This window comes from Magnolia sinica, chromosome 13, assembly GCF_029962835.1.
Source record: "Magnolia sinica isolate HGM2019 chromosome 13, MsV1, whole genome shotgun sequence".
Taxonomy (NCBI): domain Eukaryota; kingdom Viridiplantae; phylum Streptophyta; class Magnoliopsida; order Magnoliales; family Magnoliaceae; genus Magnolia; species Magnolia sinica.
In genome coordinates this window covers 36,089,365-36,161,453 of record NC_080585.1, presented here as the reverse complement: position 1 = coordinate 36,161,453, position 72,089 = coordinate 36,089,365, and the positions used below count along the sequence as shown (strand labels likewise).

General features: G+C 41.0%; 1 protein-coding gene and 1 long non-coding RNA gene across 2 annotated transcripts in view; one reads left to right on the top strand and one right to left on the bottom strand.

Moving 5' to 3' along the window:
• Positions 1 to 32,006: 32,006 nt before the first annotated feature.
• On the top strand, positions 32,007 to 55,199 carry LOC131223578 (jasmonate-induced oxygenase 2-like). The gene is made up of 3 exons (XM_058219014.1): positions 32,007 to 32,562; positions 32,906 to 33,236; positions 54,504 to 55,199. The coding sequence occupies exons 1-3, from the start codon at positions 32,066 to 32,068 to the stop codon at positions 54,771 to 54,773; spliced, it is 1,098 nt and encodes a 365-aa protein (XP_058074997.1). The 5' UTR covers positions 32,007 to 32,065; the 3' UTR covers positions 54,774 to 55,199.
• Positions 55,200 to 71,329: 16,130 nt separating this feature from the next.
• LOC131224342 (uncharacterized) overlaps positions 71,330 to 72,089 on the bottom strand; it is a 952-nt gene continuing 192 nt past the window's right edge. Inside the window, exons 2-3 of the long non-coding RNA XR_009160837.1 lie at positions 71,981 to 72,069; positions 71,330 to 71,474 (exon numbers count right to left, since the gene is read on the bottom strand). This is a non-coding gene — a long non-coding RNA (uncharacterized LOC131224342). The remainder of the gene's footprint in view (positions 71,475 to 71,980; positions 72,070 to 72,089) is intronic.

Genomic DNA, 72,089 nt, shown 5'->3' with positions numbered 1-72,089 from the left:
CACCTGATGCCAAGCTCAGATCTCACATCCCAATACATGTGCCTAGGTGGATGTGCATGCATGTGGAATTAGCAAACCACATGAATTAAGAAATACTACTAAATATTCTTTAAGGAATTTAATCGAGCATCTGATGTGCAGGTGTAAGATGTTCTAAAGAGTTGCATGAAATTTGTGGTATGGTGTTGAACCTGAAATTTTCAATGAGTCAACACAACTCGTTGCCAACATTATGTAGGTGGGTAGAATTCTAGTTGCCAATCTTAAGCCAATGCATCTCCAATCAACAATGGAACAAATGAAGTATGCCATATCCACAATGGGGGCCAACCATTTATGTCAGAAGCCCACATCAAGGAGGCAATGCTTAACCTTCAAACCCAATATTAAAAGCTTATTTTCTTTAATCCTAAAATCCAAAATTCCTAAAATCCTCACATCCTCGATTCCTAAAATCCCCAAACCCCCAATTTGTAAAATCAGAAAATCCCCAATTTCAAAAGTCCTCAAATCTCTAAAATCCTAAAATATCTAAATCCCCAATTTGTAAAATCAGAAAAACCCAATTTGGAGTACACATTCAAATCGAGAATCTACAAACTACTAACTCCCAATTTCCTAAATCGGCATTAATATTGAGAGATTGAGAGAGAGAGAGAGAGAGAGAGAGAGAGAGAGAGAGAGAGAAAGATACCTCACTATCGTGAATGACCTTCAACCGAGCTTCAGAGAGAGAGAGAGAGAGGGGGCGTGCGTGGGTAGGGCCTTCGGCAACGGTCCGCAAGAGAGATCAGAGAGAGAGGAAGAGAGAGACAGAGAGAGAGAGAGGAGGGAGAGGAGGCGAGAGAGATAGAGAGAGGACAGGGTGGAGAGATCCAAGAGAGAGGAAGAGAGAGATAGAGAGCGAGAGGAGGGAGAGGTGCAAGAGAGAGAGAGAGAGGAGACTGCCGCAGATTAGGGCAGTCTCTCTCCCGGACGCGGGTTAGGTTACAGGTTGAGTAGCGAGTTGGCTTCTGATGTGACATCACCAAGTTCTATGGGTCCCACTATGATGTATGTGTTGTATCCACACCGTCCATCCATTTTGAGATATTATTTTAGTACATGAGCTAAAGAATGAGGCAGATAAAAAGATGTAGTGGACCTCACCACAGAAAATAGTGGGGAGATTGATTCCCACCGTTGAAACTATCCTAAGGCCCACCATAATTTTTATTTGAAATCCAACCTATTAAAAAGCTAAAAAAGACATGAAATAAGGTAAAACACGAATATCAGCTTGATCTAAAACTTTCGTGGCCTTTAGAAGTTTTTAATGGTGGGTGTCACTGTTCCCATTATTTTCTGTGCTGGGGTCCACTGGAGCTTTGGATTTATCTTTGGATATTTCCCTAAAATAATCTCTCCAAATGGATGGAAGGTGTGGATACATCATGGTGGGGCCCAAAAATGAGAGGTATATAAATATCAGGTGAACCACACCACATGAAAACAATAGTGATTGGATATCCATCATTAAAATCCTCGTAAGGCCCATCGTACTGTTTATTTGGCATCCGATCTGTTTATTAGGTCATGCAGGCCTAGATGAAGGGGAAAAATAAAATCATCTCGATCCGAATGTTTCAAATGGTTGACGCTCATTCAACACTATTTCTTGTAATGTGGTCCATTTCAAATTGGGATATGCTTCATGTTTTGTCTCATGCCATAAGATGATCTTTAAAAATAGATGGACAGCATGGATTAAACACATACATCATGGTAGGGCCCACACAACACCAACCACTAGCCATTGGATGGTGTAGAGGCAGGAGCCAATCTGTTCCCCTTATTTGTGGTGTGGTCCATTTAATCTTTGGATATGATTCATTTTTTGGATAATTCTATAAAATGATCTCGAAAAATGGATAAACAGTGTGGGTTTATCCCAAATTTTCGGTAAATCCAAAACTCAAGTGGACCATGCCACACAAAACAATGTGGAATAATGATTTCCACTATTGATGCCTTCCTTGGGCCCACAGTAATGTTTATTTGTCATCCAACATGTTCATAATATCAAAAAGATTGAAGAGTAAATAACTCCAGATGTTTAAATCAAAATTTACTCAAATTGTTGATCAATCTTGTTTGCCCAATACCTTTCTCATATGTAGCATGATTGGGGTGAGTAACTAGTCAAATTGAGGATAATGATCAGTAAAATAGAGTGAATGGACCAGACATGTAAAATGGGTCAAATATTCTGGTCAAAATTGTGACCCAACTTATTGACACCCTGAGAACGTAAGAGTTAATGATAGTAAGTTTTGTGGGGCCCATCATGATGTGTGTCGAACATCAACACCGTGCATTTGATGTGTCCCCTGTAGCTTATGAGATATGTCAAAAATCATCCGTATACGAAACTCAGGTGAGCCATACCATCTAAAACTATGTGATGACATTTAAAAAAATATAAAAGCACTTGGTGAGGCCCACATGAGTTTTGAATGCGACTGAAACTGGGTCTGATCCCTCATCCAAGTGGGACACACATAATGAGTGGGTTAGATATGTGAATCACATTTAGGCAGGCCTACCATGAACTATTTGAAGAACACCATTTGAAGAATCTATTTCTTTGAAAATATTTTTGAAAAACAATCAACTACCCCTTTCAATATTCCAAGTAGCCAAGGAACCCTAGCCATGCCTTTGAACAGGAATTAGATAATATAAGTCTTGTAGAAGATGCATTTCTTTCGAAATCAGGGTTAATGTGGGCCAGATACCGTATAATTCCTATAGTTTGCTAGTATTTAGTAGAGGGATGGACATTGTGCCCTCCAGTCTAGCATTCACCCAAAAATTTGTAGAAGTTTGATGATTTCAGCTGCCAATTCATAGTTTTTCTGCCTGTTGATTGATAATAAGTGGCTTGGATAACTTGGATATGGGCAACATCAGATGAGTCACCATTCTCACGGCTCCACAAGTGTGGTGATAGCATGCCTGATAGCTTAGATTCATGCACTATACCCTGATACTTTCATAGTTAGAATCCTAAAGGCCTGTTCATTTTTTATTTTTAAAGCCAAGATGGATAAAAAAAAAAGTCTCGACAAAGTGGTTATTGAACGTCCACCATTACAAAAAAAGTCCCGACAAAGTGGGGCCCACCTGATGTTTGTGGTTTCTCTTCATTCATATCTTTTTGATATTCTAAACATGTTGGATGTCAAATAAACATTACTGTGGGCCCAAGGAAGGTATATATCAATGGTGGAAATCATTATTCCACACTGTTTCACATGGCATGGTACACTTGAGTTTTGGACTTACCTATAAATTTGGGATCAACCCACACCATTCATCCATTCTTTGAGATTATTTTAGAGAATTATCCAAAAAATGAATCATATCCAAAGATTAAATGGACCACACCACAAATAACGGAAACAGATTGGCTACTCCCCCTGACACCATCCAATGGCTGGTGGTTGGTGCCCTGTGAGCCCTATCATGATGTATGTGTTTAATCCATGTCATCTATGATCTATTTTTAAAGATCTTACGGTTAAGCTGTGTGGACCCCACCATGACGTGTTTCAAACATTGACACCGTGTATTTGATGGGTCCCCTTTAAATTATGGGATATCCCAAAAATCAGTCGTATACGGAACTCCGGTGGGCCATACCATCTAAAATCATGTGAAGACATGCCTAAAACATATAAAAGCACTTGGTGGGGTCCCACCTAAAATTTGGATGCGTCTGAAACTTGGTATGACCCCTCATCCAAGTGGCACACACATAATGGATGGGCTGGATTTGTGAACCACATCTTGGTGGGCCAAAAAATAATTATGAATGTTTTAATGGAGGGTAACCCCTCTCAACTTTTGTATGTGGTGTGGCCTCCACAAGTCACAGATTGACTTGATTTTTAATCCCTGGGCCCACCATGGAATGGTGCATCTGACTGATGGTGTAGATGTTGGACACGCATCATGGTGGGGCTCACACAACTCTCCCCGCTGTGGAGATTTCAAATAATAAACATTACGATGGGCATTAGGATAGCTTCAACGGTGGGAATCACTCTCCCCACCGTTTTCTATGATGGGGTCCACTATAGATTTTTATCTCCCTTATTCTTTGGGTCATGACTTAAAATGATATCTCAAAATGAATGGACGGTGTGGATATAACACATACATCATAGTGGGGCCCACAGACCACCGACCAGCATTACTGGCGAAACCCGTGTAAAACACACATTGTGCGGATTTGAAAACCAAAATCCTATTCGAAGAGGGATTTCTAAAACCCTCTTTCAAATTCCATTTCCCCCTCACGCTCTGATTTTTTCTCTCTCTTTCTTTCTCACACCCTTTGCTCTCTCATCTCTCTGTCTCTCTCGCACCCTCTCCCTCTTCTCTCTCTCTCTCTCTCTCTCTCTCTCTCTCTCTGTCTCTCTCTTCCTCTCTCTCTGATCTCTCCACCCTACCGTTGCCGCATGCCCTCTCTCTGTCTCTGAAGCTTGGCGAGGTATCTCTCTCTCTCTCTCTCTCTCTCTCTCTCTCTCTCAATCTCAATATCGATTTAGGGATTTGGGGATTTTGCTGTTTGTTTTCAGATTCAACTCCATTTCTAGGTTTTGTGTATGATGGGTATTAGTAAAGATTATATGCATGGTAGGTGTTTGTTTTTTGTCTAATGAAATGTTCTTTCATTATCTAGTATGATTCTTTCTGATTTTATGGTTGGTTTGTGCTAGTATGGTGAAATGTTTGTGTGGAATTGGCCTTCAAGAGCTAGAAAATAGGGGATGTGAATTTCTTACTACTGTTGTTATAGGGAGTCTGTGTAACTGAATTCTATGTGCTTTCCACCTTGATGTTTGGCTTAAATTTGCTTTGTACATCTCTTGTACAAGTTCATGTTAGGATTTGAGCCTGAAAGTCATGTGGCTCTGAAGTTGAGTGGGCCATACTATAACCAATAGTGGTGATTGAATGATCACCATTGAAACTTTATTGGGGATTGAATAATGGGTGCTTCTATCCTAATGTGAACAGGTTAAACTGATGGATGGATTGGATATCACATGGATATTGCCGTTGGCTCCATAGAGTTTTTGGTTACATGAGCTCTTGTAACAAGAAATTCATGTTTGAAAATAGGGCCTGGAATTTTTCCACAAGAACATTCTTACTAGTAGGCTTAAATAGCTTTCTCCTTTTTCTTTGTGCAAGAATGAAATGAAGTCTTGTTTAGATCTTGACTGTTGTATCAAGTTATGCTCATATTTAGGTCCATTGTTTGGTTGGATGCTTGTATTGGTGCCTTGATGTGGATGGGAACATGTCGGTTAGTTAGTTGGTATGATAATTCCCTCCAGTCTTAGTCCTTTAATTTGGTCAGCCCCATCAGATGTAGGGCTGAAATTTGTTTGATAAGTCATTCTATGTTATTGAATTGTTGGCATACTTGTAAAAATTGAAAATTTGACTATTCTATATTATTAAATTGTTGCCTTACTATCCTTCATGAAAAATAAATAAATAAATGTTGCCTTGTAAAAATTCAAAATTTGAATATTCTATATTTTGAATTGTGTCCCTACATGGAAAAATTGAAATTTTGACTCTGTTGTGCATTTTTTGTTGAATGTCATATTATCTCTTTCATTAGATTGGTTTTGCTTTGATCTTTGCAATCATTCTCTACTTGTAAATGATTTATTAACAAAGCTCGCTTCTCATTTACTTGAAAAAAGGTGAGTTTTTATTTACTAGTAAATGAGGAGAGGGCAATGGCTTTATTTTTTTGAATGAAAGCCTATGAAGTAGATTTCTTTTTCTTTTTTTTTCCTTTTTTCTTTTTTTTTTTTTTTTAAATACCAATTGCAGGCTATTCAAACATTGTAAATGATTTATTAGTAAATCATTTACCACCATCCAAATGACCCCTAAAATAGGAGAGGCATTCAATTTATGTTGACAATATGTTTACACTTGCTTGGGAAGTGGATGATGTTGTGGCAAACTGTTTGCCTTTGCATTTCCCTCGATAAGGGAGTACCCCCTATTTTATTTTTTCCAAAAGCTCAAATGAAGGAAACGAGTTTGTTTTTGATGTGATGTTTTCAATGACAATTTTGGAGGAAAAATGTTTTATTTTGTGAGATTGCAATCCAAACAGTTTCAAATACAAAGGGAAAACATTTTCTAAGACTTAAATTTTGCAAAACAAACAAGTGCAAAGGGTTTGGCTGATTTAGTTTACCTTTGGCCTATGTTGCATATTTGTTTTGCTTTGCTTCCTTGATTTGCACTACCTGAAGAAGACCTAAATGGAAATGCATTTTTTTTGCTGTTTGTTTGCACCTATCTAATAAGCAAAGATTAGGAGCCTTTGGAAAGGTCTTGCTGGTGGTAGCTTGTGCCCCAACTCTTTCCAATTTAATGCAAGAAAGGAACTTGGGTTTTCAACAAGGCAGCATGCATGGTAGCCTCTCCCAAAATTTTTTCCCTATTTTCTCCTTTTCCTTTCAATTGCCCTCTCCTACACACTCTTGCATGTGCACAACACACATGCACACATGCACACCCACACAGACACACCAGGGTGGTAATTTTAATCACACTTGCAAATTAAAATCTTCTCCACTCCTGATGTAGTTATCATGACCAACTAATGTAATCTCTCCCTGTCCTCATTTCTCCATCAAATGTCTCTTTTGTTCCTTCTCAACCCTCTTATCTCTATCATGGAGGACCAACATAAGTTGTAGACAAGTGGTTTAATATGTTATTGTTGGTCTAGTGGGCCTGACTTGGCCTGGAAATCATGACGGTCCATGTTTCATGCATATACTTATGATTGGATCTCCAAATATATATTACAATTAAAATATATACAATGGTTGAGATGCAATTATCATTCGAAATAATCCATTAACAATGGCTAGGATTGTTTGATAGATGAGATTTTTGGTTCACTGCCCATGCATTGGCACCAAATGAATAATCTGGATCATTGAAAAGGATGGCCCAAATGTCCAGCATTGCTTGATTTCTGAGCCAATGCATGTTAATAGTGGAGTTCAAATATTGAACTGCTAATTTCAGCGGTCATATTTGTTATGCACTCACTCATGGTATCTTTCCCTGCTAGTTTCCATATAAAAGATAAGTTACATGTAACCATCTTTGCTCTAAATAAGGCTTATCTGATAATCACATAAGTTGATAGGCTTATTTACATTGTCCTTAGGAGCAGGCTGGTTTAAACAGGCCTATCTTATTTACATTGTATTTCTGTTCTCAGTATGAAAATAAAATGTGTATATTGTTCCATCGCCTTCTGTTGCCTAAAATTGTCCTTGCAAACCTTAATGAGCTTGTATATTACATTTTTTTGTCTTAAATTATTATTGTGATTAGTTAGTTTATAGTTGTGACTTGTAATTTATAGATTTGTAAGTTAGATAAATTTAGTTACTCGCTTGAGGATTTCTATGGGGACATAGATATGGTGTATTTTTGATGGCATAGAAATCACTCAAATTGTCCGGGGGTCCTTGGAAGGTGGGAACCGCTGTTATGACCATGATGGAGCTGTTCATTTTCTATGGACAATATTGGAGTGGCCTGGCCATTTGGACAGGCTGTGTTTATATATTTCCTCGAAATTGATGGAGCAGACTCGGATGTGCGTCGGAGCTATCTGAATGTTATGCGGGGGTTCCTGTAAGGTGGGAACAACTGCTATGACCATGATAAAGCTATCCATTTCCTATGAACAGCATTGGAGTAGCCTGACCATTTAGACATGCCATGTTTATGTATTAATTCAAAATTGTTGGAGCACACCCTTATATAACCCTAAACCTACACATAAAACTAATACCTAAAACTAAACATTATGGTGGGGACAGTGCCCCTGACCGTTGATTCCTTCCTGTGACCCACCATGGTGGTTATTTGAGATCCAACTTGTTGGTAAGTTCACACAGACCTAGACCTGAAGAAAGAATAACACAAATATCATCTTGATCGAAAACTTTTGTGGCCCTAATTCATTTCGAGGTCCACTTGAGCTTTGGATCTACCCCAAAACCTAAACCTAAAACCTAAATGTATTCTCAAGTCCCTAAACCTAAACCTACACCTAATCCTAATGTCGACTCCTTAACCTAAACATAAACCTAAACTTGAAAACCTAAACCTAAACCCGAACCCGAACCCAATTTCCTAAACCTAAACCTTAACCTATTTTCAATTCCCTAAACCTTAACCTATAACCTAACCTAAACCTAAACCTATAACCTACACTTACAACCTTAACCTATAACCTAACCTAAACCTAAAACCTAAACCTAAACCTAAAACCTAAATGTATTCTCAAATTCCTAATCCTAAACCTATAACCTATAACATTAACATAAACTTATAACCTAAACCTTAACCTAAACCTATAACCTATAACATTAACATAAACTTATAACCTAAACCTTAACCTATAACCTAAACCTATAACCTAACCTAAACTCAATTCCCTAAACCTTAACTTATAACCTAACCTAAACCTAAACCTATAACCTACACTTATAACCTAAACCCAAACCTATAACCTAAACCTAAACCTAAAACCTAAACCTAAACCTAAGACCTAAATGTATTCTCAAATCCCTAATCCTAAACCCTAACCTAAACCTATAACTTACAATATTACCATAAACTTATAACCTAAACCTTAACCTATAACCTAAACTTATAACCTACACTTATAACCTGACCTAAACATAAACCTAAACCTAAAACCTAAATGTATTCTCAAATCCCTAATCCTAAACCTTAACCTTAACCTATAACCTACAACATTAACATAAACTTATAACCTAAACCTATAACGTACAACATTAACATAAACTTATAACCTAAACCTTAACCTATAACCTAAACTTATAACCTACACTTATAACTTAACCTAAACCTTAACCTATAACCTATAACCTAAACCTAAACCTAAAACCTAAACCTAAACCTAAACCTAAAACATAAATGTATTCTCAAATTCCTAATCCTAAACCTTAACCTAAACCTATAACCTAACCTAACATTTACATAAACTTATAACCTACACCTTAACCTATAACCTAAACTTATAACCTACACTTATAACCTAACCTAAACCTTAACCTATAACCTATAACCTAAACCTATAACCTAACCTAAACTCAATTCCTTGAACCTTAACCTATAACCTAACCTAAACCTACCTATAACCTACACTTATAACCTAAAGCTAAACCTATAACCTAAACCTAAAACCTAAATGCATTATCAAATCCCTAATCCTAAACGTTAACCTAAACCTATAACCTACAACATTAACATAAACTTATAACCTAAACCTTAAGCTATAAACTAAACCTATAACCTACACTTATAACCTAACCTAAACCTAAACCTATAACCTACACTTATAACCTAGCTATAATCTAAACCTAAAACCCTAATGTAATCCCAATCCCGAACCCAAACCCAATTTCCTAAACCGAAACCTTAACGTATTCTCAAATCCGTAAACCTAAACCATAAATGTATTCTCAATTCCCTACTATAACCTACAACATTAACCTAAACCTATACTTATAACCTAAACCTATTCTCAAATCCCTATAACCTAAACCTAAACCAAAACCTATAACCTAAACTTAAACCTTAACCTAAACTTAAACTTATAACCTAAACCTAAACCTTAACCTAAACTTATAACTATAACCTATAATCTAAACTCAATTCCCAAAACCTTAACCTATAACCTAAACATATAACCTATAACCTAAACTCAAAACCTATAACCTAAACTCAATTCCCTAAACCTAAACCTATAACCTAACCTAAACCTAAACCTATAACCTTAACTTATAACCTAAACTTTAACCTATAACCTATAACCTATAACCTAAACCTATAACCTATAACCTAAACTCAATTCCCTAAACCTTAACCTATAACCTAACCTAAACCTAAACCTATAACCTACACTTAATTCCCTAAACCTTAACCCAATTTCCTAAACCTAAACCTAAAACCTAAATGTATTCTCAAATCCCTAAACCTAAACCTACACCTAATCCTAATCTCAATTCCCTATCTTAAACATAAACCTAAACTTAAAAACCTAAACCTAAACCTGATCCCGAACTCGAACCCGATTTCCTAAACCTAAACATTAACCTATTCTCAATTCCCTAGAGCTATAACCTATAACCTATACCTAAAACCTAAACGTAAACCTAAAACCTAAACCTTAGCCTAAACCTATTCTTAAATCCCAAAACCTATAACCTAAACCTAAACCTATAACCTAAACCTTAACCTATAACCTAAACCTATAACCTTAACCTAAACCTAAACCTATAACCTAAAACTAAACCTAAACCATAAATGTATTCTCAATTCCCTACTAACCTAAACCTAAACCTATAACCTAAAACTAAACCTAAACCATAAATGTATTCTCAATTCCCTGCTATAACCTAAACCTTGTATAATGTATTATACCATCAACACTACTTATACCATGAACACTACTTGTATAATGTTTTAGTATATTCCACTTGTATTGGCATTGTTTAAATTTATAAGTTCGCAGCTCGCACATATTAAGCGATGACACCAGGTGGGAGACCACGTCGTTCGTGCACTGGATCAACCCCTTCTACCCGTGATGCGACGGAGATAACATCTCCTTCACATGTTACATCACAGGTGTCTGATCCCTCAGTCGCGCATACACTGAGCACTGCATATAAGTCTAGACATATATTTCTTTTAATGACTTCTATTTATGTTTAGACTTACAAATTTCTTTTGTAACAACATCGTCGACCAGCCAACGAGAACGTAAACCCACATGTGAGTTGCCTTTAAAGTGACTTGCGCATGAGGGTAGGATGACGGTAGAGTTCCCACAGGACTGCATTAGACCTCTTGGGAATAATGCTAGGTTGTTTACGTCGGAGGTCGGTGTCTTATGCTGATCTTTGATCTCCCCTACCACCCTCCATTGGGTAGACATGACAGATGATGTACAACAGCTCATCCATCAACGCCTTCAGGTAAATTTTAGTAAATTAAAATTTATTTTATAAAAGTTCATTTGCGGTTAAGTTATTTTCTTAATAAGTTTATTGCCTTAATATATTATTTACGAAACTGCAGGATAAATTTGACTTAGATTTGAGTGTTCTGCACATTTCTTATACCGTCGACGACATGGTCAAGGAGCGGCTCAAGAAGTATCGCGGTAAGTTACACCAGCGGTACAAGCGGAGCATGAGCCATGAGGAGGGCGCACTATCCGCACCGCCGTATGTGACCCATGACGACTGGTGGATACTCTGCGATAGATTTTCATCTGATTCTTTTTAGGTAATATTTACATATTTACGATATCTTAAGATAACAATTAAATTCACAATTAATAACAATGTATTATGAATAATGTATTCAGAAGAGGAGCAAAAAAAATTCTGACAACAGGAAAAAGTTAGAAGTGAACCATGTAACTGGTTCAAAGTCATTTGTACAACTTCGTTACGACATGGTAAGAAATTACTGGTAATTATTAAATTGATATATTCTTTCCATGTATTTATATTAACTCTATTGTCCTTTTAATTGTGCAGCGAGCTTCCATCACTGACCAGGAGCCCAGACCAGTAGACCTTTATAGAGGGACTCACTGTTGACAAGTGACGGGATCTTGGGTACATCGTAGAGCCAATGAGTTTTGGGTAAAAATCCTTACATTGTAAAATTTAATTGTATTGAGTTATAATAATGTCATTTATTATGAAAATTCGTATGTTTTCATTACAAGTGACGATGGACACCTTACGCTGTCAGCCCACTCCCGATGGCACTCAGCGGAGTGAGCTAGAGATCCTGAGTGAGGTGCTTGGCACTCGTTTTGGATATGTGCGTGGGCTTGGCCATGGTGTCAAGCTCACAACACCCGCTAGAGCTGCCTCCACCCGATCCATCGTCATTGGCGAGAGCGCTGTACGCCAAGCTGATATCACAAGAGAAAGGTTCAGTAGCTACGGGTCGTCATCCATGACATCAGAGAGTAGCTGGAGAGGTAAAGGGAGGAGCAGGAGAGGAGGATAGAGGAGTAAGAGAGGAGGATGGAGGAGCTAAAGAGGCAGAGGGAGGAGCAGCAGAGGAGGATGGAGGAGCTAACGAGGGAGAGGGAGGAGCAAGAGAGGCGGAGGATGGAGGAGCAGGCGAGGTAGAGGGAGGAGCAAGAGAGGAGGATGGAGGAGATGCGGGTGGAGCATGAGTGATGGATGATGGAGATGTTTCAGGCTCTCACTGCACGCTTACCCACCGATGCCCCACCACCTCCACCTTCATCTTTGTGATTTTTTATATTTTATTTATAATGTTTAAACTTATATGTATTTATGCGTGAATGAATGTGATGTAGATAAGATTGTTTGTATTTGGATGAATATAGTTTATGTTTGGATGGATTTATGTAGTTTGGGTTTAGATGGATGTGAATGTGAATATGATGAAATATATTATATAACAGGTGTTTATCAGGAAGAATATGATGAAATATATTATAACAGGTGTATATCAGGAATTTTTTGCTGGAATATTAAAAAAAAAATAAAGAGACTTTTACCTATGAAAATATGATGAAATATATTATAACAGGTGTATATCAGGAATTTTTTGCTGGAATATTAAAAAAAAATAAAGAGACTTTTACCTACGAAAATTTCGTAGGTAAAGGTGTCATCCACGTTTTTTACCTAGGAATATTTTCATAGGTAAAAAGTCCCATCAAGTTTTTACCTACGAATATTTTCATAGGCAAAAGTATCGTGAATTATTTTTACTTACGAACGGGATCGTCGGTAAAAGTTTTGGCTTATTTTTTACCGATGAAAAACTTCGTCAGTACAAGTTTTGTAAATATTTTTAACTACAAACTAAATCGTCGGTAAAAGTTTTGTAAATATTTTTAGATACGAACTAAATCGTCGTTAAAAGTTTTTTCACTTTTTTTACCGACGAATTTTGTTTTGTAAATATTTTTACCTACAAATAAAATTGTCGGTAAAAGTTTATTACTTTTTTAACGACAAAAAACTTCATCAGTAAAAGTTTTGTAAATAGTTTTAGCTACGAAAAAAATCATCGGTAAAAGTTTTTACTTTTTTTTACTGACGAAAAAATTCACCGACGAAAAAATTCGTCGGTAAAAAACTTGCCTTCGCCGATGATTCAAATTTTCGTCGTTAAAAACCTTTTACGTCGATCTTTTACGGACGAATTTGGTAACGAAAATTTTCATCGGTAAAACTCTTTACCTACGAAAATTTGGCTTTTAGTGACGAAAATTTTCATTGGTAAAAGTGAGATTTCTTATAGTGAATGCAAATGGTCTTTAACAGTCTCAATTGATCGCTATAAGACAGCTAAGGACCGTCTCTAATGCAGATGGTCTTTGACAATCTCAGATTACCAGTAAAAGATAGCCAATGACCGTCTCTAATGCAGACGGTCTTTGACTGTCTCGGATGACTGCCTATAAGACAGCTAAGGACCATCTCTAATGCAGACGATCTTTACCAGTTTCTGATGACTACTATAAGACAGCTAATGACTGTCTCTAATGCAGACGGTCCTTGACCGTCTCAGATGACTACATATAAGATAGTTAAAGACCATCTTTTATTCCAGACGGTCGATAGCCGTCTTTTCTCCGCAGTTAACGATGGATTCTGACCGTCTTAAATGATTTGTGGACGTTCAACATCTATAAGACAATTTTGCTTCATATTAAGGACGGTCAAGAGCCATCTAAAATTTTAGAGACGATTTACGACCGTCTTTAAGCCAAGGAATTTTCCAGACGGTCCACAACTGTCTCAAAATTCGTCTTTTTTTTTTTTTTTTTTTCCTTTTTCACGTAGTGCTTTTTGGTCCATGTTTCTATTAGCCTCCTCTATTTGTATGTGTATGATAGTAGTTTCCAATGAAACACCGTTCTTTTATGTTTCATTTTATTCTTATATTCTTTAAAGGAGGGTTGTAACTTTTCTATTAGTGCTCCTAACAGAAACACTTCATCTAACTTAATTCCTTTTAAAATAGTTCATGAACTAGATTTTTAAAATCATGAATCTGATTTATGACAGGTTTATCATATGTCATTTTCTAGTGAAGGAAATTAGCGATTGCATATTTTTTAGCACTTACCTCTTCCAAAATGTACTTCTTTTTCAAAGCAGTCCATATATCTTTAGCAAACTTATAAGAAGCATACACATCATATAGCTTGCTGGACAAAGAGTTCGGAATATAATTTTTACAATTATTTTCATCTGCTACTTCAGTTTAATTTGCTAGATATATAGTAAATGATTCAGAGAAAATGTATAAAACTTTAAGGGTAGTTAGTGTGAACATAAGTTTCTGTTTCCACCGTTTAAAGCATTGTCCAGCGAACGGTTCGATTTTGGCTAACTCAGCAGAAGCATTTACTATTACGATATCCATAGTGTATTTAATTCAACAATTCGATTTCAAGATTGTTTGAATTTTGGTTGAATCAAATAGACTATTAAAATCGAGAACAAAAAAAATAAAAAAAATTAAGACAGAAGACTTGTTGAATTGAGTCGAGGCGTGACGTGAGTCACTCAGCTTAAAATCGAATCTGCTCTCATTGGACAGCGTCCTAAGTGCAACAAGTTTCTAGAGCAATCGGCCTCCTTGATATAACGACTATGACTCGGTCCCAGCGGTGCACTCACTATATACGAGCTCGAACCACTTGCAGTTTAACCTGAAAGTGCTGAGTTGACTCAACGACGAACTCAGCAATCAAATTCTTAAACCAGAAGAACAGAGAAAGTTTTAGAAGAGAAGAATAAAAGATTTGTTCGTACTTTAGAAACTAGAACAAAAGTCCTTATACAGACTCTTAAGTGGTGCATTAAGCACCATTTTGAAAGGGTTAAGTCCGTTGGATTTAAACCCAACAGGCCTACCAACCGAAAGGACACATCTTTCTAGTTTAAAATGAAAATGTGCAAGTGTGAGTACACTCTCGTAAATAAAGCCCCACGAGTACCCATACACACAAACTCACGCAAGTTTACCCGTACCCGCGTCCAGCCCATCCCGTCGTGTCGCATCGTGCACACGGGCACGGCGCGCGCGCGTGTGGCCAATGACATAGATTAGAGCTATTTGCATAGCCCCCTAGATGACCAAACTCACATGCCCCCTGAATGAGGCTCAAGCCCCAAGGCAAAAAATCTATCTTATATATAAGATATTTTTCTTTGTTGAATCCGATTTGGAACAAAACTGACAACTCAAAATCAACAGAAATTTCAAATGTGGAGGGAAACCGAAATATTTGAAATTCCGATTTTAATATTAATTTTAAAACAAAATACAAAAGTACATCAAGCCACTCTCAGAGAGACCCTCCTCAAATTGGGTTGATCAAACAAGCGATATTAACATCCCAGTCGTTGATCTTGGAGGCCTCTATGGCAACTCCATTGATCGCAAAAAGACCATTCGAATGGTGGAAAATGCATGCCAGGAGTGGGGATTTTTCCAAGTGATTAATCATGGGATTAATGTGGAATTGATGGATAAGATCAAACATGTATGGAGGGACTTCTTTTATCTCCCTTTAGAGATAAAGGAAGAATACTCCAACTCTCCTAATACAAGGATCCTTTACTCTTGCTCCGGCGGTGAACTCTGAGGAGTTTCAACACCTGGTCAAGGGTTGGAGTATCCATAGGTGGTGAAATCCCACTACGGTGTGAGTGTGTGGGGGTGTGTGTGCGTGAAAAAAAAAAAAAAAAAACAAACTCTCCTAATACACATGAGGGGTGCGGTAGCCGAGTTGGGGTGGAGAAGGCCACTGTTCTTGACTGGAGTGACTTTTTTTTTTTTTTTTTTTTTTTTAAAATCTTATGCCTTACTCTATCAGGAACATGGACAAATAGTAATCATTGAATAACAACCATTTTCTCTCGTGTCGCCCACATAAGTTTTAAGTCTTACCTCATTTTTTGTCACATTTTCAGAATTAAGCTCCCAAAATGGATGAACAGAGTGGATTTCCGAAAGACATCATGGTAGGTTCCACATAACGTCCCAGTGCAGGAAATTAGTCAAGCATTTCTAAAGTATCCAACTTAACCACGACACAAATAGTAAACCATTCCGTCACTCAGGTCCTCGCAACCCTTTTAGACGTTTGGGATAAAAAATCCATCCAGATCCATAGGACGGATGGGCCACACTAATAGAAATAACAGGGATAGGATGCCAACCGTAGGTTTTTCTACAATGTTGCTGCAGAGGATATATTTCAACTAACCCGTTAATTAATTAGGTGTAACTCACCGGCCAGAAGTAAAGTTCTGTTTTTTTTTTTTGAAGAAAAAAAAAAAAAGCCTAATATCCAAGGCTCTGACTGGGCACTCAACATGAAAGGTTCTAGAAGCAGGTTAATTATTCCCATTGATGTTTCATACATGAGTTTTAAATCAAGCTAATTTTTATATGTACGGTCAAAATAAAAGTTTTAATACGATAAATGCTGTGGATTTACATATACAATATGGTGGGCCCACAAAACTCGCATGTTTCACGAGTGTTTTTTAGCACGTTTACTTAGCGCCAAAGATGAGATATCATATCCCTACTGCGTGCATGGGCATGCATGTCCACGCGTCTGACACACTATGACCCAAGGATAGGACAGACTAATTACCACCAGACGGACGCGGATTTCATGTGAAAGCATTTCACACGAACCTTGGTGGGGACCACCTTCGTGTTTGTGAGAAAATTACCTCGTCCATACGTTTTGTGAGATCATCTTAGGACATGAGGCAAAAATGAGCAGGATCCAATGCTCAAGTGGGCTGCAAACGTGAGGAATTAACGTCCACTGTTTAAATATTTGTGAGGCCAGAAAAGTTTTGAATCAGTATAATATTTGTGTTTTCAGTTTATCCTAGCAGTAATGACGTTTCGAATGGTATGAATGGCATGTAAACATCACTGTCGATTCCAGGAAGTTTTCAAGTATAGAAATTTCCCTACCTACCGTTTCCTTTAGTGTGGCCCACTTGAGTATTAGATTCAGGTCATTTTTAGCCCCTTGGCCTAAAATGATCTCAAAAAAGGGATGAATAGGGTGGATTTCTTACAAACATCACGGTGGCCCCACCTAGGTTCCCATCCCATCCCAGTAACTTCGTGTGAAAGGCTCTCCCAGCATCCCCGCCAGACTTTCCATGCACAAAGTTTCATCTGGACTCCGCTGGCATTACATCATCTATCTGGACTGTCTACTAAATGAAATCAGATTACGTGCTGAGTTACTAAGTATGCTCTCATCGTACCGAGTAAACTCAGTTGGCCCACCTTGAATGTATGCAGTCTATTCACGCCATCCATCCACTTTTTCATATAATTTAAAGGGTTGAGCCTGATGCATATCCAAAGATCAAGTGGATCATACCACTGGAAACAGTGGGGATGATGATTTCCACCGTTGAAACCTTTCTAGGCTCCACAGTGATTTTTATTTTTCATCCAGCCTGTTCATAAGATCATACAGACATGGATGAATGGAAAACACAAATATAAGCTTGATCCAGAAAATCTGCGGCTTTCCAAGTATTTTTCAATGGTAGACATTCAATTCAACCATTTCCTGTGGTGTGGTCCATTTGAACATTGGATATGCCTCATCAAGGCCTAAAATTATCTGCTATAATGTATGGACAGAGTGGATAAAATGAATAAATCATGGTCGACCTCAAAGAGTTTACTCAGCATGCTAAGTGTCGTGAGTTACTCACTACGCAATCCGCTTCCCTACTAAATGCATTTACCCCAGGTATAAAATGGGATTAGGTGGGATGGAGTTTCATTTGATCACCTGCAAATTTCATATGGGATTTGAGGAGGGGAAGGACTGGGGATTAGGTGGGATGGAATACAACTCCATAATCCATCAAACCGAGTTTTGCTTAATCCAATGTTTTTCCCATGATATGAATGTTTTGCTTAATCCAACGTTTTTCCCATGATATGAATTTTATCCCAAACATGGGAATTGAATGGACAAATTAAAATACCATGGTGTTTTCGGCCATGTAATCATTATGCAATAATGATGTTAATCTCATCTAATACAATTTGATACCACTTAATCCCATTACCAAAGTCCAGTTCACTTTTCATAGTCCTTGAAAAATTCATACTAATAAGATGATTTGAGACGCTCAATTAGTCACATGCAAAAGGGACGTAGAAGATTCTTCATAGAAGATGGGTCCAATCAGAGCTTAAAACCATCCAATTGTCATGATTTTTATTTTTATTTTCCAGTGGGGGGATTGGACAAGTGGACTGTTCTGATAGGTGATGTGCATGCCAACGGTCCAATTGATATCCAATACTGTCATCATTGGATTGGTATTCGTGGTCCAAATGGTCCAAATTAACTAGCAAAGTCAATTCCATGTGGATGCATTCGACCTACTTGAAATCCATTTAATGTGAATAAAAAGAGATTTATCTATCCCACTGCAAAAGGGACGTAGAAGATTCTTCATAGAAGATGGTTCCAATCAGAGCTCTTAAAACCATCCAATTGTCATGATTTTTTATTTTTATTTTTTATTTCCCAGTGGGGAGATTGGACAAGTGAACTGTCCTGATAGGTGATGTGCATGCCAATGGTCCATTTGATATCCAATAATGTCGTCATTGGATTGGTATTCGTGGTCCAAATGGTCCAAATCAACCAGCAAAGTCAATTCCATGTGGATGCATTCCACCTACCAGAAATCCATTTAATGTGAATAAAATTAAAGAGATTTATCAATCCTGCTTTTTCTTTTTCTTTTTTTTTTGGTAGTACACATCTCACAGCAAAAGGGACGTAGAAGATTCTTCACAGAAGATGGGTCCAATCAAAGCTCCTTAAAACCATCCAATTGTCATGATTTATTTATACTCCTCACAAAGACTTCTCGAATCAACAAGGAAAGAAAGCAGAAAATAGAAATAAATTCTAAGAAATTCGAAATTGATTAATTGATCAATAAAAACGAGTTCACAACCCTTTAAATAGGGGTACCAAGCAATGAGAAAGAAATTAGAATCAAACTACAACTCAAACTCCTAGAATCCGCGACTTACTATAAATAGTAAACTTACTATTTATAGACGGTCGTGATGTCTACTAGTGCGCAAGGTTTTCGGCCAAAAATAGTAAGTGTCCTATTTGGCTTCACCAAACCGTTCTCCTAATTATTCTAAGCTCTTTTCACGTTGGGCGCAACTCCTAAAGCCCGACGGATGAAGAGTTATAATCAAACTAAAACTTACTATTTATAGTAAAAACGAAATTAAAATAGGGAAACGACCGTCGATCCAGGGGTTTTTCGCAATTCCGGGCTGCGTAACCCGGCATAGCGGGGTTGGTTGGCTTCAGTAGCTCGTTCTACCCCAAAATCATATATTTTACGTCAGATAACTCATTCCGGATTGCAAGATACGCCCGATTTAAGGTTCGATGGTCTGGATCACTTCTGTTGTTGACCGGGCCTTTTCTAATCCATCTTGGCCTTGTAACTGTCCGCGACCTGGTCTACATCAGTCTCCTCCACTTCAAAAGAACTTGTCATCGAGTTCTCGTCATGCTCTGGTTCATGATACTCGGTCAGGTCCGTGACGTTGAAAGTCCGTGAAATCGCCATGTCACCTGGAAGATCAACAACATAAGTATTGTCATTGATCTTTTGGATGATTGGTACTGGTCCAATCTTCTTATTTTTCAACTTGTTATACGTCTCGGTCAGAAATCTCTCTTTGCGCAGATGGACCATAATGCGGTCGCCCACTTCGAATACTTTTTGTCGCCGATACTTGTCCGCTTGTTCCTTGTACTTCTCGTTCGAGGCATGTAGCTTGGTCTGCACTTCTGCATGGATGTCCATGATCATGTCTGCCATATGTTCTGTTGCATGCTTGTACCTGAGAGCTTGGGTAGAGGGATCAAGTCAAGTGTGTGGCGAGGCACTCATCCGTAGATAATCTGGAATGGTGATTTTCCTGTCGAGTAGTTCACCATATTATTGAATGTAAACTATGCTTGAGACAAGGCCAAATCCTACTGCTTCTATTTTTTCCTGAAATACAGCGAAAGAGGTTTCCCAACGTGCGATTCACAACCTCGGTCTGCCCATCAGTCTGTGGGTGGTAGGCGTTATTGAATTGAAGTCGTGTATCGAATCGAGTCCACAAAGTCCGCCAAAAGTAGTTAATGAACTTCGTGTCACGATCAAAAGTAATGGTCTTGGGGACCCCATGTAGCCGTACGACCTCCTTGAAGAATAGATTCACCACGTGTGTTGCATCGAGGGTCTTCTTGCATGGGATAAAGTGCACCACCTTGGAGAAACGATCTACCACCACGAACACTGAATCCATGCCATGTTGTGTTCGTGGGAGACCAAGCACGAAGTCTATTGATAGATTCTCCCAAGAATCGTCAGGCACAGGTAACAGGGTGTAGAGGCCCGTATTCTGAGATTGCCCCTTGAAGGTCTGGCAAACATGACAACGTTGTACGACTTTTCCCACATCACGTACTAATTCTGGCCAGTAATACCGCTCTTCCGCAAGAGCTCGCATCTTGTCTCGCCCAATGTGTCCACTGAAGCCACCTCCATATAGCTCCTGAATAATCTGCTCCCTCAGAGAACTTTAGGGGATGCACAATCGATTCCCTTTGAAGAAAAAATTACCCTGTATATGAAGGTCACTGGGGTGACCTTCTTGGCACTTCATCCAAGAATCTTTGAAGTCTTCATCCTCGGCACATAACTTCTTGAGACCGTCGAAGCCGATCACCTCGTTGCTTATCGTAACAAGTAGTGATGCACGGCGGCTAAGTGCATTAGCCACCTTGTTCTGCTGCCCGTTGTGCTTTTGAACGAACGTGAATTTCTGTAAAAACGCAACCCATCTAGCATGCACACGATTCATGTTAGTCGACTATTAATAAACTTTAATGCTTAATGGTCGTATACAAAACAAACTCTCTTTGAATCGAGATAATGCCGTCAATGTCGCAGCGCTAAACCATCGCGTACAACTCAAGCTCATAAGTCGACCACTTTTTCGGGCTGCTGAGCTTCTTGCTTTAGAAGGCTACCGGCCTGCCTTCCTGTGATAATATTCCTCCAATTCCGACGTATGAAGCGTCACACTCAACCTCAAACAATTTGTCGAAATTAGGAAGCACCAAGACCGGTGTTGTAGACAAACGATGCTTGATCTCATGAAAGCTCTTATCAGCTTTATCGGTCCACTGGAACGGTCCTTTTTTCATGCAATCTGTTATAAGCGCGACTATGGTGCTAAAATCTCACACAAATCGATGATAGAAAGTCGCCAACCCATGAAAACTCATCACCTCATGAATGTTTGTCGGGATCGGCCATTCCTTAATAGCTCGCACCTTTTCATCGTCCACACGAATGCCTGTAGACATTATAACAAATCCTAGAAATAATAAGCTGTCAGTTAAAAAACTACACTTATTCAAGTTGAGGTACAACTTGTTAAGTTGTAGGACCTGTAGCACCTGCTTGAGATGTTTTCTGTGCTCCACCTCATCCTGGCTATATATCAATATGTCATCAAAATATACTACCACAAATCGGCCAGTAAACTGTTTTAGAACTTGATTCATCAAACGCATAAAAGTACTTGGTGCGTTCGATAGGCCGAAGGGCATGACCAGCCACTCATACAACCCTTCCTTGGTCTTGAATGCCGTTTTCCACTCATCACCGGGTCGAATACGAATCTGATGGTACCCGCTCCTTAGATCTAGTTTAGAGAATATCTTGGCCCCTTCTAACATATCGAGCATGTCGTCCAACCGTGGTATTAGGAACTGATATTTGATGGTAATTTTATTGATTGCTTGGCTGTCGACACACATGCGCCAGCTTCCATCTTTTTTTGGCGTTATAATGCTAGTACGGCACATGGGCTCATGCTCTCTCTCAAGAGACCATTACGGATCAATTTCTCCACTTGCCTCGAAGTATCTCACACTCCTTTGGACTCATCCGATAATGAAGGCGATTGGGCAGCCCTAGGGACAAGGACTATGTGATGGTGAATGTCCCTCATGGGGGGCAATCCATCATGTAAATCCTCAGGCCAGACTTCTTTGAATTCGTTTAGTAATAGTCTTAAACTTGGAGGAATGTTTGAGGGTTCCTTTTCCCCGCCTTTCACCACTACGGCGTATACCTCGCCGGTTTTCTTAGATTCCTCCATGAAATCCCGAATGGTTAAGAGGGAAGTCTCCTCCACTTTAGAAGCTTTAGGGTAGTTCTCTGGTGCCATAGGGGCAAGGATTATTTTTCGACTGTCCTTGACGAATATGTAGACATTATCTCGTCCTCGATGGGTCCTATCACGGTCCAACTGCCAGGGTCGACCGAGTAGCATATGATCCTTATAATTTTTACCAATTGAAAACGAGATAGTGCATTGTTTAGTTACCTTGGTCTCATTCACCTTTTTTGTCCAGCCAATTGAGTACGGGGAAGGATGTTTCGTTGTTGGTAGCTGTAACTTGTCCATCACTCTTAAGACGATGTTCTCGTTATCACCACTGTCTATGATCACATCACAGACCTTTCCGTTGACAGTGCACTAAGTACGAAATATATTGTGTTGCTATGGATGTAATTCCTTTCGTGGGGCATACGAATCACCTCACAACTAGAAATTCACCACGATCCTCGCCCGTCACTTCATCGCCACCGGCTATTCTTCAATGGTTTGTTCATGTTCATCAAAGCGATAGTCTTCTTCTACGGCCTCATCTTCATTGCCCCCTTCGTTTATAGTTAAGTGCGTGCCGGACGTTGAGGACAAGTGTTTGATAAGTGGCATGGTTGGCCACAACAGTAATAATTATTCGACCTTGGCCGAGTATAAGGATTTAGAATCCTACTCGGACCTTCTGGTGCTGCACGTTGAGGTCTGAATGAGTCGCTCTCGTATCACGGTTTGCGGTTGTAAGAAGTTGAGGTACTGGATCTTTTCCTATGGCAGCACTGGATTCTGCGTGGGACCCGTCATGGGGGCCGATTTGAAGGATATGGACGAGAAGGAGCTCTTGCAAGTTGTGTTTCGGCCCCCTGCCAATTGAATCGCTTCATCCACGGTCTCGACTGGGTACATCTGGAACTCGATCTTGAATTATCGGCCGCAACCCACCTATAAATCGTGCCACCTTCTCTGACTCAGATTCTTATAGATCGTTTCGTGTAGCCAACCGTTGGAATTCTTGAGTATAATCTCTGTGACGGTTCGATTTTCTTATCTGCAATTTTGATATTGTTTGGAATAATATCTGCTCATAATCACCGGGAGAAATCATGATCGAAGAAGACATCTCATCCGTGGTCATGATGAGATGGGCGCCTTGTTCGGAGAGCTCGTGAGAGTTGTAATTGTTCCCACCATGCGGAAGACCAGATTTTAATTTAAATGTTACCAATTTTACCCTTTTATGATCGACACATCTATGTAATCAAAATATCTCTCAATTGGATAGCCAATCGAGAAAATCTTCTATACGTAATAAACCGTTAAAACTAGGAAGTTCACCTTACCTCGATAGTCTCTTTCGATGATCTAGATGATCACCTCCATGGATTGGTCATCGAGCAAAACTCTCATTAAGGTCCTTGTCGCTTGAACTTAAATCATCCGATGTAGCCCTACGGTTTGCCACGGTAATGCTCTACGAAAATCGCGGTTGTGTCGTACAACAACCATGGGTGGTGGAGCACCGCCTAGGGCGGGCTGCAGTAGCGCATCCGCAAGACGGTCGAGAGTTGCCTGCAGCCCTTGCATGGTCAATCGACTCTCCCGTAGAAAGCTTCTATTCTTTCCGAAAGATAACGAATCCTCGGATCACCGTCCACAGGATTTTGATTCATACCTTCGTTGTTTGCCATCGACCCGGGAATCCTCACTCTAATACCAATTGATGCAGGGATGAATATGATGAGGATAACTACTCCAAATCCACGGAGCTTTTCTAGACTCTTCACAGAAACTTCTCGAATCCACGAGAAAAGAAAGCAGAAAATATAAATAAATTCTTAGAAATTCGAAATTGATTAATTGGAGTTCACAACCCTTTAAATAGAGGTAACAAGCAATGGGAAAGAAATCAGAATCAAACTACAACTCAAACTCCTAGAATCCGCGACTTACTATAAATAATAAACTTACTATTTATAGACGGTCGTGATGTCTACTAATGCGCAAGGTTTTTGGCCAAAAATAATAAGTGTCCTATTTGGTTTCACCAAACCGTTTTCCTAATTATTTTAAGCTCTTTTCATGTTGGGCGTAACTCTTAAATCCCGACGGATGAAGAGTTGTAATTAAACTAAAACTTACTATTTATAGTAAAAACAAAATTAAAACAGGGAAATGACTATCGATCCAGGGATTTTTGCAATTTTGGGCTACGTAACCTAGCATAGTTGGGTTGGTTGGCTTTAGTAGCTCGTTCTACCCCAAAATCATATATTTTATGTCGATAACTCATTTCGGATTGCAAGATACACCCGATTTAAGGTTCAATGGTCTGGATCACTTCTATCGTCGACCGGGCCTTTTCTGATCCATCTTGACCATGTAATTGTTCGCGACCCGCTCTACATCAATCTCCTCCACTTTAAAAGAACTCGTCCTCGAGTTCTCATCATACTCTAGTTCATGATACTCGGTCAGGTCCGCGACATTGAAAGTCTGTGAGATTGCCATGTCATCTAGAAGATCAACAATATAAGCGTTGTCATTGATCTTTCGGATAATTGGGATGGGTCCAATCTTCTTTTTTTTCAGCTTGTTGTACGTCCCGATCGGAAATCTCTCTTTGCCCAGATGGACCATAATACGGTCACCCACCTCGAACACTTTTTGTCATCGATGCTTGTCCGCTTGTTCCTTGTACTTCTCGTTCAAAGCATGTAGCTTGGTCTGCACTTCTGCATGGATGTCCATGATCTTGTCTGCCATATGTTCTGCTACAATGCTCGTGCCTAGGTGCTTGGGTAGAGGGACTAAGTCAAGTGTGTGGCGAGGCACTTGTCCGTAGATAATCTGGAACGGGATTTTCCGCTCGAGCGGTTCACCATGTTGTTGAATGCAACCTCTGCTTGGGACAATGACAAATCCCACTGCTTTTTTCTCCTGAAATACAACGAAGGAGGTTTCCCAATGTGCGATTCACAACTTGAAACTGCCCATCAGTTGGGTGGTAAGCACTGCCGAATTGAAGTTGTGTATCGAATCGATTCCATAAAGTCCGCAAAAGTGGCTAATGAACTTTGTGTCACAATCGGAAGTAATGGTGTTGGGGACCCCGTGTAGCCGAACAACCTCCCTGAAGAATATATTCGTCATGTGTGTTGCATCAAGTGTCTTCTTACATGGGATAAAGTGTGTCATCTTTGAGAAATGATCTATCACCATAAACACTGAATCCATGCTACACTGTGTTTGTGGGAGACCAAGCAAGAAGTCCATGGATAAGTCCTCCTAAAGGCTGTCAAGCACAGGTAACGAGGTGTAGAAGCTTGTATTTTGAGACTGTCCTTTGGAGGTCGACAAACATGATAACGTTGTATGGCTTTTCCCACATCGCATACTAACTGCGGCCAGTGATACCGCTCTTCCATAAGAGCTCGCGTCTTGTCTCACCCCAAGTGTCCACCAAGACCACCTCCATATAGCTCTTAAATAATCTGCTCCCTCAGAGAACTTTGGGGGTGCACAATCGATTCCCTTTGAAGAGAAAATCGTCTTGTATATGAAAGTCACCGGGTGACCTTCTTGGCACTTCATCTAAGAATCTTTGAAGTCCTCATCCTCAGCATACAGCTCCTTGAGACAGTGCTGACTACCTCGTTGCTCATTGTAACTAGTAGTGATGCACGATGGCTAAGTGCATCGACCACCTTATTTTACTACCCTAACTTGTTTTGAACGAACGTGAATTTCTATAAAAACGCAACCCATCTAGCATGCACACGATTTATGTTAGTCTGACTATTAATAAACTTTAATGCTTAATGATTAGTGTACAAAACAAACTCTCTTTGAATCAAATAATGCCACCAATGTTGCAGCGCCTAAACAACTGCGTACAACTCAAGCTCATAAGTCGACCACTTCTTTCGGGCTTCGCTGAGCTTCTTGCTGTAGAAGGCTACCGACCTGTCTTCATGTGATAATACTCATCCAATTCCAACGTATGAAGCATCACACTCAACCTCAAACAATTTGTTGAAATTAGGAAGCACCAAGACCGGTGTTGTAGATAAACGATGCTTGATCTCATGAAAGCTCGTCAGCTTTATCGGTCCAATGGAACGGTCCCTTTTTTCATGCAATCTGTTATAGGTGCAACTATGGTGCTAAAATCTCGCACAAATCGACGATAGAAAGTCATCAACCCGTGAAAACTCCTCACTTCAAGAATGTTTGTCGGGATCGGCCATTTCCTAATAACTCGCACCTTTTCATCGTCCACACGAATGCCTGTGGACGTTACAACAAATCCTAGAAACAACAGGCTGTCAGTTAAAAAACTACACTTCTTCAAGTTGAGGTACAACTTGTTAATTTGTAGGACCTGCAGCACCTGCCTGAGATGTTTCCTGTGCTCCACCTCATCCTGGCTATATATCAATATGTCATCAAAATATACTACCACAAATCGGCCAGTGAACGGTTTTAGAACTTGATTCATCAAACGCATAAAAGTACTTGGTGCGTTCGATAGGCCGAAGGGCATGACTAGCCACTCATACAACCCTTCCTTGGTCTTGAATGCCGTTTTCCACTCATCACCGGGTCGAATACGAATCTGATGGTACCCGCTCCTTAGATCTAGTTTAGAGAACACCTTGGCCCCTTCTAACATATCGAGCACGTCGTCCAACCGTGGTATTGGGAACCAATATTTGATGGTAATTTTATTGACTGCCCGACTGTCGACACATGCGCCAACTTTCATCCTTTTTTGGCGTTAATAATGCTGGTATGGCACATGGGCTCATGCTCTCTCTCAAGAGACCTTTACGGATCAATTCCTCCACTTGCCCCTGAAGTATCTCACACTCCTTCAGACTCATCCGATAATGAGGGCGGTTGGGCAGGCTAGCCCCAGGGACGAGGTCTATGTGATGTTGAATGTCCCTCATGGGAGGCAATCCATCGGGTAAATTCAGGTCGGACTTCTTTGAATTCGTTTAGCAAAAGTCTTAAACTTGGGAGGGATGTTTGAGGGTTCTTCTTCCTCGCCCTTCACTACTACGGCGTATACCTCACCGTTTTCTTGGATTCCTCCATGAAATCCTGAATGGTCAAGAGGGAACTCCTCCACTTTAGAGGCTTTAAGGTGGTTCTCTGGGTGCCATAGGGGCAAGAATTATTTTTCGACTATCCTTGGCGAATACGTAGACATTATCTCATCCCCGATGGGTCGCATCACGGTCCAACTACCATGGTCGACCGAGTAACATATGACAAGCTTCCATATTGACCACGTCACAAAGTATTTAATCCTTATAATTTTTGTCAATTGAAAATGAGATAGTGCATTGTTTAGTTACATTGGTCTCATTCACCTTTTTTATCCAGCCAATTGAGTATGGGGAAGGATGTTTCATCGTTGGTAACCGTAACTTGTCCACCATTACTCTCGAGACGATGTTTTCGCTACTACCACTATCTATGATCACATCACGGACCTTTCCGTTACGGTGCACCGAGTATGAAATATATTGTGTCATTGTGGATGTAATTCCTTTCGTGGGGTATATAGTAATCACCTCATAACTAGAAATTCGCCACGATCCTCGCCCGTCACTTCATTGCCACCTATTATTTCTTGATGGTTTGTTCATGTTCATCAAAGCGATGGTCTTCTTCTACGGCCTCATCTTCCCCCTTCGTTTATAGTCAAATGCGCGCAGGACGTTGAGGACAAGTGTTTGATAAGTGGCATGGTTGGCAACAGTAATAATTATTCGACCTTGGCCGAGTATAAGGATTTGGAATCCTACTCGGACCTGTTGTGGGTGCCGCACGTTGAGGTCTAAATGAGCCGCTCTCGTATCACGGTTTGCGGTTGTAGGAAGTTGAGGTCTGGATCTTTTCCTCATGGCAGCACTGGATTCTGCGTGGGACCCGTCATGGGGGTCGATTTGAAGGATATGGATGAGCATGAGCTCTTGTAAGTTGTGTTTCTGCCTACTTGCCAATTGAATCGCTTCATCCATGGTCTCGATCGGGTACATTTGAACTCGGTCTGAATTATCGATCGCAACCCACCTATAAATCGTGCCACCTTCCGTGACTCAGATTCAGGATCGTTTCGTATAGCCAACCGTTGAAATTCTTCAGTAATCTGTGACGATTCGATTTCCTTGTCTGCAATTTTGATATTGTTGGAATAATATCTGCCCATAATCACTCGGGAGAAATCGTGATCGAAGAAGACATCTCATCGTGGCCATGATGAGATGGGCACCTTATTCTGCGGGGTCGTGAGAGTTGTAATTGTTCCCACCATGCGGAAGCACCGATTTTAATTTAAACACTACCAATTTTACCCTTTTATGATCGGCACATCCATGTAATTAAAATATCTCTCCTTGGCTAGCCAATCGAGAAAATCTTTTATACGTAATAAACCGTTAAAACTAGGAAGTTCAGCCTTACCTCGATAGTCTCTTTCAGCACGATCTAGATGATCACCTCCATGGATTGGTCGTCGAGGAAAACCCTCATCAAGGTCCTCGTCGCGATAACTTGAATCATCTGGTGTAGCCCTATGGTTTCCCACCGGTAGTGCTCTACGAAAATCGGAGTTGTGTCATACAGTAACCATGGGTGGTGGAGCACTGCCTAGGGCTCGAGGCGGAAGTAGCGCATCCGCAAGACGGTCGAGAGTTTCCTGCAGCCCTTGCATGGTCAACTGACTCTCTCGGTGGAAAGCTTCCATTCTTTCCGAAAGATAACGAATCCCTGTATCACCATCCACAGAATTTTGATTCATACCTTCATTGTTTGCCATCGGCCCTTTACCCTTTGATACTAATTGACGCAGGGATGAACGTGATGAGGATAACTACTCCGAATCCCACGGAGCTTCTTTGGACTACTCACAGAGACTTCTCGAATCCACGAGGAAAGGAAAGCAAGAAAATAGAAATAAATTCTAATAAAATTCAAAATTGATTAATGAATAAAATAAATGAGTTCACAACCCTTTAAATAAGGATACCAAGCAATGGGAGAGAAATCAGAAGCAAACTACAACTAAAACTCCTAAAATTCGCAACTTACTAAAAATAATAAACTTACTATTTATAGACGGTCGTGATGTCTACTAGTGCGCAAGGTTTTCGGCAAAAAATAGTAAGTGTCCTATTTGGCTTCACCAATCCATTCTCCTAATTATTCTAAGCTCTTTTCATGTTGGGCGCAACTCCTAAAGCCTGATGGATGAATTATAATCAAACTAAAACTTACTATTTATAGTAAAAACGAAATTAAAACAGGGAAACAACCGTCGATCCAGGGGTATTTCGCAAATCTGGGTTGTATAACCCGGCATAGCAGGGTTGGTTGGCTTCAGTAGCTAGTCAATTCCATGTGGATGCATTCCACCTACCAGAAATCCATTTAATGTGAATAAAATTAAAGAGATTTATCAATCCTGCTTTTTCTTTTTCTTTTTTTTTTGGTAGTACACATCTCACAGCAAAAGGGACGTAGAAGATTCTTCACAGAAGATGGGTCCAATCAAAGCTCCTTAAAACCATCCAATTGTCATGATTTATTTATTTATTTATTTATTATTATTAATTTTTTCCAGTGGGGGGATTTGGACAAGTGAACTGTCCTGATAGGTGATGTGCATGCCAACGGTCCAATTGATATCTAATACTGTCACCATTGGATTGGTATTCGTGGTCCAAATGGTCCAAATCAACCAGCAAAGTCAATTCCATGTGGATGCATTCCACCTACAAGAAATCTATTTAATGTGAATAAAAAGAGATTTAGCCACCCCCACTAAGGAATCGTAGTCTGTTTGTTGATCCTCAGTTGGGAGCTTGTAAATGGAGGTAAATGGGAAAATGGAATTGAAGGCAAATGAATTGGAGTAAATTGCTTACTCAATTGTGTTTGGATGAGAGTAAATAAAATGCATTTGCAAACCAAATGGTGCCATTTAATTTCATTTATTCTCAATTACCCTAATTTACCTCCGTTTATTTCCAACTATTCCAATTTACCTCAATTTACTTCCAATCACCTCAATTTATCTCAATTTACTCTCAATTATTCCAATTTATCTCAATTTACTCCTAATTATCCCAATTTACTTCAATTTACTCCCATCCAAATATCCCCATGTTCTATGGCTGAATGAAGGATGAATGGCTGGGGACGGCTTCGGGAAATTGGGCGCTAGTATTATTATTTTTATTGGCTGTCGTCTAAATGAAGGTCTATCTACGATCCAATGCTTCAACAGTGATGCCTACTATTTGTTAATCATCAGGGAAACATGCTCTCTATGTTATGACTTCAAAAAGTTGAAAGTTGAATTTCCCTCTGCAATTTTCTGGCTTAAGCAATCTATTCCCTTCATGTGATAGGCTTGTGGATGCAATTAAAGTTTGAAATTTGGTTTGATATCCTTTGCATGGCGTGCTCTTCACCTATACAAGCTAGTTCATGTAAATCCATGTTTCCTGTTGGGTTGTATCATGTTGTTGAAAACAATGGTATGGAAAACATTCAAACAATAATAAATCAATAAAATATATAACAACATACTTATTTAAATGACTTGCAAGAACATTAATTTTAGTCAACTAAGAAGTTGTCTTTTTATTTAATGAGATGTAAACTTAGTTGCTACTTTTGAGATATTTCACACCTCTTAGTAGAATTTTGTCTCGTATATTCATGGTGCACTATTCTAAGATTTAGTCACCCATAGTTCATCTCAACAACTTATACACCTGTGAAACTTAATACTAAAAAACTAAAAATATAAAAAACCCACACATTTTTCGCATGCCATGATATCAAAAGATGAGAATTTGGAAGGGAGAAAATTTTAATTTTTTATTTATGTAAAACAAAGAAGTTGAAGCCCTTATTTACCGATAAAAAGAGAGAAACTTACTCCACTACGACGCGCATACACGCTACGTGTATGGAGAAACGGGTCATGTGTGGTGATACGTTTAAGACAGTGGGCCACATCTAACCAAAGAAAAGATTAATTAAAATTAATTAAAATCAAATAGCGTCATTTGTGGTAAGATTAAGTCATATTCACTCAAAGAAAGGGACCCGCTCAAGCCTACCAGATGAGGCCCATCAAATTAATGGATCGGATTCAATATAAACACCGCATCAGGCCCAACACAAAACTTATGGTAAGCATCCCATGCCAAATTTTCCTAGAGTGTGGCCTACCTGACTTGTAGATGGTCAAGATTGAGGGTTTCAAGGTGAACATGACTTGATGAACGGTTCAGACCTCACAAAATTTCCACCCACATAACTCTCAGTGCACGAGGTATCTAGCCCGAGTCACATTAGCTAGCAATGGCTCCTTAGCAATCAGAGTCTTGAGTAAAACTCTATCGAGTTGCTGGGTTCAACTTAGCAAGTTATCGAAATTATCCAACATGTATCATACACCACAACTTAAGAAGCGGTTGAGAACTATCACTATAGTCATTTCCCTCCTCGTTTTCCCTATTTATGTGTAAGATCTCCACCTGCAGCGTCCACAGCTATTTCCATTCGTGACCATTGCTTAAAGAAAACAGCCGACATGGAATGCCTGAACGAGTGGCCGGAGCCCATTGTCCGAGTTCAATCGATGTCCGAGAGCGACATGAAAGCCATACCCAGCAAGTACATCAAGCCACACTCAGAGAGACCCTCCTCGGATTTGCTTGATCAAACAAGCGATATTAACATCCCAGTCGTTGATCTTGGAGGGCTCTATGGCAACGCCGTTGATCGTGAAAAGACTACTCGAATGGTGGCAAATGCATGCCAGGAGTGGGGATTCTTCCAAGTGATTAATCATGGGGTTAGTGTGGAATTGATGGATAAGATCAAACATGTATGGAGGGACTTCTTTCATCTCCCTTTAGAGACAAAGGAAGAATACTCCAACTCTCCTAATACATATGAGGGGTACGGTAGCCGAGTTGGGGTGGAGAAGGCCACTGTTCTTGATTGGGGTGACTACTTCTTCCTTAATCTCATGCCTTACTCTATCAGGAACATGGACAAATGGCCCACCTTTCCAGCTTCTCTTGGGTAAGTTAGTACCACTTGCTAACATCTATGGTCCAGATTTTCTCTAACAAGGTTAATTACAGCCAGTAATCTAGTGGGGTCCATCAGAAGTATGCGATAATCCACTTAGACAACGTGTGTTGGACCCTAACCATCCATTTTTTTTCATACATGTGTGGCCCACTTAATCTTTGTACGACCATGCTATGTTCATGTTGTTTCCTAACCTAATAAACGGTTGGATCATATTTTCAAAACATGTAAACCTTGTTATGACTGAATCATGACCAGATCGAGCTTTTCTATAGTCTTGGTGAAATCTGGTCGAGTTTTTTCGAGTTTTTAAAGTATGGTTTGGATGTAGGACCGTGATCAACGAGTATGGAAGTGAGTTGGCGAAATTATCTAAGGTTGTGATGGGGTTGTTATCAAAGAGCCTTGGAATGGAGGAAGAGTCTCTACGTGATGGGTTTGGAGGGGAGGAGATGGGTATGACTTTGAGGGTGAACTACTACCCAAAGTGTCCAGAACCCCATCTGACACTCGGTCTATCTGCACACTCCGATCCTGGGGCCCTCACCCTTCTTCTACCTGATGATCATGTCAACGGCCTTCAAGTTCGGAAAGGCGACACTTGGGTCACCGTTAAAACTGCTCCTAACTCTTTTATCATCAACGTTGGTGATCAGATTCAGGTTCTCTCTCTCTCTCTCTCTCTCTCTCAGTTTTAGAATCTAGTTGAGTTGAGTAACTCAGTAACTGAATAATAATAGTAACTCGCCTCAACTCAAGTTTTCGAGTTTTGAATATTCATCAAACCGAGTTAACTCAACCGAGTCAAGTTAAGCTTTTACAAGCTTCCAAGAATCTCTGTTACAGGGATTCTCTTGCTACCGCTACATGAGTTTTGGAACGTACCATACATGCATCACTACAGAAATCCTGAGTCATTGTTCTACCAACCGGTACAACACCTGAGCTTCGTGGGCCCATAGTTGTCATGTTGCATGGACCGTGGCTGTAGTTGTCATGGATCATGGTTGCCATGTTGCATGGATCATGGTTTGCAACATGTTCACTTTCTCTTCTATTTTGTGGCCCACAAGAGCACTGGATCAGGCTGATATTTGTGTCCTGCCCTAAAATGACATGACAAAAAGGATGGGCGGCATAGATTATACACATACATCAATGTGGGCCCATTTGTGCCGTGGTTTGCATGAGTCGTAGTTGTCATGTGCATGGATCGGGGTTGTCATGGTTTGGAACATGTTCACTTCCTCTTCTACTAAACTTTTAGTACCGTAGCTTATGGCCTACAATGGGCTAATCTGATCTATCCACCAAATCAGCTAGCTTGCTGTAGGACCAAAAAGTCCTGACTTGGGTATTGTCCACTTTTAACAAACATCACAGTGAGCCTGAAAAGTTTCAACAATCACTAATATTTTCTATTTTGTGGCCTACGCGAGCCCTAGATCAGGCTGATATTTGTGCCCTACCCTTAAAATGACACGACAAAAAGGATGGGCAGCATATATTGTACACATACATCAATGTGGGCCCATTAATTTAGGTCGTGGTTTGCATAGGTTGCAGTTGTCATGTGCATGGATCGTGGTGGTCATGCTGCATGGATAGTGGTTTTCAATGTGTTCACTTTCTCTTTTACTAAACCTTTGGTACTGTACCTTATGGCCCATAATGGGGTAATCTAATCTATCCACCTTATCAGCCAGTTTGCCGTGAGCCAAAAAAGTCCTGACTTGGGCACTGTCCACTTCTAACAAATATCATAGTGAGCATGGAAAGTTTCAATAGTTACCAATATTTTCTATTTTATGGCTAATACGAGCGGTAGATTAGGCTGATATTTGTGCCCTACCCCTAAAATGACACGGTAAAAAGGAAGGGCGATATAGATTATACACATACATCAATGTGGGCTCATTTGGGTCGTGGTTTGCATGGGTCACAATTGTCATGTTGCATGGATCATGGTTGTCATGTTGCATGGGTTTGCAACGTCTTCACTTTCTCTTCTACCAAACCATTGGTACCATAGCTTATGAGCCACAATGAGGTGATCTGATCCATTTACCTTGTTATCTAACTTGCCGTGGGCCCAAAAAGTCCTGACTTGGGCAATGTTCACTTCTAACAAACATCACGGCGAACCTGAAAAGTTTCAACAGTCACCAATATTTTTATTTTGTTGCCCACACGGACGCTGGATCAAGCCGATATTTGTGCCTTACCCTTAAAATAACACGACAAAAAGGATGAGCAGCATAGATTATACACATACATCAATGTGGACCCATTTAGGTCATGGTTTGCATGGGTCGTAGTTGTATGGTCATGGTTGTAATGTTAAATGGATTGTGGTTTTCAACATGTTCACTTCCTTTTTTACCAAACCATTGGTACTATCCTATTCACTCCCCAAGTATAGGGTTATGATGTAGTAATAAACTCGGTGAGACCGAGGTCGACTCCTAAGGGATGAAACCTGTACGTAATCTGACACTAGAACTAGAACTAGATTAAGATGAAATCTAAATCGAATGAATTTGAGGGAATAATGGTGAAATATTAATGTAAAACTTAAGAAATTTAGAGGTAGGAAACTAGGGATTTAGAGGATCCACTTGTAGAGATCAGGGATATATACGCTTGATTCATGAGCTCAACTGGACTTCGAGTCCCATCTTCATCCAGTTGGAAGATATGTCACTAAAACTCAATCTGAACTTCCTTCGATCTAGTTTTCAAAGAGATGAAAGGTATGAGAATTAGAGTTGATTCCATCACAAAACCATGCCCATGAGACAAAGTAAACAACAGAATTACACTAATCAACAATCAATCAGATAGATGTATGAATGTTAGGAAGGATTCCATCATCCAACCATGCCCAGGAGACGATGGTGAACAACGGGACTTCCTGACTGCATAATCAGGATAATGAAAAGGAAAAACTCACGCCATCGCAGATTTACTGTAATGTCAGTCACAATAAACCATTAAAAACTAAAGCCTTCCTTAAAATCAAACCAATCAATAACAAGTTCAACATGAATCAAACCGTAGGATCATTCCATCACGCCACAAGCTTCACCTCTTAGCCCTAGCTAAGAGGTTTAGCCTAACATAATCAGACTAAATCTCAACATAATTCATAAGAAAAAGCAGAAAAAAATAAAGAAAATATATAAAAATTCTCAACACTTCTCTCTCCGCCTCTCTTTCTCTATCTGACGTCCCCTATTCAAGCCCTCCTCCTTCTCCACGTTTTGGAACTCTTTTATAGCTGCTGGAGTGGTGGAAATCGGATTTGGAAAGCTATCGCACGCGCAGCGAAAGTATTTTCGCAGCCAAGTTCGGGGCTTCATAACTCTCGTGTTTCTTGCATTATTTTTGTAAAATCAACGTCTCTTGGAAGTATTTTGGTTGGCCTATACGATGGACGGTTCAAATCTGCCTTATGATCAAAGATGGTGGGCCACAACCGCCTGAAAAACTGGATTTCGCGGACGTGCGTAACCTTTCGCACGTCCAGCGCTGTCGTGATCGGTGGGCCCCACAGAGGTGCTTTCATGAAAATCCACCCCGTCCATTAGATTGCCCTCAAAATTTCGGTCAGAAACGGATGGTTTTGAATGTCCATTGACTCGGACCAGAGAAGAAATCATGCTAAAATCAATTTGAACGTTGCAGGGCAGTCCACTTATGGCCTCTGTATCACGCACGTGTGCTTGCATGGGTACAAACAGTCAGCATAGGTTCGATGAATTCATGGTCCTCTACACGATGGATGGCTTGGATCATCCGTACGGTCATTCTGTGGGGCCCACTAGCATCCGCAAAACGGACGCCGTCCGCCCATTACACAGCGCCAAACGGCAGTTGCCGTATTGAGAAGGAGACGCGGGTCAGCGCCTGCTGACCCGCCTTACTCGGTTCGGCGCTCGGCGGCGTGTGTGTAAATTATGTATACACACTGTACATACGGGGCCCATTGTGATGTTTTTGCAAAATCCAATCCATTCATTCAATTAGTCTCCCTATTTAAGGCGTTGAAACCAGATTTGAAGCAGCTCCAGATATCAGGTGGGCCCAGAATCAACGGTTTATGGGCTGATTTGTCAGTTGGGGCACTTCCATAGTGATCCGAGGGCTGAAATTTGATATGTACGGTTAATTTATGGCCCTCAGGCCATGTATGAAGTTTTGAGCCAATCAAATGGTGGAAACTATGTGATCTTGCATTCTTCACCAATTTCGGGCCTCTTTAACGTGAATGGCTTGATTTCCTCGGATCCCTGGTATGTAAATTCTTCAGTCTTGGTTCTCTGGAGTGCGTCCCTTGCTCTGGTGACTTTGAAGTGTCAAATCCACACTTTTGATACTATTTTTCAGTCCACGCTCCTGATTACATCCTGCAATAAAAACACAATTAAAATATGACATTAAGCATTATCATGTACGTAAAATCAGGCAATAACTGGGGTCCCTTTTTTACCAAACCATTGGTACTATAGTTTAAGACATATAATGGGGTGATCTGATCCATCCACCTTGTCGGCTAGCTTGTCATGGGCCCAAAAAGTCCTAATTTGGGTAGTGTCAACTTCTAACAAACATCGCAGTGAACATGGAAAGTTTCAGTAGTCACCATTATTTTTTATTTTGTGGTCCACATGAGCACCAGATCAGGTTGATATTTGGGCCCTAGCCCTAAAATGACACAATAAAAAGGATGGGCGGCATGGATTATACACATACATCAATGTGGGCCCATATAGATCATGGTTTGCATGGGTTGTAGTTGTCATGTTGCATGGACAGTGGTTTCCACATGTTCACTTCCATTACTACCTAACCATTGGTACCATAGCCTAAGGCCCACAATGAGGTGATCCAATCCATCCACCCTGTCAGCCAGCTAGACGTGGGCCCAAAAAGTCTTGACTTGGGCAGTGTCCACTTTTAACAAATATCACAATGAGCCTAGAATGTTTCAACAGTCACCATTATTTTCTATTATGTGGGCCACACATGTATTGGATTAAGCTGACATTTGGGCCCTAGCCCTAAAATGACATGGCAAGAAGGATTGGTGGCATGGATTATACACATACATCAGTGTGGGCCCCACAAGTTGGGCCTTGCTCACGCCCAAAAAAGGGTTCTGTACACGTCATTAAATATGACGTAACTTCTTATTCATGGAAAAACAGTACAACTATTGAACTGAGGACAAAGGGCATTTTGGTCCAAGTAATTTTCGGAAGCTTGTCAAAAGGCCACCCTCGGAATATTTGAATGGATGAATCTCTTTAGGGAATTTGACCATACAATGAGGTCAGTATGGTCAATTTCCTGCTAAAAAATGAGTTATATTTAAAGCTCAATTGGACCGATAAAACATTCTTAGGACCCACCATAACATTTATTTTTTTATCCAATCTATTCGTAAGGTCACAAAGAAGGATGAAGAGGTAAAAAAAATATATCATATTGATTTAAAACTTCTGTGACTCCCAGAAGGATTTCAATGGTAGATGTTCAATCTCTTGTTGCTTTTTGCAGTATGATCCACTTGATCTTTAGATGTACTGTATTTTTCAGCTTAAGCCTTACAACTAGCTCGCTAAATAGACGGACGGTTTGGATATAACAAATACCTCATGATGGGACCCACGGAACTTGGTGACATGTGTGTGGTACACTAGCTAAGTCGGCGGTGGCTAGTACACCAGCCAATCCGCTTCCACAAGATATAATGCTTATTGCGATGTGATTGGGTTAATGATAATGCGGACCAATCACATTACAACAAGTAGAAAATCTCTATTCAGTGATAATGTGGACCAATCACATTGCAACAAGTAGAAAATCTTTGTTCAATCTCTCTCTCTCTCTCTCTGATGTATCCGAGGAATTTGGAGAATGCAAAGCAGAATTCTTTTTTCTTTGCCCACGCAACAATAACTAGGGCGTAACATCCGTGTCCGCGCATCACTCGCTAGCGCACAATGGGAACAGTGTGCACAACATCTCAGTCCGTGCGTCACTCACTAACGCGCAATGAAAGCTAGCACACAACATCTCTCGCTAGCGCGCAACGACAACTTATGCACAACATCTCAGTCCGTGCAACGTTCGAGCCCGCACACCCCTTGCTAGCGTGCAACAACAGCTTATGCACAACATCTCAGTCTGCGCAACATCCAAGCCGGCACACCCCTCGCAAGCGTGCAATGAAAGCTGGCGCACAACATCTTAATCTGAGCGGGCGTAACTCTCTTGACAAACCTTGAGGCAGCCCATCATCAATGGTGGCGTTTTACGTCTTTAACCATTTGCCTGACAGTACTTACTGCAACATTGGTGTAGCTAGTGCATGCCTTAATCTCCAAGCTTATACAACCATGGAAAAGAGAGCGCTCCTAGGAGCGCATTTGCCCTAGCATTTGCCCTAGGCATTCTCATCAGCAAAGCCCTCCTTTCACCATTTTCATGGCTAATCTCACCTTCGACACCACAAAAGAGGATCTTCTACATATTTTCGGCAAGTTCGGGAAACTCACAGGCATCTTCATCCCAAAGGATCCTAGCTGGAACAAATCTCGGGGCTTTACCTTCATACAGTTCTGGTATGAACAAGAAGCGCACAATGCAGTGCAATGCCTAAACGAGAGGAGAATCGATGGGCGCATTGTTTCCATGGCCTAGGCTAGAAACCAGACAGGCCATTCAAGATCCGAGCGGATCTACACTCCACACTGGGTCCCCCACACTGCGAGTCGGAAACCCTACTCGGAGATTGTGAAAGATCATCTCCCCTTAGGTAAGGGCCCAACCCAGAGAGGAGATTCCCACCCTAGCCCTAGAACGAACCCATTCACTATTGAGGCTGATCCAGGGGAGGTTGAGAAGATGAAGGTAGCCCTGTCCTCTGCCCTTATAGCCTAGTCGGTCAGTGAATCCATCTCTATTTTGCAGCTGATTGACACATTTTGGAGTTCCAAATTTTCAGCCTCTTTAGTGGATTTCACTCGAATAGCCCCCAAGAAATTCCTACTGAAATTCCAATCTCATCAGGAGATGGTTACCTTTGTTATAGTCCTAGATCTCCACCGCTAGATGGGCATATCAGAGGTGGCTTTGTGGTCTGCAGATGCCACCTCCCTCAACCAGGAGTTTGGATCTGTCTGCTGGGGATCCCTCCTCATTTCTAGTTCCCGGCAGCCATTAAGGGCCTAACCAAAACCTTTGGGGAAGTAGTAAAGAATAGACAATGTGACGACACTTGGGATTTTCTAGGCCTTTGATAGAGTGCGTATCAAGCCTTCGCCAAGGTTGGATCTGCATAGCTTGAGATATCTGAAGGGGAATGGTAAATCCTTCTCAATCATAGGAGTCCTAGAGAGCCTAAGCATTAAGGGAAGCCAGGTATCTTATCACAAGGCACCACCCAAAGGTAGAGAATCCACTAGAGATTGGGTTTCCAAGTCATTTTACATGCCCAGTGAGCCCCATTTGCTATGCCTCCCACCTGTTTGCGATAAAATTTCTAAGCCACTCTCATCCAACTAGAACGAGCTGGCATCCAAATCCCCCACCCCCAGTCATAGTCACACATCCCATCTCCTATAGACATCCTATCCTCCTCATATCCTCCCTCCTTGGTGATTGGCAGATGTGAGTTAGAGCCACTGCCCCTGGACAAGCAACCCCAACTATCTCAACACTCCCATCAATCCCTTCAACATCTCCAAACCTCCCCCTTGTTCTTAGATTCTGCCAGGGCTCATTCCCAATTACCTCAGCCAGAGGACATTCCTAGCCAACTGCTCATTCGGGGCTCGGAGGCCTAACACAATAACGAGCCCCTCCAGATTTGTTATTCCCAGGCAATCAGGAGCTATGTCTAAGTGCCCCCTGCGACATGTAGTCCTAAGGTATTAGTAAAGGAATTCGATGGTGGGAGGAATCATTTAACCCAGATTGAGGGTAATCAGCCACCCTTTCCTCCTGTCAGCTACTGTCAGCTAGCAGCAGGTTAATGGATCATTTAGCGTCAACAGAGGAGACACCCCAACCTTGCCTCACCCTTGCTGATTCCTCCACTCAAGAGACAAGTCCCCCTCAGCCTCTCTTAGTAGGAATGTATGGCAGTAAGATCAAGTGACGACATACAATCATCAAAATCCAGGTTAGATCAGAAGGTTACTCAACACTCAGGTCGGAATCCACCTCCCATGGCTGGCTGAGGGCCCTTGGGTCAAAGTAGTGTGCCGCTTCTATCCCTGCTAGGGAGTGGTTTAGCCAAATAGATCAGGTGTTGGGTCCTATAGAGGCAGAGGAAGCAGGTCAGATTGTTGTGGATCTATCCCCCTATTTTGTTCAAGACAAACATGCAAATTGTTAAGGAGACAGATATCAGTCAGGGAAAGATACTTCAGTGGATGATCTTGCATTTCCATCGAATGAACCAGCTGCTCTTACACAGGACCAGCGTCCACAGCAACAGGTTGAGGAAATCTCAATCATCAGCAATGCATCCCTAGGCCCGACGAATCTAGTTAGTAGAACATCTAAAGAGAAGAGAGGGAAACTTCCGAGTAGGAATGTGTCAAGACTTATCGAGGAAGGGGAATGGTTTTGCAGGCTTCAAAGACTGAAGCGGAGGGCCGTGAACTCAGGGTGTGTTATGGATGGATAACGCCCTTATATGGAACGCCCAAGGGGTAAGCAATCAGCCTACTATCAAAACCATGAGAAAGCTGATCAGGAAATTTAATCCATTGCTGGTGGCGATCCTGGAGCCGATGACGAGTGAGGATAGGCGCGTAGCCATTAGCTTGAAACTTGGCTTCCATTCCTCGCCGTCTAATGGCGAATCAAGGGGAAATTTTTTAGTTTTTTATCATTAGCAAATTAATGTATCTATCCGTTCTTCATCAAACCAATTGTTATCATTGAGTATTTGCTTGGAGAATTTCAGGGAGCCAGTTTTGTTGTCCATTGCATACGCACGCTGCTCCAAACTTCTTAGAAGATCGCTTTAGGACGAAATGGAAAACCTTAGCAGGTGCACATTAGGCTTGTGGGCTGTGGGAGGTGACTTCAATGCAGTAGCAGAATCTAATGAAAGGTAGGGGATCCAAGATGCAGACAGAGTAAGCATGACCAAATTCTCTGAAGCCATCCAGAATTCTGGACTTCTTGATGGAGGCTTCGTAGGGAACATATTTACTTGGAGTAACAACCGGGCTAACAATGCCAGAGTCTGAGCCAAATTGGATAGAATCCTCATCAATGACAAGTGGACCATAGATTTTCTGTCATTTCAAGCCGAGCATTTTCCTCGTGTTAATTCAGACCAAGCGCCACTTTTGTTATCATTTCCAATCCAGATTCAATCCTCCATCAGACCGTTTTGCTTCCTCCATATGTGGACTCTCCATGACTCATTTCAGCTAGTGATAAAAAAAAAGGCCTGGGACGGTGAATGCTCCAACCAGCCCATGATCAATGTTTAGCTCAAGTTGAAGAAGACTAAACAACTGTTAAAAGTCTGGAACAAAGTGGTCTTTGGTAACGTTTTCTAGCAGATCAAGTTAGCTGAGGAAGAGTTAGTCCAAATTGAAAACAGAATGCAGAATTCCCTATCAAAGGACTTACTTCAAGAAAGCTTGGCGACTAGGAGGAAGCTAGCCTAGCTAGAGCTCATGGAAGAGGTTTTTTGGAAATAAAAAGTTAGGAATTCTTGGTTGGAGGAAGGAGATAGGAACAGTAAGCATTTCCATGCATCAGCTAAAGAAAGAATCAAACGTGCCACTATCTCCTCGATCAAGGATGAGGGAGGGAACATGATCTCAAGCCATACCAGATTAAAGCAGTGGCAGCAAAGTTCTTTAAAGATCTCTTCCAGGTGGAGCCAGCCTCCCAATCTAATGTCCTATCCTCAGCCATTCCCCAGATCCTATCGTAGCAAGACAATGATGATCCGCTTGCCCCGCCATCCTTAAAGGAAACTCAAGTTGCGTCTACCGCCATCCCAAAGGATGGAGCCCTGAGTCCAGACGGCTTTCCTGCCTCTTTCTTCACTAAGTGTTGGCAGATAGTCGAGAAAGATATTCATAAAGCAGCCTGCTTCCTGTTTGCACGGGGTTCACTCGCTAGAGCCTTCTCCTCTTCCCTGATCTGCTTAATTCCAAAATCCCCCATAGCCTCTAAATTTGCTGATTACCATCCGATTAGCCTATGCAATTTCATCTACAAAATCCTTTCAAAAATCATAGCAGCCAGATTGAGTAAGATTCTTCCAAAGCTTATCTCTCCTAAACAAGGAGCGTCTGTTCAAGGTAGATCAATCATAGAGAATATAGCGATAGCGCTAGAGGCGATGAGAAACATCGACAGAAAAGCGCGGGGAGGCAATATCATTCTCAAGCTGGACTTGGAGAAAGCCTATGATAGGGTGGACTGGAACTTCCTTAAACAGGTAATGGCTAGTTTTGGTTTTTGCAAAAGATGGGTAGCTCTAATGGAATCATGTTGGGGTAACAATTGATTCTCGGTCCTCATCAACGAGGAAGCAGTGGGTTTCTTCAAATCCTCCAGAGGACTTCGCCAAGGGGATCCTTTCTCTCTTAGGATTTTCATCCTAGCAGCAGAAGCTTTTTCCAGAAGTTTTAAACAGCTGGTCTCTAGAGGTTGGTGCCAACCCTTCAAGCTCTAACGTGTTTGCCTGCCTATCTCCCACTTGTTGTTTCCAGATGATACACTTTTAGTTTTGAATAGGAGTCGGGAATTGCTGCTTACAGTCAAGAGTTTTCTTCCTTCCTTCCAAGAAGCCTTTGTCCAAAAGATTAACAACACTAAGAGTTGCTTCCTCTGCTCCAATAAACTATCGGCAGGAAGGATTAGAAGCACTGAGCGTATTCTGGGTTTCACTAAAGCCAGATCTAACGTTCAATACCTGAGAGTTCCTCTCTTCAAAGGAAGAATTAAAATAGCTATCTTTCAGGGTATTATGAAAAATATTAAGAGCAGAATTAGTGGATGGAATACTAGATTACTATCCCAAGTTGGCAGACTGACATCAAACATGTGTTGGGTAGCATGCCTCTTCACACCATGGTAGCCATGAAAATTTCAGCCCAAGTTATTGCTAATCTAGAGCGCAATTTCACCCACTTCTTCTGGGGTTGGGCTAAGGGAAAAAAGAAATGTCAGTGGATAGTGTCGAAAAAGATTTCAATGCCCATTGAAGAAGGAGGTTTGGATGTTAGGAGGTTGAAGATGTGCTAGCTGCACTTCAAATGAAGATGGCCTGGGATGTTAAGTATGGGGACAAGGGAGGTCCATGTTTGTCTTATATGAGAGTTAAATACCATAGAGACCTCGAGAATGAGAGCATGGGCAATGTTTCCAACCAGGCCTCTTCATTCTGGAAAGAAATCAGACGTGTTCTGCCCATTCTCGCCAGTAGCGTGCAGTGGCAGGTTGGTTCAGGTGGCCTTAACCTGTGGAGCGTTAATTAGACAAGGCTGACCCCCCTACAACAGCTCACCATCAGCCCCATTCTGGCAGCGCTGCAATCATTACAGGTGAGGGATTTCATTGGTCCATCAAGGCCCCTCCCTCCTTCATCAGTGTGCTCCTATCTGCCCCAAGAAACTCTCAACTTTATCTTCTGTGGGGGGGGGGGGGATTTCGCTACATCTGAGGAAAGATCGGAATGCTTCTGGCCGCATGACCCCTCCAGCTCTTTCTCTATCAAGTTGGCCTGGAAAATGAGCAGAATCTCGTCCCTGGCTAGGTGGTGGTCCAGCTAGATCTGGCACAATAAGGTCCCTCCCAAAATGTCTCTGTTCCTTTGGAGACTGATGCAGGGAGCAACTCCACTGGATGACAGGGTGCAGTCCAGAGGCATTCATCTAGCCTCCAAATGCTCATGCTATGACGAGGACAACACCTCCAAGCCAAACTCAGAATCGATTCAACATCTGAGGAAAGATCGGAATGCTTCTGGCCGCATGACCCCTTTATGGGCAGAAAGCTACACTAATCTGGCAGCACTTCTCTGCAGTTTGTGGAATCTCAACTTTCCCCCACCAATCGATTGAAGAAAGATTGATGCAATGGCATAGAGTAGTAACTCTAGGTACTGCTCTAGTCCCCATCAGAAAAATCATACCCATCCAAATAATTTGGGAATTATGGAGAGCTAGGAACGGAGCTAGACACGATAATCGTCCCATGCATGTGTCTAGATCCATCGCCCGTATTAAGTGGTGGGCCAATTCCATCCTTAAGGAAAAAGTATCTTTTCTAAGGTAGCACTTCAGGGCAGAGCTGGGTATTCTGCCCCCATCTAGATAGATTCTCTAAACGAAAATCGTTAAATGGGCGAAACCAGTGAGAGACTGGGTCAAATTAAATATGGACGGATTAGCTAGTGGCAATCTAGCATTATCTGGTGGAGGAGGTATTTGTAGAAGGGACAATGACAACTTTATTTTCACCTTCTCATCAGGCTATGGGGTAGGGACCAACAATAGAGCGAAACTTCGTGCAATCTATGATGGTCTTATTCTATGCCTGGAAAGGGGGTTGGGTAAGATAGAGGTCGAAATAGATTCAAAGGTAGCGGCCAAGCTCCTCTTTAGTAAAACCAGTATGCCCTGGCAATGGAGACCATGGGTCACGAGAATCACAAAATTGGGGCAAAGAGTTTCATTTGTGGTTGGGCTTATTCAGAGAGAAGGGAACAACCCAGCTGACGGTATGGCCAAGGAAGGTAGTAACGGCCAGGTTGCCATCGTTCTCAACCAGATGGGGGACCTTCCTCCCTAAGTGCGCAGCCTAGTTTTCTTAGACAAGGTTGGGTTAGGATCCATTAGATCTACCAGTGTGAAGATGTAGAATTTTCATTTTTTCTTTCCTTTTAGTGGTCATATTTGGCTGCCAGTCATGATAGGCGCATTTGTTTTTTTTGTTCTAGAGGCACCTGAAGGCCCTCAGTGATGTAAAGATCTCTTTATCAATAAAAAGCTTCTTTCTGAAAAAAAAGAGTAGAAAATCTCTGTTTATGGCGAGCAAAGGATCCAGACTCAATTTAATAACGGCTAAGATGGAGATGGGCCCACGGATGATGTATGACCCATACTGACCTTTTTTTCCATATCATTTTAGGATATAAGTCAAAAAAATTAGTTATATTCAAGGCTCAAATAGATCATACTGTGGGGATTAAATGCCTACAATTAAAAACTGATTAAGGCCAAAGAAATTCTGTGTCTATATGAGATTATGCGCTTTTCCTTCATCCAGGTCTACGTTGGGCCTCATTATCAGCATGGCTTCCCGTGGTGTAGTTCACTTTAGCCTTGGATATGCCTCGTTTTTTTTTTTAGCTTAAGCCAATGAAAGTCATACATCACGTTGGCCACACAGATCTCCTGCCTTTGCCGACCTCGTGACAAGCAGGGTAGTACCCACTATGCGTCCGTATGCCAGGGTGCACGGATTATATACCAACTATTGGAAGTGGGAGGCCCACCATAATTTATGTATTTTATCCACTCCATCCATTCATTTTACCAAATAATTTTAGGGCTTGAGCAAAAAAATGAAGCACATCTAAAGCTAAAGTAGACCATATCATAGGAAACAATGTTAATTGAACATCCACCGTTGAAACTTTTAAGAGCCACAAAAGTTTTAAATCAAGCTGATATTTTTTTTTTTTCCCTTCATCCATGTTTGTGTGATCTCATGAATAGATTGGATGACAAATAGACGACACTATCGGACATGGATATGCTTCAATTTTGGGCTCAACCTATTAAAGGAGCAGGAACAACTGAAGAACAGCGTGGGCAAAACACATACATGCATGGTGCGCCCAACAAAGTTTGTATGGTACTAAAAAATGCATTCAGTTACTTAGTACACAATCTGATTTCCGAAAGTGCTCTGTGGGCCTAATGATGATGTATGCATTTTATCTACGTTATCCATCCATTTGAATCATTATTTTAGGGCATGAACCCAAAAATGAGGTAAATCAAAATCACAGGTGGACCACACCACATGAAACAGTGGTGATTAAATGCTCACCATTAAAAACTTCCTAAGGCTCATTGCAATCTTTATTTGCCATCTAACCTTTGTTTAAGCCACAAAGGCCTAGAGAAATTAAGGGGAAAATCCAAATATCACCTAGCTTGATCCAAAACTTTTGTGGGCTCAAAGAAGTTTTTAACAGTGGATGTTCAATCACTATGGTTTCATGTAGTATGGCCCACCTGAGATTTGGATCTTCTTCAATTTTGAACTCATGCCCTAAAATGATATTGCAAAACGGATCGAATAGGTGTTATGTCTAGTTCGCTCCCTAACTAGAATAGGTGTTGCTGAAGATTCTTGTGGGACCTGCACTAGTTGCTGGCATAAGATGTCAATTGCACACTTATGCTACCTAGCGAGTCCCAGCATGCCATCCATCTACTTTTACAACTTGTTTTGGGAGCATGAGCCCTAAAATGAAGTAGATCGAAAGCCGCATGGTTTCATGTAGTATGGCCCACCTGAGATTTGGATCTTCTTCAATTTTCAACTCATGCCCTAAAATGATATTGCAAAATGGATGGAATAGGTGTTGCCCTTGTTGGGGGCCTTGCACAAGACCTTAGGATCTAGCCTCCCAAAACAAACTAGAATTATGGGACAATAATGCAATGAAATAAATCAAAGCATCAACTACACGATATAAGAGAATTTTACGTGAAAAACCCTCAAAGAGGTAAAAACCACGGGATCTTGCCCAGGTCAACAATCCATTATAAAGCAGAACGTCACAACCAATCACAAGCACACACCACTTATATCAAACCTTCTTCACTTACGCGGGAGTGGATAAACAATAAGAGAACAAAAGAAAAATGGAGAGATCTCACCGATCACGAGGATGTAGAAGCGTTGAGACGTGGACTGTGAAGTAGATCACCTCTACAAGCAGAATCTCCCTTCCACAAGCTTTCTCTCTCTTTCTCTCTCTCTCTCTCACCTTTGATAGCCTTAAGCACTCCTAGAAAACCTTAGAATACCCTGGAATAAACTCTAATCCTACATACACCCATTTATATAAGAATAGAAAGAGGTAGAATCAAAATAGGAAACAAATTCTGCAGAATCTGTGTTTTCGCAATCGCATCTGCGTAACTCTTCGATGATATCAAAGGTCTCTCGATGACAACCTTCGATATCATCTAAGGTCCTTCGATGATATCGAAACAGGACCAAAACTATCTAGCTACCAGGTGTGAAAAATTCTGACAATTATCAATGTCATCGAGCAACCTTCGATGACAGCCTTCGATATCATCTAAGGTCCTTCAATGATATCGAAACAGGACCAAAAACTATCCAACGACCGACAGTGAAAAATCCCAATACTTATCAATGATATCGAAATTGGTTCGATTTCATCGTACCCAGCAGTGAGGAGAAAATCCCTATCAGCCCTAAAATGATCTTCTGCAGGTTTATTTACCATTCAACCTAATGTAAACCTGGACAAAGGGAAAAAAGCAAATATCAGCTTGATCCAAAACTTTTGTGGTCCATTAATGGACAATTACTATTGTTTCTTATGCTACGGTCCACCTGAGAACTGGATCTGCTTAATTATGGGGTTCATGCACTAAAATGACCGGGAATGGATAGATGCCGTGGATATATAATACATACATCAAGGTGGGGCCCACAGTAAACATTCCACATGATGGTTGAGGCCAGGGCGTACCTAATCCCCACCTAGGGAAGTGATTTTTGATCTACTAACCCCCACCTAGGAGTAAGGACTCAGGTTAATTAGGTTGTAACAGGGACAATAATACCAAGGGCTGAAACCTTCCGTTGTACACTTGAGCTTTGAATTGCTTTTTTTTTTTTTTGGGTTCATACATTGAAATGAGCTGGTAAAATAAATTTATGCCATGGTATAAAACACATACATAAAGGAAAGCCCACAACACCCAAAACGTTGGCGTGCTGCGCAACAACAAACACCTCCTAAAGTTCCATGGGCCAACATGATGTCCATGTGATGTCTTCTCCTTCTAATTTAATTTGCCAGCTCATTTTTTAGACCTAAGCACAAAAGCAAACCCAAAACTCAAGTAGGCACATAAGAAGCATTTTGGACTAGAGATTTCGATTTTTATGGGCCCGTTTTGATGACCTACGCACTGATGGTAGTTGATTTTTCATTCATCGTGGTGTGAATAACCAATAGTTTAGATCGGCATATAATCATGGTAGTCTATGAATGTTTTAACTGTGACCCTTAAATTCTTATTATTTCTTGTGTTGAGGTTTACTTGAATTCTTATCATTTCTTGTGTTGTGGTTTATTTAAAATTTTAAAGAGATTTATAATTTTTAAAGAGCTACTTATGCCTTATCTTGATTTCTATTTATTAAGTTGAAATAAAGTTACTTCTAAGTTGAAATAAAGTTACTTCTAATTTATCTTATCTGCTGGTAGCTATAGGTAGAAAAGGTAACTTTAAACAACTTAAGTTTTTTTCATTAAGATACTGACATGAGATGAGATGACAAATCCGATAGACAGGGCCAATATAGCATGTGAATTAAAGAGCCTTTTTTTATACATAGAAACATCATATAGCATATCAACGGAAGCACAGGGCTATACAGATGTAGAACTAATTTGGGCAGGGCCGGCAAAAAGAAAAAAAAAAAAGTTCTATGGGCCCACCATATTGTATGTTGTACATCCGCTCCCTTAGTTAGGTGCACCCTCTTTGCTAGATTCATGGGTCTTCAATACAATATTCAGGTGCACCCTTATCCTGGGCTCGGTGCAGATTTAATGGAAGCTGTAGGCTGGAAACGCAGGGTGAGACCAAAGAGTTCGGTAGTTGTTCACAGTCGTAACGCCCCTCCCTGGTGAAATGGAAATAGCCAACCCCGGGATGGGTCAAATTAAATGTTGATGGATCGGCGGTGGGAAATCTGGGGCCTTCAAGTGGGGGAGGCATTTGCAGAAATGAAAACGGTACTTTCCTTCTCGGTTTCTCTTTAGGCTATGGGGCTGAATCTAATAATATGGCGGAGCTCCGCGCTATTTATGACGGGATGATGCTATGCTTCGGCAAGGGTTTGAACAAGGTTATTGTGGAGTCCGATTCTAAAGTCATGATTCAATGCCTCACTAATCACGGCATCGCCCATTGGAGGTGGAGACCGTGGCTGAATAGAATCAACCAGTTACGCCAGTTGGGCGATTTTGATTTTGTTCACATTCTTAGAGAAGGTAATGGTCCGGCAGATGGTTTGGCACGGGAAGGGAGCCGCCTTCAACAGTCCACAATCCATCTTCATCCCAGGTCCCTTCCTTCTACTATCCGTGGTATGATCTTTTTGGATAAGGTCGGTCTTGGTGTGCTCAGATCAACCGCCTAGCCTGGTCGCCTATTTTTGCCCTTTTAGACGCTTCAGGCTGTTTGGTGATAGGCTGGGACCGATCTCCTATGATCCCCTTATCTTTTTTGTTTCGAGGGCTGGTCGTTTTTTGGTCGTGGTTGTTTCTTTTGTGCAGATCCGTGTATAGCATATAGTTTTCTGGAATGAAATATACCTTTTTGAAAAAAAAAAGTCTCCTTTTTTCTTTCTTTGATGTGAAGTGAATGTATACGATAGGTGATGCACCCTCTTTGCTAGATTCATGGGTTTTCAATACTATATTCAGGTGCACCCTTATCCTTAGATTCAATGGCCTAAAAATCATCAACTACAACCATAACTCAGGTAGCCCACACACAAGGAATAATGGGCAAGTAAGTTATAATGTCGGGTCACCATGGCATGTATGTTTCCTCAATCAACTGTCATTCACCTAGAAGAAGGAAAAAGCAAACATTAACCTAATCCAAAATCAAGTGGGTCACACCAAATGGACTTCAGAGGTTTTAGCTGTAATTTTACATTATTCCCAATAATACTACAGCCGTATGAGCTTTTATCAGGGTTAAAATACGGATTCTGACTTGATGAATGGAGTGGATGTCATACATACAACACAATGGCCCACAGAAGTTAGGTGTTGCATGGAAGCCATACAACAAGTGTTGTAAACAATTCCTAGTGTCTTTGCGTTCACAATTCACATGTTACGTTGACTTTTGGATGAGCAAATATCTAAAAATAGAATGATGGGTTAATCTTAACCATCTAATTTGTACCAACTAAATGGATAGTTAATAATAAGATAGTGAAGGGTTCAAATTTAAAGAGAAAATTCAGATGCGAAATATTGTCTTCTCCCTTATGGTCGGTTCTCAGTTGATCTAACGATTTGGTTGGTCTGAATTGTAGTACAACCACATCATGCGTTACAGACATTTATTCATAAACGGTGTAAAACTAACACTAGAGCTTAGCAATAGTCCCCCCACCTGGCGCTTAACTAGGGTAATCAGCTAGCAAGTAGATACCGTAGTTAGTTACGGTCGGGAGGAGATTTGGTGAGACCCCGGCGTCACACAAGACTGTTCAGCCCTTACTATGGGGCCCACCTTGATGTGTGCATTCTATATCTATTCAGTTACTATGGGGCCCACTTGATGTGTGTATTCTATATCTGTTCCTTTCATCTATTTCTCCATGTCATTTTAGGTATAATCTAAAAAATGAAGAAGATCCTATTATCAAGTGTACCATACCATGAGAAACAGTGGTGATTGTACACCTTACAATTAAAAACTTCTTAGGGCGCACGACAATCCTCCTGAAGTGTTTATTTGCCATCCAATACGTTGAAAAAGTAACATGAGACTGGATGAAGAGAAAAAACAAATATCAACTTGATCCAAAGCTTTTGTAGCCTATTAATGGCCAATCACCAATGTTTCCTATGGTATGGTCCACCTGATAGGGTGGATACATAAAACACATATCATGGTGGGCCCCATAGTAAGGTCCATCTTGGGTGAGGCGGGTTCGCACCTAATCCGCTCCTGTCACTGTTAGGAGCGAATTGCCAGGGCCGTGTGGGGTCCATAGAGATGTTTGAGACAAAGTCACTCTGTCCATCTATTTTAAACGACCATAATAGGAGAGGTCTTTAAAAATCAGGCGGCTCCAAAACTCAGGTGAGGTACAAAGCAGTGTGAGCATAAATATCTACCATTGAAACCTTCCCGGAGCTGACCATGATGTTTATATACCATCCAAATTACTGTTCATAGGTCATTACCACTCAGAAAAACTATAGACGCCCGCACAGACACACACACACTATATGCACAGACACACACACACACTATATATATATATAACATCTGTTATGGATCTACCTGAATTTTACACCGCAGTCTTATCGTGGAATTGTCACGGACATCTGTGTGGCCCTACACAGCACCGGGGTGCACCGTTACGGTCAGGCTTTTGAATTCTTACAACTGGACGATGCTTGATCAATTCAGACCGTTGTTTTTTTTTTTTTTTTTTTTTTTTTTTTTTTTTTTTGCATCCCATCATGTAATGAACCTCCTCAACAAGACAATCGCAGCCTTTTAATCCTAGTTCTACGACATAAGAAGATAGTAGGCCAACGACTCACCCGTTCATTTGGGATAGTAGAGCAACTACATGCGGTAAGGGATTACGTAAGTAATGGGCCCCACTTCTTAGTAGTAGAAGCACGTGTGAGATTGCTAGAACCTGGAGTTACGTGAATCATATACTCCCTCTTTTTCTAGACCATCGTTGATTATTATCATCAACAGCTCTTTTCTTCATGAATTCATTTTGTCTTTCTTGCGGATAAGGATTCACATGCATATGTCACACTCCTGGGGACCACATGTAGAGATTTTTTTTATTTTTTTATTTTTTTCTAGAATAAACCTGCAACCTAGATGGGCCCGAGTAAGAAATTTCCAAACGAGATGATTCTGACCATCAACCAATTTCGTTAAATGCGTCCCATGGAAAGAAAATTTTCAAGGAAGTACATTCAACTCCATCAACGGCCAAGAAGATCCTTTAAGTTGATTTTTGGAATATAATCAGCTCCAAATTAATAAGTTTCAATGTATGAACGGCTAGGATCATCCAATGATTCCTACATATCAGCTTCATGTGGCTATATATGGTGGTGGCAAATCCAACACTTTCATCGCCGAGTGTTACTATGGAGAGTATTAAGCGACCAACTTGCATCAATGCACCATTTTACTTTTGAGTCTTAACGTTGATACTCTGCCAAAGCATGATAGATGATATGGGGACACTTATAAGTCACCTAGTAATTACATAAGTGGAATATTTATTTAAATTAGACTGTTAAAATCATGGGTTAAAGTTTAGATGTATTAAGAACTAAAACTAATGCATAATTGATTATCTGATTATTAGATTAGTGGACATTTTATTGGACGGTTAAGAATGAAAATATCAAATGGTTGAATTTCAAGAAATAATGTCCATGAATCAGATTAAGTCTAGCAATAATTGATATCAGAGCCAGTTTTAACAATAAACATCCAAACAATCTACTGCCATTCAAATACATGTTTAATACTACTCATTTTATGATCTCTATAATTAATGCATAAATGATATTTTTATTATGCAATTCAATCTAATATTTGAACCATATGATTTTACTCATGTGATGTTAACAGTCAGTTTTTAAACTCATGTGAGTTTCCGTTTTTTGTTGCACTTGGGGGCAACCCGAAGGGTTTACAGCCGTGTAAATTGTTCTTTGTTGATATGAATCTCAGGCTATAGCTTAGCCTGCCTCTTGAAAAAAAAAAAGGTTGGAAGCTGAAGAAAAAAAAAAAGGTTTTTAAACCATGCATGTTTAAAATTGTCTTAAGGGATTATTTGGACACACTTCCATAAAAAAATGTTTTCCAAAAGGATTTTCATACATGCTTTTTGGATTGAGTCACTGTCTGATTTTCGGTGGGTGGGTTGTGGTACCATGCTTATCTTTTGTGAATGTTATCAATATGTAGATTGAATGTCCATAAATGATTGTGATGGTGGATATACCTATATGTAATTTAAATAAATGAATGCAAGATATTTTGCTAAAGATTTGAGATTGGAAACTTAGCATACATGTTAACCAAGTATTTGAAAAATAATATGAATTAATGGTTTTAATACACATGGTGTACAAGCCATGTGCTATAACTCGGGTCTAAAGATACACGTTTTGTATCTGAATTTCGCGGTGTGATAGAATGCGCAAGTGGACTTTTTATTGCATATTTTGATGATTAGGGGATTAGACAAGCACATCCAAATGGACACCAACATTTGGCTTAAATGGTGTTTAGGCTGCTGACAGTACTCCTTTTCAAGTGCATCCAAACGGGCCCTAAACCAAGTTTTAAACTAGGGTTTGTTGGGTATTAGATTGGGTAGTTAGGGTTGATTGATTGGTTAGATATTATGGGTTGTGATATATACGAAGAAACAAGCCTTATAATTTTGATGGTTTAGATTGACTGGCACGTATGCCATGCACATGTAGGATGACATGATTGTCTTCTCCATGTGAAAATAAACATCTTGACCGTCGGTTCTTGCTTTCAAGTCAAGAGATGGTGATGCGTGGAGATGATAAACTTAGATATCTAATCCCATGTAGTCAAATGCACGTTTTTCTTTTGGCAGGAAAACATTTTTCTAGAATTAATGAAAGATCACTGACAGAATTGATAAAAACTTTTGAAACCATGACTAGATCTCTCCTCACTGGGTCCCACACAAGCTGAAATTCTCTGATGATCACAACCGTCCATCTTTTGGATGCTACTCTATATAGACCATAATAATTAAAACATTTTTCTTCATTAATAAATAACTAACAGTGATTGGGTGGTTGACATTAGGTACTGAGCAATGGCATTTTCAAGAGCGTCGAGCATCGAGTTATGGCGAATTCAACGCAAGAGAGGCTGTCCATTGCAATCTTCTACAACCCTAAGAATGATGTACTGGTGGGGCCCGCACCCGAGCTTGTGACCCCAGACCGACCTGCCTTGTACCAGCCAATGAACTTCGCTGACTACAGGCTGTGTATAAGAATGAGGGGCCCACGTGGAAAATCAGACGTGGAGTGCTCGAAGTTGAACGGTGGCGATGATCCATCCGTTCGTTGATTCAGAAAAGAATAGTCGTAAGCGGGTTGCATGGTAGATTGTGCACTCGTGTTAGGTGCGTGTTGCCTGATGGGGAGCTATGTGGGACCCATTGCTTCTACCAATAAGAGGATGCTACCTCTCGTGTTAGAAAAAAAATAATAAGTATGGCATCTTTAATGATCAGTATCTGATCTGCATGTGAATCAAGACCGTTAATATTCATATATAGAGACCGTTGATGAAAACACAAAATATATACTTCCAGAATCTGGACCTTCAATAAGGCACGCTAGTTGGTGGCACACATGCGTGCACGTGCACACACGTGTCTATATGTGTGCGTGAGAGTAATGCTCACACACAATTAGTTAGACGTATGACTAGCTACCTAATTTTAGGAATAATTAGTGCAAATAAATGTTGCCTACATATTAGTTATTTCAAGCAGTAACGGAGTTGTCGGTTTGGGTGGTTGCAACCATGGTGTTAATGTGAAATCCACTCCAACCACAGGTGTCTAATCTCATTTTTAGACACAGGGTTCAAAAATCAACTCCATTCATGGTACAGGTGGACCACAAGATTTAAAACAACGTATATAGAAAGCACACCCTCCAAAGGTTTCCCATGGCCCACTTGAATTACGTATGAGCCTTCTTTTTAGGCCTCAGGCATTGATTTTATATTTTAGCGTCGCATTTAATAGTTGGAGTGGATTTCATATGATACTGATGGTGAGCCTTGTAAAAATCAATGATGGATATCTCTCACGGTAGTTTTCATATAGACACGCATACACATGTGTGTCCATATGTACGTGAGTAGGGCTGTACATCCAGCCGAGTCGAATGGAGGTGGCAAAGCTCAGCTCAACTCGTCCACGCTATACTCGAGCTCGAGCTCAACATTGAAGCTTGGCTTGTTTGCCAAAGCTTTCGAATCGAGTTCGAGTCGAGCCAGTGCACTACAAGAAAAACGGGCAAAGGCTATGGCAAAAAACCGTAGCAAAAGCCCATTTGCTATGGATATGATCTGTAGCACGTCCGTCACTATTGGTGGGGCCGGGGGGTTTTCATGAATTACTGGTTCACGTGGACCCGTTCAGATTTTAGAGTCACATCACTTATGATGGGGTCTCAAAAAGATCAACATGAGTTCCATACGAAAGGGTGTGTAGGTGAGCGCATATATATATATATATATATATATATATATATATATATATATATATATATATATATATATATATAAAATATTAAAACATATTACTCAAGCCAAGTTGAGCTTGACCTCCAGCGTCAAGTCGAGTTGAGTTCAAGTTGAGTTGAGTTGAAATGCACTATGCTTAAACTTGGCTCGAACTCAACTTGAGCTTTAAAAGATAAGCTTGACTCACCCCAAGTCAACCTTTCAATTCGAGTCAATCCGAGCTAACTCGAGCCGAGTCGAGCGAGCGTTTTGAGCTAGCTCGACTCATGTACTGCCCTATGCATGAGAGTAATGCTCACACACAATTAGTTGGACATATGACTCGCTACCTAATTTTAGGACTAATTTGTGCAAATAAATGTTGCCTCCATGTTAGTTATTTCAAGCAAAAAAGGAGTTGTCGGCTTGGGTGGGTGCCACTGTGCTATTAATGAGAAATCCACTCCAACCGTCAGGTGTGTAATCTCATTTTTAGACCCAGGGTTCAAAAAACAACTCCATTCATGGTTCAGGTGGACCACAGGATTGAAAACAACGTATATAGAAAGCACACCCTCCAAAGGTTTCCCCAACTGTTAATTTCTTTTCGGTGCTATTCCAGGCGCACCAGGGAACCACGTCTGATGAACTACTATCTGCAATTCTGCGTCTAGTCACCCATCAGCATAACTCTGAGTTGCTTGCCCTTCCCACATTCGTCGAAACTCTTGAAGCAATCGAGTCTATGCCTATGGATAGTGCTCTGGGCCCTGATGGGTTTCCTATATCTTTCTTCATTGACTGTTGGCAGACGGTTGGGGAGGATATCCACAAGGCTATCTGTTTTTTTCTGGAAGGGGGCCATTTGCCTCGAGCCTTCACCACCTCCTACATCAGCTTGGTCCTAAAAAAACTGTCTGTTGCTGGATATGGTGACTACTACCCGATCACTCTTTGCAACGTCATTTACAAAATTTTCTCCAAGATATTGGCATCCCGATTGGGTAAGATCCTCCCTAGTCTCATTTCTATGGAGCAAGGGGCTTTTGTGCCAGGCAGGTCAATTACAGAAAATGTTGCAATGGCGCTAGAAGCGATGCGGAACATTGACAGAAAATTTATAGGTGGTAACGTCATAATCAAAGTCGATCTGGAAAAAGCCTATGATAGGGTAGATTGGGTCTTTCTCAAGAAGGTGATGAGGCACTTTGGATTTAATGACAGATGGGGTTTCTTTGATGGAAGAGTGCTGGGGAAACTGCTGGTTTTCAGTCCTCTTCAATGGGGAGCCCACAAGTTTCTTCAAATCGTCTAGGGGGCTCCGCCAGGGTGATCCTCTTTCCCCTGGATTATTCCTCCTAGCAGTAGAGGTCTTCTCCAAAAACTTTAAGCAACTTGTGGAGAGGGGATGGTGCAGTCCGTTCAAGCTGCAGCAGGGCTGCCCTATTATTTCTCATCTTCTTTTTGCTGATGATACTTTATTGTTTGTGAATGGCAGCCAGGTTTCCCTGCGTCATGTTAAGGCTTTCTTGATGCCTTCCAAGACGCGTCGGGCCAGAGGATTAATTTTCAGAAAAGCAGCTTTCTTTGCTTAGCAAAGGCGAACACGGGAAGAATCCAGCAAATCGAAAGGGTCCTGGGCATCTCCAAAGCTAGTGCGGGGGTGCCTTACTTAGGCATCCCACTTTTCAAGGGTAAAGTCTCCATGGCTTCCTTCAGAGCACTGATTGACAAGACGGGGAGAAGAATTTCAGGGTGGAATGCCAGGCTTTTGTCACAAGCGAGTAGGCTAACGCTGCTAAAGCATGTTCTGGGGAGTATCACCCTGCATACATTGGCTGCTACAAAAATTCCAGTGAAGCTGGTGAGAGAGCTTGAGCGCAGGTTTGCCCAATTTTTCTGGGGCTGGGTGGAAGGCAAGAAAAAGATCCCTTGGATAGCTTGGAGTAAGATCTCGCGTCCGATTGAAGAAGGCGGTCTAGGGGTTCGCAACTTGCAGGACGTGTTGAAGTCGCTGAGGAGGAAAATGGCGTGGAATGTCAAATACGAGCAGGTAGTCAGCCCTTGGGTTTTGTACATGCGTGTGAAGCATCGGACAGATTTGGAGGGTAGCTCGGAGAGTCCCTCTCCCTTGGCGTCCCCCTTTTGGAAAGAGGTCAGAAATGCGCTTCCGATTTTAGCTAACTCTATCCAATTTGGCAAGTGGGGAATGGAGATTTGAATCTTTGGACAGCAAATTGGACGGGGGCCTCTTCAGTCATTGGTGCACACTCCAATTCCTCAGGCGCTGGCTTCCTTAAAGGTCAAAGATTTCATTGGCCTAGCGGGGCCTTACCCTCCCTCTTCTGTCAACCTTCTCTTGAAAGATGACCTTCTCAATCATATAGTTAGCTCAGGTCTTGCGACATCTGCGAACCCCCCCCCCCCCCCCCTGTTTCTGGCCCCTCGACGCATCAGGCAAGTTCACTACTAAATCGGCTTTTCTTCTGGGTAGGGAAACGGGGCAAGGTTGCTAGTGGAACAAATGGATATGGCATCCTAAAATCCCCCCAAAAATGTCATTGCTCGGTTGGCAAATTTTAAAGGGCGCTCTTCCTGTCGACAGTCGGGTCCAAAGCAAAGGTGACCACCTTGCTTCCAGATGTTCTTGCTGCAGGGTTGGCCCTTCTTTTAGTCTGCGGGAGGAATCCATCCCTCATCTATTTTTACTTGGGCAGCTGTCTTTAAATATCTAGCGCTATTTCTCGGTTCAATGCGAGATCACTTTCCTCTATCACCGCAATGTAGAGGACAAGCTTCGTCAATGGAAGGGAGCTGTCATACCCCAAACCCGGAAATCGAATTCATAGGAATCTCAATCGCCAAATCCGGTGCCGACAGCCTCTGTAGTATCCCATTCTCGGCTCCTAGCGTCTAGACACCAGATTCCGATCCTGGGATCCTAAAAGGAGGATTTTTCAACGTACATTTAACTCGTAATAAGCATAACCACAAGATTACCTACTTCACAAAGGCAACATCATCATCACATATCCACTAATATAATCATTTGAGTACAATGTTAAAAGGAAATATATAAATCGAAAATCAAGCTCCAGAAGATCGTTGCATGCTCCAAGCTCAACACTGCTGCAACCTAACGTCACCTGTGCGCATTTATCGTACATAAGCTTATAGAAAGCTTAGAGGGTAGTGTAAGTGTGTACACAAAGTAAGGGCCAAGTATGCAATACAATGCCATAAATCATACAGTGGAATAAATGAAAATACTGACAAGATACAATATTAGAGTAAGCGGAATACAGATCAGCTATATAAAGGAGGAGTCAAAGAAAGCCAAATATCATATGCTGAGGGTACAATGCAGTATGTAAATCCTGCTAAGTCTGTCTAGGCCATATAAGTGCAAAAACATAGTAACTCAAAATGTTAGGTACTGCAGATGCAATGTAATATGCGGTGCGAATGAAATGACCATGCTAGAGTGTGAAGTCGGAATGACAGTACGTAGTATCGCAGGCTACGGGGTCCACCACAAGGAACTTCTATCCAAACTAGTCACATACCTAAATTTGGATAGTCAGACTCAATGTGGTAAACTCCTGATCTCAGGTTAGTCGCGCGCCCAACCGAAATCCTGGTCATGCGAAGGTACATGTAACAAATAGTTACGCACCACCAATCCGAGTGGATAGTGAATAAATGAATATGCAATTCCTGCTCAATAAGTCCACATATCAGTACGGTTTCTCTCTTGGGAATCACCAGGGTCTATTACACTCCAAACCAAATTGTCGCACCATCACACGCAACAAGGTGAGTGGAAGAGACCTCATTATCCGCCTGCCAATATCGGGCCCAACTCGTCGATAGCGGACTCATTCCTCGAGCTGGTCAGACTCAGCCTAGCATTGTCCCCTCATCTCAGGCGGGTAAGGCCGTACTCCCTTCCAACCGACCACGACACAGTGGGAGATGCAGCCTAACGGTATACGGCCCTCATGCACTCATGCATCTAGTCGGTCTAGACGTTGGAGCAACCTTTGGAACCAAGAGGGTTTAGGGACTTTCACTCAGGGATATCTATAGCACCCCATGTAGAACAGATTTTCGGTGCCCCATCTGACCATCCACGAAATACCTGTGGAGGCTACGACCCTGATGTTGCTAGGGCGTACAGTAATCACAACCCACAATGCAAGATGAATGAGTCATACAAATCAGACATGCATTAATCCTGCTCATACCGTGTACTCATGTGAGACAATCTACGTCTATCAAGGAGTCTCATAACAACATGCCCAATGACATATGCAATGATCAACCACATCTCATAACAAACATGCACATTATGCGTATGGGCATGTATCGTGATGTTATGCTATCACATACTCTTAATCGGCATCAATAACCGGCACCGACAATCGGCATTGACAATCGGCCTCGACAATGTGGACATTTAACCAACATTGCCTCCAAAGAGTGGCCCACATAGAGCCTATCATATAGTGGACCCATGGCCTCACATAACGGCCTAATACACATCATGATGGGCCTCATATAGGTCTCGACAATAGGCCTCGGCAATCAAAATCGGCCTCAATAATTGGAATCGACTTATACAATTAGCCTCGACAATCGGAATCAACCTATACAATCGGCCTCGACAAATCGGAATCGATATTCAACCTCGACAATTGGAATCGGCCTATACAATCGGCCCCAACAATCGGAATCGACCTCGATACTTGGCCTCGACAATCGAAATCGGTCGATAATCGGAATCGGCAAATCGGTCACATCAATCGGAATAGGTAAATCGGTCACGTCAATCGAAATTGACAATCGATCATGACGATCGGAATCATCGATACTCAGAATTAGCAAGTTGGTCATGTCAATCGGAATTGGCAATCGGCTACGACAATTGGGATCGATCGATAATCAGGATCGGCAAATCAATCACGACAATCGGGATCGATCGATAATCAGAGTCGGTAAATCGGTCACGTTAATCGGAATCAGTAATCGGCTATGACAATTGGGATCGATCGCTAATCAGAATCGGTAAATTAGTCACGACAATTGGATCCACGACAATTGGGATCGATCGATAATCAGAATCAACAAATCGGTCATGTCAATCGGAATCGGCAATTGGTCACGACGATCGGAATCGATCGATAATCAGAATTGGCAAATCGGTCACGTCAAACGGAATCGGCAATCGGCTACGATAATCGGGATCGATCGATAATCAGAATCGGCAAATTAGTCACGACAATTGGAATCGATCGATAATCAGAGTCGGCAAATCGGTCACGTTAATCAGAATCGCAATCAGCTACGACAATCGGGATCGATCGCTAATCAGAATCGGCAATCGGCCATGACAATCGGGATCGATCGATAATCAGAATCGGCAAATCGGTCACGACAATCAAAATTTATCGATAATCAGAGTCGGCAAATCAGTCACGTTAATCGAAATCGGCAATCGGTTACAACAATCGGGATCGATCGATAATCAGAATCGGCAAATCGGTCACGTCGATCGAAATCGGTAAATCGGTCACGTCGATCGGAATTGGCAAATCAGTCATATTGATCGGAATCGATCGATAATCAAAATCAGCAAATCGGTCACGACGATCGGGATCGATCGATAATTAGAATCGGCAAATTGGTCACGTCAAACGGAATCGGCAATCGGCTACGACAATCGGGATCGATCGATAATCAGAATCATCAAATCGGTCACGACAATCGGAATCGATCGATAATCAGAGTTGGCAAATCGGTCACGTTAATCGGAATCGACAATCGACTACGACAATCGGGATTGATTGATAATCAGAATCGACAAATCGGTCATATCGATCGGAATCAGCAAATCGGTCACGTCAACCGGAATCGATCGATAATCAAAATCGGCAAATCGGTCACGGCGATCGGGATCGATCGATAATCAGAATCGGCAAATTGGTCACGTCGATCGGAATCGATAAGAATGGGCTTAACAAGGCCGAAGGGAATATCACAATCAGGACATCTAACCATCATTGCCCATCAATGTTGACATCTAACCAACATTACTCCCAAGGAATGGCCCACATAGGGCCGAACATACAGTGGGCCCCTGGCCTCACACAAAGGCCTAATATACAACGCAATGAGCATTACTCAAGGGCCACATATACACAATAGGTGGGCCCTGCTCATGGGCCTCAAATACATGACATATGGGCCCTGCACATGAGTCTCGAATACATCAAATAGGCCATGCATCATGAGCCCAATACACATCACAATGGGCCTTGCTAATGGGCCACGAATACATCACCATGGGCCTTGCCAATTGGCCTTAAATACCAGGCCTCATATATCAAGTCGGCCTCATTACATGGGCATAACAATACAAACAGGTGGGCCCCGTCCATGGGCCAAAATACACCATGATGGACCTCATGGATGGGCCGCACCAATGGTCCTCATATACATCAAGTCAGCCGCATCGACGGGCCGCACCAATGGGCCTCATAAATGTCAAGTGGGCCACATCAACGGGCCGCATCAATGGACCTCATAAATGTCAAGTGGGCCGCACCAATGGGCCGCATAAATGTCAAGTGGGCCGCATCAACGAGCCGCACCAACGGGCTTCACTAATGGGCCTCAAGTGAACTTGGACCACACCAAAAATCATTTCAATAGTTATAAGTGTAACATGTGTATCACTGCACACTATCATTTTATGGGGCACATAGCCACTCATGATGATCAGCATTGTCCAAACACTATCTATGTAAATCAGCACTGTCCAAACATTTCCTATGTAAATCAGCATGGTCTAAACAATGTCTAGCACTGTCCAGCATAATTTGGACGGCATGGATGAAATAAATACATCATGGTGGTCCCATGAACGGCTGGATAAAATACATATATTATGGGGGTCCCATTGTCCTGATCAAGTAGACAGTATAGATATACGATGCATGATGCATGCATCAAGGTGGATCCTAGACAGATGGACAGGGTGTATAAAACACGCACATCAAAGAGGGGCCGCAACACTTGCTGACATCAATTAGCTATGTAACTGGAGCTGTACACTTCCCAGTATTCCTATCCCCGCCGTCCAAGGTTTGGACGGTGGGATGAAACACGTACTATGATGGCCCTCATCAGGTGGGTCCCACCACACATGATATATATATATATATATATATATATATATATAATATTAACATCATCTGACATATGATATATATGATATATTATATAATATATCACATCATCTGGAAGCCAGATGTATATTTATATATTATATAATATTAACGACGTCTGCAGCTTGCCCATGTCCAGCGACCACCGTCCATTGGACTGGACAGTGTGGACGCAAGACACGTGCAACACGGTGGGGTCCACCGAATCTGATGTCGTCAATACAATAGCCATCTGGTTGGCTGATGACCCACTGGCAGATGAACGGTCTGGATTTAACTCATACAACATGATCAGACCCCTTTTTAAACTTGCTGACGTCATGTGGGTCCCATATAGATGGACAGTGGTAGATATACAATGCATACGATAGTGGGTCCACGTCCAGCTTGTTGGACGGTTGGATGTAACTCATCCTCACGTGGGCCACACTGTCCACGTGTGGACAGCGTGATCAAAACATACATCGGTGGGGTCCATAAAACTTGCTGGCGTAACAGCGTCAGCAGCTGCAGCTACGTACGGTGCACTAGCCGATCCACTTCCAGGCAGGTGGGTCCCACATGCTATGCAGCACGCCAAGATGGTGGGCCCCATGTTGGATCAAGCTGCAATTTGTGTTTTCCTATCGTCCAGGGCTGCTGGACGGTACCAATAGTGTTGGACCATCCAACCAACCACTGGACACCAGCAACGTGGGATCCACGGGTAGATGGTCTGGATCAAATATTAGGTGGGCCATAGGCCATCACAAAAGAGAGAGATAAAGAGAGAGAGAGAGAGAGAGAGAGATGGAGATCGAAGTAGCGGAGGGACCCGCCACTATGGATCCCTCTTGATACAACACATTCATCAAAATGGGTCCCACATATGTGGGCCCTTAAATCACATATCAAATAGTAAATCACCCAACTTTGATCTCTACTTCCTTCTTCCGCCAATGTGATCTAGAGTTCCAAGTGGATGATTTGAACGGTCGAGATGATTATTGGATGGTGGAGATGGGAGGTAAGAAAGTGGGCCACACAAGCTCTCTCCCATGGAAGCATGGACGTGAGTTGCTCTCATGGAGCTTGACAGAAAATGAGAGAGAAATGAGAGAGAGAGAGAGAGAGAGAGAGAGGGGGAGGTGATAGGTGAGAGATGTGAGTGATGGATAGGTGTACTTGATGGGTGGAGAGAGAGAGAGAGAGTGTTGACTTTAGGGGTTACTTAGGGATGTGTGTTTGTACTTGACATGATGGGATGGGGTACTTGACACTTGATGTGATTGTTGGGACATTCTCTTCAGATTACAACGTGCGGCGTTTCCTTCGAACTAAACGCGGGCCCACATCTCATAGCCCGAGTATCGCCTCGGCGCGCAAGACAAGAACATCGGAACCGCGGGGACGGCACGGTCGCACTGGTACAAGTCTCGGGTTGAGCCGACTCTGATATAAGGGATATGACTCAGGATCACGCGCAAAAGCCGATTATACATCGCGGGTCGCCGAAATTCAACAGGGAGGATCGCAGGAATCTACGGAATAGTACGAATTATGATACGGGTCTTACAAGAGTTGATGCGCCTAGGGCAGCATCTGCTATGGTCAGGCGCGTCATTCTGGTTCTGATATTGTGGGAGCTCTGGTCGAGCAGAAATGGGGCTAGATTCAATGGGCTTCCTATGAAGGAGAACTTCGCAATTGCCCACGTCAGGTGGTGGGCGTCTCATCTGCTTGAGGGTAATGCTGAAATTTAGCAAAGGTTCTTTGGTGCCAGCTCTGCTGCCATGCCTCCCATCCGCCTCACATGTGCCTTTCAAGTCATAAAATGGAATAAACCCACCGCGGGTTGGGTGAAATTGAATGTTGATGGTTCGGCGTGTGGGAACCCTGGTCGCTCTGGGGGAGGGGGTGTTTGTAGAAATGAGGAAGGAAAGATGTTGTTTGCCTTCTCGGTGGGCTACGGGGTGGGTACAAACAGCAAGGCGGAAGTTAGAGCAATTTATGATGGTCTTGTCCTCTACTTGGAACGTCGTCTGAGACATATTGTCGTCGAATCTGATTCTAAGGTGGCGGTTAGTCTCATCTCTTCCATGTCGCCGGTCCCTTGGCAATGGCGTCCGTGGATTAGAAGAATTATGAGCCTGGTGGAAAGAGGGTCCATTGTGTTTGCATCGATCCCCAGAGAGGGGAATGGTCCGGCCGATGCAATGGCTAGGGAGGCCAGTCAGAAACAGGCTAGTAGGGTGATTGTTGACCTCAAGGATCTCACTCCTCAGGTGCATGGCCTTCTTTTTCTGGACAGAGTTGGCCTTAGCTCTGTTAGGCATTCTCAGTCCTAGTTTCAGCTGGTCATTGTTGGGGGTGCTTGGCTGCTTTTGATGGTTCTAGAGCTTACGGGGGGTCAGCGTGGGGAGGGGCTCCCAGTCCACCGCATGCATGCTGTTGGGTTCTTTTTTGTACTTAGTTTACACGATAGGTGTGGCCTGCTGGTTTTTCTTGTTCGGGCCACGCCTGAGGGGATGTACAAATCATAGTTTCTGCTTTGAATGAAAAAAACAAAAAAAGCCTACTTTTTAGGCCTAAGGCATTGATTTTATATTTTAGCATGGCATTTAATGGTTGGAGTGGATTTCATATGATCCTGATGGTAAGCCTTGTAAAAATCAATGATGGACATATCTCACAGTAGTTTTTATCGGTATGGCCTACCTGAATCACAAGTTAGCATAAGTTTTTTTTTTTTTTTTCACTACACCCAACATAAGACTCCACATCTAATGGTTGGATTGGATTTCACGTGTACACCGTGGTGGGCCTTGTAAAAAATGAAGGGCAGACTTCCTTCTGGTACAGTACCTATTTCGCCTAGAATATATCGAGATTCGGACCACAAAGTGTGTTTGTTTGTGCCTAAAAAAATTGGTTTTGGGGATGCAGATTTCCTGCGGAAGCCCATTGCAGGAAGTTCCTGCACTGTAAACCTAGGTGGGCCTACCATGATTTTTGTGAGAAATCCACCCCATGTATCCGTTTTATGAGATCATTTTAGGAGTCATATATGCTAAAAGTGGGTAGGATCCAAGACTCAAGTGGGCTGCATTAAAGAAAAAGGTGGGTAGGGAAATTCTTACCATTGAAACCTCTCTGGGTTCAACAGTTATGTTTACATGCTATCCATGCCGTTTATAGCGACATTCCTATTGGAATGAAACATAAACACAAATATTAGCCTGATTCAAAACTTTCGTGGCCCCATGAATATTTCGACTGTGGACATTCAATTCTCACTTTTTTGGCCCACTTGAGTAGTGGATCTGGTTCATTTTTGGCCTCATGTCTTAAAATAACTCACGAAATGGATGGACGGGGCAGATTTCTCACAAACATCATGGTAGTACCCACGTAGGTTCCTAGCGCAGGAACTTCATGCCAAAGGCTTTTGCAGGGAAACCGCATCTTGGTTTGAGCACCTACCATTAAAAATAACTTGGCGGCCATGAAGTTTTGGATTAGATGTATGATCAATAATACCATAGTGGCTCTTTCCATTAGTGGGGTCAACCTTAATATATACATTTCATATCTATGTTGTCCATTAGTTTTTTCCAGCTCCATTTGGAACACTGTTCCAAAAATGAAGTAGATCCAAACCTCAAGAGGACCACACCATATGAAAATATTAAAAACTTGTTGGTGGCAACAAAAGTGTTGGATCAAGCTAATATTTTTGTTTTAACTTCATCCAAGTCCCTTATTAGTAAGGTTGGATGGAAAATAAACATAAGGTTGTGCCAAGGAAATTTTTAATGGCATTACACCAAAATCGTGAATTTACGACGAGCCAAAACCGTCATAAAACCAAATAAATGATGCTTGGTCCATGGTTTAGTTGACGTAAAATAGAGTGGATTTGTTTTTCTTTTGTTAAATCTTTTTACAGCTTGATAGAGAATTTTATAAGCCAATGATTTTATTTTTTTCCGTGTTTCAGAATATGGTTAACCAACATGTTAACTAATCGATTACGATAAATTGGATCGGATTTTGCTAGTGAGCCTCAAATTTTTTGCGATGGATAAAATTTGGTGCAGATTAACGACCGATTTTATCCATCGCAAAAATAAAAAAATAAAAAAAAATCTATCGTTAAAATTTGAAGAAAGCCACCCAAATTATTCGTCATTAAAAATATTGGCGACGGATACGGTCCGTCGCTAATATGAGGAGAGTAACAGACCTCAAATCCATCGTTGATTATCAACTTGTTCAGAAATTACCAATAGACTTGGTCCATCGTAAAAATATTAGCCAGTTTTGCTTGCTTGTTTGTTTATTTGAATCTTACACCTGATAGTCATTTAAAAAATAATTCATATAATTGTTTAATAAGAATTCCATGCACAAAATTCAAAAAATAATTCACACGATTGTTTAATAAGAATCCCATTCACAAAATTCAAAAGATTGGGCTGAAGAAACTAGACTAAACAGAAATTTGTTTGTTTGGATGCTCAGAAGGGCCTGAATAAGAAACTGATCTAAATATATAGTAAATAGCCAAAATTAAGTCAGCTACTGATGAAATAAGATAATGTAAAGAATATCATTAGCCTTGAAATCTAAACAAATGATCGACACAATAATGTCCCATCAATTAAAATACAAATCTACGAGATGCAGGACCTCCTCCTTGGACAAGGTTCGATGTATTTGTTGCCTATCAACCACCCTGGCAGCAAGTCCCTCCTTTGTCACTTGTTGCAATAACAAAAAATCACAATAAAATTAAATTAAATAAAATTAAATTAAAAATTAAAAATTAAAAATTAAAAAATCCATTTTCTTCCCTTCTAAACTTTAATTGTAGAAGAAAGATTTGAAAATAAAATGAGTTCTAGAGTTTTTTTTTTTTTTAATAAGTAAATGGGATCTAGAGATTCACAATGTGATGGTAAGTAAAGCCTCATACACATCGTATCAATAATCATGTTTTGTCTGTACCTGCTATTTATATATTTTTTCTTCCATAGTCCCATGTGCCATCAAACGATATGCATAAACTAGCTTTGTTTTCCCATACCTGCAAGAATGCAATACATTTTAGAAATAAAGAACAATCTCTCACTTTATTGGTTCGTGGTCTCACATGTATCAGAAGCCATGTTAAATGGCAAATAAATATTACAGTGGGCATTACCATGGGCTTATCTTCATGGAAGACTTTCATGTGGACCTCAAGCTTTCTCATGCAATAACATTCAATGAATCAATTAAGATGGAAAAATGGGAGGGCGGTGTGGTCATTTGGCAAGAGAAAAATCATGAGAGGAGTTCAATAGTAACTTTTGCAGTTAAATGGGGGTAGAATGGGCATTTCAATAGTAAACGGTTTCATTCGTGAGCATTGGTTATGGCTGCCAGACCTATCTGAAATAGGTAGGCGGGCCTTGGAAAATACTTTAAAGGTGGGAGGTTTTTGGTACATAACCGAGAAGAGAAGCTGCGGCATTGAAAAGTCCATTTATTCATGAACATTGAGGTCTCAAGTTCAACTGGCTGTACCACAAGGTCCGGTCGAACCAGGAAATGAACTCCAATCTATTAAGTTTTTACAAAATCAAGTCCTATAATATGTTTTCCGCGACATTAGAATCACGAATTACAAAAAGCAGTCTATATTATTACCAGATGGACTACATAATAAAAAACAATTTACATCCATTGATATATAGCAGAATATAAGTATGATCCATTAATGAGCTGATGTGATCTTTATATATATATATATATATATATATCGAGAGAGAGAGAGAGAGAGAGAGAGAGAGAGAGAGAGGAGCTGATAATGATCATGTGAATCTATTGGACGGGTAGGATTTTTCACCCATTTGAAAGGTTGGAAATTACCGCTGAGTGGACTGTAATTTGTAGTCAACCGGGGTAGGATTGTAATCTATTAGACGTCTTTTTTATTTTTTATATTTTTTTATTATTTTTTTATGAGAAAAAGTTGGGTACTCTACGGAACAGTGTGGTTGATACGCAGTCACTTAGAAATAGTACACAACATCAAGCATAAGTAATTTTAATTAGAACGCCCAAAACATGAGCTTTAATTGGAATGAGATGTCACACTGATTAGGCTTTTTGACTACATGATTGGTTGATATTCAATGGATGGCTGCTGTGAGAAATAGGCAGTTCGAATTTAGACTTCATTCACAGCAGATCTCTTTTTTTTTTTTTTTTGACCAAGTGAAATTGGAGTGCATCCATATGTATCATTGCAACATACACTACAAGAAGAAGGACATTTACCGGTGCTTTTAAGCGCCACTAAAAGCTCTAAAAGCACCGGCGTTTTATTTTCCCGGCGCTTAGGGTGTCGCTAAAAGTTATAACGGCGCTAGTATACTTTTAGCGGCGCTTGTCTGAGCGTCGCTTATTGTATACCCTTTTGCGGCGCTCATTCTGCCTTTACCGACGCTTTGTGGCTGATAGTATTTTCTGACAGAAGCGCCTGTATAAGCGTCAAAAGCGCCGCAAAAGTGTATCCAAGCGTCGGTGACAGCACAGTTTCTGAATACTTTTTCACAAAAAGGCACCACTAAAAGTCATGTATAGATTTCAAAGGCTCCAATAGGCCAATAATATTTATTTATTATATATAATTCAATTGAAAAACTTGCATATTTTTAATATTTGAAAGATAAAAAATGATGCAATACAATTAAAACTACATATTAAATAAATTTTATATTACTTAGTAATAAAAAAAAAAATATTTATTACAATAAATTAAAAATGGTCTCAAATAAATAAATAAATAAAAACAAATCCTCTATATGGTCTAGTCATAGCACAAGTGGCATCAAAAGGGTGAAGTGCTTGTAGGCCTAAATTCAGGCACACTTGATTAAAATCCTGCACATAAGGAAAAAAAAAAGAGTCAAAAAGTAGCATTCAACAAATTGATGCATGGAAAATAATCAATCATTTGATCCTATCCTTAAAAAGTCAAAAACTATCTAGGCAACAAATGTTGTAACTTGAATTCCATTACATCTATTGGCACTACATTGATGCATGTGTTTTATCCACGCCCGTCCATCCATATGCACCCTTCACACGTGACATTCAAGTGTACACGTGACCAATATCAATGGTGAATCTAGTTCATTAATTACAATTCTATGATCTGCTTTAGGTGACATGGATGAACCGAGATGGTATCTAAGATGTGTTGAGAATCTAAGAATCTTCTACATAATTATCACAATAATAGTAGTAAAGGAACGAATTTAGAAAGTTGAGAATCTATTAGCATATACAACAACTCTCAATTTAATAAAAACAATGAGGAGATGTAATACCACCAAGCTCACCTTCAGATGCTCTGGAATGACGTACAATTCATCCTCTACACTTTGTAAATCATTCTTAATATGATCTGTAACATCAATTAATGCTCTTGCCCCTTTTCTTTGCCAAATCTTGTTCAACATACTTCAACCTATAAACAAGAAAACATGGAAATATGGGAGTTGATACAAGTTGAAAGGAGTCAGTCGGTACAAGTGGAGAAGTTAAGAATTTAACACTCAACATTGGCAGACAAACAACACCAACCATAACACAAATCGAACCAATAAATGCATAAAAAATACTGAAAAAAAAAAAAAGATGGGGGTGTAAATATCATTACCCTAAAAAACTGAAATTTTTAGTGAAAAAATGTGGCAACCAAATAGATCAAAAACACTCCAGCAGAAACAGAAATACCCTCCCTTTTTTATTCATAAACCCCACATTTCTGCTTTTTTGTATGATTCAAGAAGCACAACTAGACAATGGGGTGTATGCATTAAAAAAACATGGGTGTAAATATCATTACCATAAAAAAGCTGAAAATGCAAGATTTTTACCTGTTTTTGTACTAGTTTGTAATGACCAAAGCCATTTCCAGAGTGCAGACAATGCATTGGAGAAACCCCACCTACAAATCCTACAAAAAATGAGAGATTTCAGCTGAAATGCTAAAAAAAAGAGGTTAACTATCAACACCAACCCTCTTAAATGCAAACACCCAAATTCCATTTTTGGAATTGAAATAGTATAAAAGTGTACCATTTCTTTTTTCTAGTTTTAATACACTTACTTCCTGTAGTAGTAGTAGTAGCTGAAACTGACGAAAAGCCTCCAATCAACAAAACCATGAATATGAGCAGCAGAAGAGCATAGCATTTCTATCCCATTTTTTGAAAAACATGAATGAAGTTTGATTCCACGGAGAAGCATTAAGATTCTTGTCATACTGAAAAACAAATTCCATGGAGAAATTTGATTTGCAATCTAAACATGAATGAAGTTTGAAAATCACCCACTAAAAGCCTAATATAGCATTAGTACTTTGTAAATCGTCACAATTCATCTTCTAAAAAACTTTTCAGCATTCACTGTTGCCACAACCCAAGCATTAGTTTCAAGGAGACCATTCAATTCCTTGTCTTCTACAGAAGTTTCATAGTTTATAAAGGATGGGTTGCACCACCTTCAATGTGATAATGTTGGTCACAATTCTGCTTATCTAAGGCACATGTTAGGTGAGATCCCATGCAAATTAACTCTATAGTCACATTCTTTGATGCGCAAATGTAGATATTGTTTAGTGTGTGATAGTACATAATGTGAGAGAGGACCAGGGATATGTTTGCGCATAAATGCACATGCATATATATCAGATCTTTCAAACTAGCATGAATAAATGCATCATCCATCTAGGGATAATATAACATAGCAATCTTATAGGGGCATGCCCACCTCAAGTCCATCTTCATCGTCAATCGAGTCCTCAGATACATCACCATCATCCTCATACTTCCTTTTGCTAGGTAATGCATCTAATAGTTCTGATTACCAATCTACAAAT

What these genes read in the sequence shown, in the direction of transcription:
- LOC131223578 (XM_058219014.1), top strand. Translation starts at nt 32,066, where the DNA reads ATGGAATGCCTGAACGAGTGGCCGGAGCCCATTGTCCGAGTTCAATCG. An exon ending in ACCTTTCCAGCTTCTCTTGG is followed by an intron (nt 32,563 to 32,905) that starts GTAAGTTAGTAC and finishes GTTTGGATGTAG; the next exon opens with GACCGTGATCAACGAGTATG. An exon ending in ACGTTGGTGATCAGATTCAG is followed by an intron (nt 33,237 to 54,503) that starts GTTCTCTCTCTC and finishes GGTTGACATTAG; the next exon opens with GTACTGAGCAATGGCATTTT.